Genomic DNA, 72,089 nt, shown 5'->3' with positions numbered 1-72,089 from the left:
AAATTGAAAGCTGGGATCGTCGTCAGCGCGTCGTTTTGAGTCCCATGGTGAGTTCGGATCGTCAATCAGACTTCGGCGGCTAGAGGAGAGTCGATCGAGCGACCGAGCGTCTCGGTAATTTTCTCTAGCCTGAAATTTTGGAAATTCTTAGTTTAATTGTGTGTCTATTGGATTATATTGATTATTTGATGATATTTGTGAGTCAAAAATAATTGTATGTCAGTTTGCCTGTCTCGTGTTTTGTGCTGTGTAGCGGAGTTGGGAAAATAGTGAAGTTTGGGGACCCGACTCCCGTTGTTTAAATTGTTAGATATTTGAAGTGTTTTTGTAACACCCCCATTACATGCTAACCAATAGACATTAGCCAGAAAACATACAAGCCTCGTAGACTATATACTACATGTAGATAGGTCAATATGCAGATTGTTAAGAATCAAGACACAAGGTTATTAACATATAAACATATGATTATACTTAAATATCATTTAACAAGTATTCAAAACATCTTCTTATGCCTTACAAGGCACACTTCTATATACATCACATAACCGACACAAAATGCATCGGAGGAAACTCCACAAAGCGGCCCAACTCATGTAATCGCTAAAAGCTAGACTTCGGATACAACCAACGGATGCACTACTATTTACAAACTTGAAAAGAAAAATTTTGGAGAGGGTGAGCCTCCATTTCCAAGAATAAATAAATAATCAACATAATCTACATCACATACACTTAATACAATTTCCACCCAATCACATAACTTACCATGATTCATAGTTTAGGTATAAATTCATACCATTCTACTCAATTCAGTACAACTATCATAGAAGAAATACAATTCAATAATTATGGTTAGTTCTCACGGCTTGTGGATCCCCTTTAATGTGCTGCTCCGCCTCATCCTCACATATCGCACACGTAAGTGATGAGCGTAAAATACACACATCTAAATGGGGTTTTTAAGATCGATTTTATGGACATTTGGATGTGAATAGGTACCAACACTCACCCTATGTGTATGTTTGTGTGCATTAGGTCCAAAAGAAGTCAAAGAATGAAAAAGGAAAGAATTGGAGCATAATTAGACGTCAAAGTCACTGAAACGAGGCTAAGTACGAGCACGAGGAAGTTGAACATGGCCGTGTTGTCTCAACCTTGGCCGTGTTCTGCAGTCACAAACACAGGCCGTGTTACTAACACGGGACCCAACACGAACGTGTTGGTCATCAAAGAAGAAGTAGATCTTATGGAGCATGTCCCAGTAACACGGCCGGGAACACCAGGCCGTGTCACGAACACGACGAGGGGACACGGTAGTGTTTGAGGCGACAGGGGGTATTAATTAAAAGAACGAAGAGAGGAAAAAAAGGAAGGCAGCTAAGGTTAGAACGTCCAAAACTCATCTTTTTTCCTGTCTAAGGGTTTTCTGAGTTGAAACTAAGAGAAAAGGAGACTTGGATCAAGGTTTCACTTGGATTCTCTTCGAAGATCAAAGATTGGCGAGGATTGTCGATTGGTTTCAATCTGAGTAAGAGGAACAAGAATCGATCCAAAATTAACAACTCTCAATAGTGTTAAATGGTACATAATGCTAATTTGGATAATTAGAGTTAGGAAGAGATTTCAACCTAATTAATCTAAGTTAAGATGTTAGTGTCCTTAAGAAAGGCATTAATTGTGTAGAGACTTTCCCACGGAAATTGGATTCAATCAATCAATTCTACCCTTAGTTTCCATTCCTTAGAGATAAGAATTCCCAAAGGGTTATTCTTTTACTTGAATTAATCATTCCCTAGTATACGTAGTTCGACAACAATTAGAGTAGCTATTATTTAATTTAGAAATTATTCATCAACACCATTTATGTTCTGTGATTAGATAACAGAGAAGATTGAGTAGATTTAGGTTCACACGTTCTTTGGGGAATACGACACTTGGTACTCGCCGTTAGCTATACTCCACTGATAGGTACACTACCTTAGGTCATAGTCTTGCTTGACTTAGCACACATCAAGTTTTTGGCGCCATTGCCGGGGAACGGTTTCTGTGAACTAAATTGAAATTTTAATATTTGTTAGTCTAGTCATTTCTCTTTTTGTTCATAATTTATTTTTTGTGTATAGTTTTGTTCTTATCCCGTTTGTTGGTGTTGTTGTTCTTTATTGTGCTCAGGTAGTTTACGACCAGGAGCTCTAATCCTAATCTTACAGAGCCTTTATCTAAACCCGAGCGCTCTCTTAGATTGCTAAGGAGGCATATGCAGGCAGTAGAGGAGGAGATTGAAGCAGAGATTCCTGTTCGTGAAACTAGTGAGATGGAGAACCACAATGCAAATGGAGGTAATGATGAAAGGACCATGTACGAGTTTGCTAGGCCCTCTCTAGCAGGGATGCAAACTGGGATAGTGAGGCCTCCCGTGGCGGCCAATAATTTTGAAATAAAGCCGAATGTAATCCAGATGATCCAGAATACGGTGCAATTTGGAGGATTGGCGAGCGAAGATCTGAATGAGCATATCGCCAACTTTTTGGAAATATGTGATACCTTTAAGATTAATGGAACAACTGATGATGCCATACGGTTGAGGCTGTTTCCTTTTTCCTTGAGGGATAGAGCGAAAGATGGGCTGCAGTCCTTGCAAAACGATCACTACCTGGACTTCTTTGGCTGAAAAGTTTTTGAATAAGTATTTTCCTCCTGCTAAGACTGCTCAAATGCAAAATAACATATCTTCTTTTGTGCAGGGTGAAGGAGAATCGATGTACGAAGCCTGGGAGCGCTTCAAGGACTTGTTAAGGTGTTGCCCACGCCATGGTCTTCCTCTCTGGATGCAAGTGCAGACATTCTATAGTGGCATGAATACAACCACTAGACAAATGCTAGATGCAGCTGCAGGGGGAGCTATTAATAGTAAAACACCTGAGCAAGCCCAGGATTTGATAGAAGAAATGGCCACCAACACTTATCAGTGGCAAATTCCATGGGCTAGAGGTCCAAGGCCCATTGTATATCGGGCTGAGGCAGATCCTATAGCAGCCTTGGCGGCACAAGTAGAGCTACTTTCCAAAAAGATAGAACAACTTCAGATGCCGGTCCAAGCAGTTTAGCCCGGATGTGAATTCGCATTCTGATGCCAATTGTAATGCGGGAGGTATGTTTGCATCTTCTATGCCTACTAATGTTTCTAACGTTGGGCATGTTGATTATGTAGGTAGGCAGCAGAATGATCCCTACAGCAATACATACAACCCAGGGTGGAGGAATCATCCTAATTTTGGATGGAGGAACTCCAATAACCAAGGTCCACCAGGATACCAGAGGTTGCATCAGCAGCAACCTATGCAATCTATTCCCCATCAACCAGGAGGTAGTCAAGAGAAGAAACCTGATGGGTGCTACTCGTGTTAGCTACAATTTAAGGCAGTGTACCTATCGATGCAGTCTAGCACTAATGGCGAGTATCAAGGTCGTATTCCTCGGGAAAGTGAAAGCCCAGAGTTACTCCTTTGTTCTTTGTTATATTAACCTAAAATGGATAATGAATAATTTCTAAACTAACTATTAACTACAAGCTAAGTTCCGAGGGAGATGCAGGAGTAATTGATAAATGAAATAATCAAGACAAGAAGACAAACCCAAAGGGAATCTAAATTAGTTGGCAACCGAACAAAAGATAAAGGATCGGTGAGTCTAATTATGCTACCCGTGGACGAATTCTTAACCGAATTCAGTTTCTCTCTCGAGATAATCGAATTCCTAAACCTAATAACCTAAAGTTGGAATCTCTTCCTAACGATTGATTCTTAAATTAGCATTAAACTTTAATCCGCCTCTATTAAGCTTTGTTAATTCTTAATCCGGCTAGTTAATTATCCTTATCTCTAAGTGATTATTAACCAGTTCTTGTTATTCAAAATTCCAATTGCCAAACGGATTTCTCAATCTCATAAAGCAATCTAAACATCACAATTCACAACGACTCATGAATAATGCATAATCTTATTATCACCGAAACAAGAAGAATACAAAACCAACTCAAACAATCCAACAATATAATATCAAGCCAACATAGTAAAGAAATCCCAATGGATTAAATCGGTCTAGCTAAACATGTTCATGTTTAAAACAATCTAGGAAATCAATTACAATGAAAGAATAATGAAAATAAAACATGTACACCCTTTTCTCTCGAATTGGATGAGCGTACTCCAAATCCGGATCTACACTTTGATTAATCTCCCAAATCGCCTCTTGAATTGCTCCACTGTTTTGCACTCGGAATCTTACGATTCAGGATTCTACTCACTGCAACTCTCTCTACTTTTCGGTATTGTGCGGCCGAACCGACCACTAGGGCTCAATGTCACTCTTCCCCCCCCCTCTACAAGAAAATGAATTTTTCTTATATATTTAACTCGTACGGTAGGAGTCCATGCCGTCGTGGATCTCACCAACTAGGGTTTCACCATGACCGTGTTGCTCCCGTCTTTGGCCACCACGGGCCGTGCTAGGCGGTGTGGTGGCTCTGAGCGTGCCCAAACTATTGTTTTGAAGACCAAGTTTTGATGGTTGGTCACGGCCAGTCTAGGCCGTGATGGTACGGCCTTGACTCGGGCGTGAGGCTCTTGTCCGATCTTGATGAATTCTCGTCCGTTTCCGCGTATTGATCTATAATTGCTTAAACACCGATGATGGTCCTATAAATGTTCCCCGACATGCAAAAGAACATAAAACACGGGTAATCCGGGAATAAAAGCACAATAATTGCTAAGAACATACACAATAATATGCAAGCAAATATGTGTAAAACTATGCTCATCAAATTACCCCAGCTATATTGCTTGTCCTCGAAACAATTAACAACTCAACCCATAAAACTACGTTAGCAATTCCTTTCAGTTTATGCTCCTAGTCCACAACAGAGTATTCAACACATCTCAAAGGTTACTCAATCATAAATCAAATTGCAAATCATTAACAAAGAATGGAAATAATATTAATGCATGAGTAACTTAAATGATAACTCAACACAAACATCATGAACCAATGCCTCACAGGGATCACTCAAGTCGCTCAAAGTGTATATTAGGTGAATAACAAATCCCTTAAAGCAAATGCACAAGACCCGCTCACCATAAGCTTGCTCATAAATCATATCTTATTTCTGTGAATAAGTAAATACCGGAATCAAAGGGTCTTTACCAAGGTTGTAATGGGGCTAGGGCAAAGGTGCGGAGATTTGGATAGAAGTATGAAAATGTTTGGAATTCGTGCGATAAACAATAGTATATGCTCAAAGGATTAAATGCCTAAGATCACAAAAAGAATCATTCACTAAAATCCCTACTTCATAGAATAACGCTCATGAAATGCTCTAAATCCAATAAAAGATAAATAATTAAAGAGATTTGTTTATTATATATTCTTTTTTTTCTTCTTCTTCTTTTTTTTCTCTTTTTTTTTGTTTTTTTATAATAATGAACTAGCGACTTATTAGCGACCCACTGCATACAACTCGAATAAACATAAAGAATAACAAATACAAATTGGATCAAAGGGAGCATTTAAAATATCAAAAAGATTTAGTGAATTTACCAACATAGCAACTCTCTCTTAGCTTGTTATGCGAGGAACCGACACTTCAGGGCTCAATGTCACTCTTTCCCCCCTTCTAAGAAAATGAATTTTTCTTATATATTTAACTCGGCCGGTAGGAGTCCATGCCGTCTTGGCTATGGATCTCACCAACTAGGGTTTCACCATGACCGTGTTGCTCCCGTCTTTGGCACCACGGTATCTTTGGAGGCCGTGGTGGCCTCTGGCCAGTGCCCAAACTATTATTTTGAAGACCAAGTTTTGATGGTTGGTCACGGCCAGTCTAGGCCGTGATGGTGGCCTTGACACAGCCGTGCTCAATGTGCAACGCGGGCTCTTGTCCGATCTTGATGAATTCTCGTCCGTTTCCGCACGTATTGATCTATAATTGCTTAAACACCGATGATGGTCCTATAAATTCCTGACATGCAAAAGAACATAAAACACGGGTGATCTGGGAATAAAAGCACAATAATTGCTAAGAACATACGCAATAATATGCAAGCAAATATGTGTAAAACTATGCTCATCAAAACCTAACTTGGAAGAGTTGATGATGAAGTTCATTGCAACTTCAGAGAACAGATTTCAGCAAACGGACACTGCCGTACGGAATCAACAAGCTTCAATTCAGAACTTAGAAACTCAAATTGCGCAGTTGTCTAGGATGATGGCTGAGAGGCAGCCAGGCACGCTTCCAAGTAACACAGAGTCTAATCCAAGGGAGCATGCCAAAGCAATTACTTTGAGATCAGGTAAGGAACTTACTAGCTCATTTAAGCCTTTCGCTAATAATGATTCTAATGTGCAGGTGGATGAGTCAGAAAAGAAAGACAAGCCTGAAGAGAAAGAAAAGGGAGCAGTTGAAGAGAAGGAGGATTCGAAGAAGATTCCCTTAAGGCCATACCAACCTCCCATTCCATATCCTGCAAAACTCAAGCAGGATAAAGTTGATCAGCAATTTGGTAAATTTTTAGATCTTTTCAAACAATTGCGGATTAACTTGTCGTTTGTTGAAGCTATTTCGCAGATGCCAAAGTATGCGAAGTTTTTAAAAGAAATCCTAAGCAACAAGAGGAAGTTAGAGGATTTGGGATTGGTGACCTTGAATGCAGAATGCTCAGCAATGTTTCAGAGCAAGATTCCAGTCAAACGACGTGACCCAGGGAGTTTTACTATACCTTGTTTGATTGGAGATAAATTGAAATTGCTAGCATTAGCTGATTTGGGAGCTAGCATCAATTTGATGCCTAGTTCATTATTTGAGGAGTTAGGACTAAGCACTTCTAAGCTAACTCCTACCAGGATGAGTATACAACTAGAGACGGAGCTGCATTAAGTAGCACCAAAGGGATTATAAAAGATGTGCTAGTTAAAGTCAACAAATTTATATTTCCTCTGGATTTTGTTGTCATGGATATGAATGGTGAGAGTGATGTCCCATTGATCCTAGGTAGACCATTTTTAGCTACATCTAAAGCTTTGATAGATGTTAGTAGCGGAAAATTTGGAACTTAGGGTAGATGATGAGAGCATTACATTTGATTTGACTAAATCCTTGAGATACCCATATGAGCATGATGGTACTGTCTATTCGATTGATTTTATCAATGATATTGTGGAATCTCAATTGCAGGAAATAATGATTGATGATCCTTTGCAAGTGGCAATGCAAGAAAATGAGGACAATTTATCCAATGAACAAGTGTTGGAGCGGTAGAGCACTTATTAGTACTGCCGATCTTGATGATGAAAAGACTGATGGTTTTGTTGATCTTGACAGTCGGGGAGTAAAGAAGCTTAAGCCTTCTTTGGAGGAGCCGCCCGTTCTTGAATTGAAAGAGTTGCCAGCGCACTTAATATATGCCTACCTAGATGAAGCAAAGCACTTACCGGTTATTATTTCCGCTCATCTCACACCTGAGTTGAGAGAGATGGTGCAGTGCATTTTGAGAAGATATGCAAAGGCATTTGCATATAAGACGGCTGACATACCAGGAATAAACCCGAGTTACTGCCTTCATAAGATTTTGATGGAGGATGAGTTCAAACCGGTGGTGCAGCCACAAAGGCGGTTGAACCCTCATATGAAAGAGGTGGTTAAAAAAGAGGTAATTAAGCTTCTTGATGCAGGTTTAATTTACCCTATTTCTGACAGTGCTTGGGTGAGTCCTGTGCAGGTGGTTCCTAAGAAAGGGGGCATGACGGTGGTGAAAAATGAAGCGGATGATCCACCTGACGAATAGCAGGCTTTCGGGTTTGTATAGACTACCGACGCTTGAATGACGCAACCCGAAAGGACCACTTTCCCCTTCCTTTCATCAATCAAATGCTTGAGAGGCTTTCAGGCCATAAGTATTACTGTTTCCTTGATGATTTTTCTGGTTATTTTCAGATTCCCATAGCACCAGAAGACCAAGAGAAGATGACATTCACTTGTCCTTATGGCACATTTGCCTATAGGAGGGTACCGTTTGGCTTGTGTAATGCGCCTGCGACCTTTCAGCGGTGTATGATGGCCATTTTCCATGACATGATAGAGGAGTTGATGGAGGTCTTCATGGATGACTTCTCTATATTCGGTAACTCTTTTTCCCATTGTTTGAAAAATTTGGAAAGGATGTTAGCTAGGTGTATTGAAGCTAACCTGGTGTTGAATTGAGAAAAATGTCATTTTATGGTCCAAGAGGGTATAGTCTTAGGACATAAAGTGTCACATGCAGGGTTGGAAGTAGATAGAGCTAAAGTGGAAGTTATAAGTAAACTACCCCCCCCCCTACTTCGGTTAGGGATGTTAGAAGTTTCTTAGGGCATGCAGGGTTTTATAGAAGGTTCATTAAGGACTTTTCTAAGATCGCTAGGCCTTTAACTCAATTGCTAGTAAAAGATATACCTTTTGAATTTGATGATGATTGTTTAAGAACTTTTGAGTTATTAAAGGAAAAACTAACCACTCATCATGGTTTCTCCCGATTGGGAGGCCGCCCTTCGAAACTTATGTGCGATGCTAGTGATTTTGCAGTTGGAAGCTTGGGCTGTTGAGCGCATGAGGAGAAAAAATTCCAACCTATTTACTACGCTAGCAAGACACTTACGGACGCCCAAGAACACTATACAACCACAGAGAAGGAGCTCCTAGCTGTCGTGTTCGCTTTTGACAAATTTCGTTCCTACCTTGTGCTGTCAAAGACAATTGTTTACACGGATCATTCGCTTTAAGGTATTTATTTTCAAAGCATGATTCTAAGCCAAGATTGATTCGTTGGGTTCTTCTATTACAGGAATTTGACTTGAAAATTAAGGACAAACGAGGAGCTGAAAATCTTGCATCAGATCATCTTTCTTGATTAGAGAACCCGCACTTGGAGGAGCTTAATGAGCAAGAGATCGATGACTTCTTTCCGGATGAGCACTTATGCTCAGTCACGGTGGCAAATGATATTCCTTGGTTTTCCGATTATGCAAATTATTTTGGTTTAAAGGGTACTCCCAGAAAGGGTATGACGGGGCCGTGAAAGAAGAAATTCTTCTTGACTTGAAGTATTACATTTGGGACGACCCTTCTTGTTTAGAATTTGTGCGGATCAAATTATCGGGAGGTGTGTATATGGGAGGAGATCATTCAAATTCTCAAGCATTGTCATGAGGGACTGGTTGGTGGACACCAAGCCGCAAATCATACGGCTAGGAAGGTTATGGATGCTGGTTTTTATTGGCCGACTATCTTCCAGGATGCACGAGCTTATGTCCAAGTTTGTGATGCATACCAACGGTCGGGTAATATTTCTTGAGATGAAATGCCCTGACATAGTATACAAGTGTTGGAAATTTTTGATGTTTGGGGCATTGATTTTATGGGTCCTTTTCCTTCTTCGTATGGATGTAAGTATATAATGGTGGCTGTTGAATATTTTTCTAAATGGCCTGAGGCACAAGCCTTGCCTACTAATGATGCTAGGGTAGTTATGAGGTTCCTTAAGAGATTATTCTCTAGGTTTGGAACACCTCGAGCATTAATTAGTGATAGGGGAACCCATTTCCGTAATTCTCAACTTGAGAAAGTCTTTGAAAAGATATGGAGTATCTCGGAGATTCTCCACACCTTATCACCCACAAAGCGGAGTGGGCAAGTAGAGGTTACTAATAGGGGACTCAAGCGTATTTTAGAGAGAGCATGAGGGCCGGTGGGAAGATTGGACAACAAAGCTAGATGATGCTTTATGGGCATTTAGGCCCTTTATAGGACTTCTACAGGTTCACTCCCTTTAGGCTTGTGTATGGAAAAGGTTGTCATTTACCTATGGAGCTAGAACATAAAGCATTATGGGCACTTAAATCATGTAACTTTGATTTGGATACCGCGGTAGACAAAGGCAGTGTGATAAATGAGCTAGAGGAGTGGCGTCAACAAGCCTATGAAAATTCAACAATCTACAAGGCGAAGACCAAACAATGGCATGACAAGCGATTGAAAAATTGGAAGGAATTTAACGTAGGAGATAGTGTATTATTATTTAACTCTCGTCTCTATTTATTTCTAGGAAAGCTGAAGAGTCGTTGGTCGGGGCCATTTACAGTGACACAAGTCTTCCCTTATGGCGCTGTTGAAGTGCATCATCCAGAAAAGGGAAATTTCAAGGTTAATGGGCAGAGGTTAAAGCATTACCTTGGAGGGTCACTGGATGTGGAGGAGCGGGTGAATTTGGTGCTCCAATTCTGATTCAAAGAAAAGAATAAAGTCCAGCTTATGACTTTAAAGAAGCTTGTTTCTTTTAATTCTTTAGTTTTCGTTGTGAACTTAGTTTGATTAGATTTTACAGTTTGTTTTTGGTGAGTTTTATTTATGTTGAGTGTATGAGTTGAGGACTTATTGGTTATGCAGGTGAGAAAGAGTGAGAAAGTGCTGGGAATCGCAACTTTTGCATTTTCTGGAGTTCAACACGGGCGTGTTTGAGACCGTGTTCGTTAACACGGTCCGTGTTCTAATTGAAGAAAATCAAATTAAGATGAACACGTTTACAGAAGGAAACATGGGCATTTATGCCCGACCGTGTCCAAAACACGTTCTCGTGTCCAAGACCGTGTCCGAAACACGGGCGTGTTCCCAGAAGTGGTAAGTCAGCATGCTTTTATTCGCTTAACACGGCCATATATCCAGACCGTGTTCCTTAACCGGCCCATTGGTGAACAGGCGTGTTAGTACTATATATACCACTTCATTTCAAAATCTCCAAAAATTTTATTCTCCCCTTAGTTTTAGCAATTCTCTCCTCTCTTACTCTCTTATTTCTTATTTCTCATCTCGAAGGCTTTGGATATTACGTTTGTCAAGTAAGTATCCTCCAACTTCATTTTTTCATTATTTTATTTTGATATTAGTTCAAATTTATATTTTCTTTGTGTTCGAATTTGTGTTTCAATTTTTTCTATCTTTTTTTTATTTATTTCCTTATTTTATTATATGGTGGATGCATTTACATTCATGTTTTTGCTTGATTTTCTTTTATTTTTTGTAATGTAGTTTATATACTTAACTTGCTCATATTTTCCATTTTTATTTTCCACCATTATTTATGATTGTGATTAATTCCTTATTTTTCTCTTTATTATTATTGTCGGCCATTAGCATGTTGGTTTGCCTTGTGATAGATTATGGCGAAGTAAACTCCATATGGATGAATTGCAAATTTAATTGGTTAGCATTGCTTGGCAGTGTTGTGGATTAAATTTTCTTTGCAGGACATTGAGCAGTTTAATTTTATCGAGTTAAATCATTTGGTTTGTTCATTTTATGTCGTTATGCTGCCAGAATTTTGTTGATCCTTAGTACTAAAAGTTTCCTTTTCAGGTACCATGTCCACCAGACGAGGATCATGAGTTTACAAGAGGAGGCGGACCGATGGTTCCTCTTCCTCGCGATCGTCAGGCGCTGCACCGACTAGTTCAAGCCAAATTAGACCACCGCAACGCCATCGATTCCTACTTTTCCAAGGGCAGCCCACCTTTGAGCAGAGATATCAATCGATGAGGCACAAAGATTTGGGAAAGGGGCGTAGGATAGGTGGCATCGGCTTGGTGTCGGACTTCCCATTTCAACAACATTTTTGACATTGTTGAACCAACATATAGGGAGTTGACTGTGGAGTTTACCAGCACTTTCTTTCTACAAAGCCAGTTGCGGGACATCCAACAACCGGATGCGATCCGTTTCAGACTAGCAAAGCAAACTTTCACGATGAGTGTCGGTGAGAGGAGGATCTGTTGGAGAGGTTCTGGTCGGCTGTATACACACGCTGGTGTGTCATATCCATGAGATGTGGGCTGAGATTTCCGATGACACTAAGGGATGCGGTGCCGGTAATCCAAGGCGTCTAACTTGCCTCGAGGGACTGCAGATTTGCATGCATTCATTTAGCTAGGACCATCAACGGCGGAGGAGATAGCGGTGGTGTAGTTACCCAGCCGGACCTGTTTATACTTTACAGCATGCACCAGCACCAGTCTATCGACATGGGGTACTTATTGGCCAGACAGATCAGTGCCTTCTACAATAACTCAAAGAAGGTATTTTTCTGTTTTGGGACTTACATCACTCTACTGGCTAGGAGTTTAGGAGTCTTGGAGGAAGCAATACCACATTTGACAGAGCTGGGGGTGATGGAGACGTTAGGACTTCCCTGAATGGTTAGTATGGGGATGGTGACTCGTAGGCAAGGTCCGCTAGGACCAGAGTATAGACTGAGGAATGCTCTCTTGGCAGCACTCAGACAAGAGTGACCTGCCCCACGAGCCCATGGTACACAGGATGTCCCACCTTCTTCTGATATTCCGGAGTCTTCCTCCAAACCGTCTACTTCAGCTCCTTTTGGGTCTTCTTCAGTTGTTTTAGGAGTCTCCCTAATTAAGTTTAGAGAGCTGCAACTTAGAGTGCAGAGGTTGGCAGAGGAGCAGCCGCAGCATTTCATTCGACAAGAGGCTTTTCAGGGATCTTTTACGGTCGGTGAGGTTGAGCCAGATGATGGCTCAGTTTGAGAGGCAAAGGGCTATGCTTCAGGCCTTGATTGAGCAGGGAGGTAGGTTAGAGGCCTCTATGGCCAATGACATGTTTGATGATATTTTTGCTACAGACTTTGCACCTGCCTGTCCATAGAGCCAGGTTCTAGAGCAGAGCCATTTTGACATCCCTAGCGGATGATCCAGCTAGCCCTCCCTCTCCGACTGAACACCCTTCAACACAACAGCCTAACGAGCCTCATATTGATGCTGCTCCTGCTGATCCACCAGCTCCTGCATGTGACACTACTTTCGATCCTCATAGAGCAGCCACTCCTCCACCACAGACATTAGCGCCCAGTATACTGTGATGCACCTCTTTTCACTCCGGAGCCATAATCAGGGCAGTATTAGTTTCTTTTTCCTTTTTCATTTCATATATTTTGTACATTGAGGACAGTGTGTCCTTTAAGTGTGGGGTGGTGACATCAATATATACTTGCTTTCATGTTCTATTATTTTGTATATGAAATTCAGATCCTTTTCTAGTGTATATATCGCATTTCATTTATTCCATCTCAGTTATTTGTTTATTCTTTGTGTAATTTTTTGTAAAATTTTGAAAATTTTTCACTTTGTTTCGATGCTCTTACTGTTGACTTGCTTTTGAAATCCTGTTTATGTCCATGTGATCGGGTAAAACCGATAGTGTTGAGTCTTGCGGAAGAACGTAAGATAATTAGTTTGAGTTTTGCACTAAGTTGCTTTGGTTTATTTAATTCTGTTTTGATGATTTTTGTTTGGAACCTACTCAAAAAGCACACTTGTGAGAAATTGAGCCTCAATTGTAAGCATACACTTTATATGCTTGTATTTATTTCTTGTTGAGAGTGTCGATTACTGTCTTTACGTTTAGAACTTGCTCGGTAATGCTTATGAGGGCCACAAGGAGAGTTTAATACTTTGGTATGATAGAGGCACTTAGGTTTTTCATTCTAGCCAAATAGCCTTCATTTGTTTATTAATTCTGTAGATAACCCCTTCTTTCACCATTTCTTGTATCATATTCCATTACCACTTAGTTTTATTCTGCTTTGGGTTATGATTTTACACATGAATTATTTTATTGGGAATTTTTGTCTTGGGAATAGCTTTGGAATCTTGTAGCAGCTTACTTCAATCCAAAAAGAAATTCACTTTATTATATGAATGTTCTTCCCTTATGTCAAAAAAAAAAAAGAAAAGAAAGAAGAAAAATATAGAAATAGAAGAATAAGAGGGAAAGGTGATGAAAAGAAAGAAAGTAAGTGAGCTAAACATTTTAACTTGATTCTTATTTCCCACCTTGGACTATTGTTCATTGTTTATCCCTTATAATTTTTGTGGCTTGTGTGCATGTCATGTATTTCATTGCAGAACACCATAAGTTCAACTCTGACTAAATTTACCTACCCCTACCTAATCCCTATTACAACCCTTATAAAGACCTCTTGACATGGTTGTTGACTCTCCATAAATTAGTGCAGGTAGGATTTAAGAGCAAGCATATAGTAAGTAAGGCAGTAGTTGATGCATTGAGCGATTAAACACTACCCCTTTAAACACTGTGAGTGATTTAGAGTGAATCTGGTGAGGAGTTGGTTCTAATAATTTTGTTGAGATAGCATTTTGTGAATCAATAGCATCTTGGTTGTGATACTTGAATTGATTGCTTCGTTTCTTTCTGTTTGACTTACACTTGTTAAGGATATGTGCAGGAGATTTCTAGTTTGTCTGTCAGTTTAAGTGTTGTCTCTTAGTGGTTTATTTTCCTTATTTTACTTTTGATTGCTTGAGGACAAGCAATGAGCTAAGTGTGGGGTTATTTGATGTGCGTAAAATACACACATCTAAATGGGGTTTTTAAGATCGATTTTATGGACATTTGGATGTGAATCGGTACCAACACTCACCCTATGCGTATGTTTGTGTGCATTAGGTCCAAAAGAAGTCAAAGAATGAAAAAGGAAAGAATTGGAGCATAATTGGACGTCAAAGCTGCTGAAACGAGCTAAGTACGAGCATGAGGAAGCTGAACATGGCCGTGTTGGTCTCAACACAGGCCGTGTTCTTAGCACGGTCACAAACACAGGCCGTGTTACCAACACGGGACCCAACACGGACGTGTTGGTCATTAAAGAAGAAGTAGATCTTATGGAGCATGTCCACAGAGAGTAACACGGCCAGGAACACCAGCCCGTATCCTGAACACGGCCAGGGACACGGCCGTGTTTGAGGTGACAAGGGGTATTAATTAAAAGAATGAAGAGAGGAAAAAAAGGAAGGCAGCTAGGGTTAGAACATCCAAAACTCATCTTTTTCCTTGTCTAAGGGTTTTCTGAGTTGAAACTAAGAGAAAAGGAGACTTGGATCAAGGTTTCACTTGGATTCTCTTCGAAGATCAAAGATTGGCGAGGATTGTCGATTGGTTTCAATCTGAGTAAGAGGAACAAGAATCGATCCAAAATTGGGCATGAGGAATTGGAGCTGTTCACTCTCATCCAAGGGTGTATTCGGGTTCCTCTACCTTTACTCATTTTTTATAATTGAATTCTTATTGGTTGTGATTATGAACATGATTAGCTAAGCTTATTAACCCATTGGGGTTCTTTATCTAGGGATTTTTGTACTTCAATTTTGAATTGAATGTATTGATTGTCAATATTGGTTTGCAATGGAAGTATTTATTGATTTGTTCTTCATATCTTGTTGAATGATTTTTGAAATTTGAATGATCTTGAGAAAGACGTTTAGGTTTGGATTGTCCTTTGCAACCTAGAATTGAATTCACCTAGAGATAGGGTTTTCGTGCTACCGGATTGAGAATTAACAACTCTCAATAGTGTTAAATGGTACATAATGCTAATTTGGGTAATTAGAGTTAGGAAGAGATTTCAACCTAATTAATCTAAGTTAAGATGTTGGTGTCCTTGAGAAAGGCATTAATTATGTAGAGACTTTCCTACGGAAATTGGATTCAATCAATCAATTTCACCCTTAGTTTCCATTCCTTAGAGACAAGAATTCTCAAAGGGTTATTCTTTTACTTGAATTAATCATTCCCTAGTATACGTAGTTCAACAACAATTAGAGTAGCTATTATTTAATTTAGAAATTATTCATTAACACCATTTATGTTCTGTGATTAGATAACAGAGAAGATTGAGTAGATTTAGGTTCACACGTTCTTTGGGGAATATGACATTTGGTACTCGCCGTTAGCTATACTCCACTGAAAGGTACACTGCCTTAGGTCATAGTCTTGCTTGACTTAGCACACATCAGTAAGCTGCTCCGCCTCATCCTCACATAATACACTTTTATAGCCTCTCTAGGCTTTAGCCTTCCAAGGCTTTATATATAGATATATTTTTTTTTTCACAGGGGAATCCACCATTCACATGCACATATGCACTTAACATCACAATTCAATCATTTCACTTATATCATATTCAAGCAATAACAATTGTTCCACTCAACACCAATCATTTCCATCTCATTCATTCAAACACAACACAATATTAAGCAAACATAACCATTCATAGAACATTTGATTAAATATATGGATATAGCAAATATTAACTATTTACTTACTCAAAATACACTTATTCCTTCAGCATATAAGAACCTCCTTTCCCCACAACTTCCTTTCCAAGCCTTTGAGTACCTATTAACACATTCATCAATTAACATTTCATGCATATTCCAAATATTCATGTAAATGCTAGTTCTAATGCATTACAAGATCATCCCCTTTGTAATTCATAGGTCTAACTCTTCCTTTAAGACTCTCAATTACTATTTTAGTATCATAGAAATATTTTCCATCTAGTTATATACCAATTTAACTCAAATTAACATCAAATAAATTGCATAAAACTAATCTCCAACATCTGTGTTTTCTAGACAAAATTTAGTACCAAGGTATATTTATTGCTAGGAAAAATTGGCTTAATACAAAAATCTCGTATGAAATAGACATATCCATTTATGCGTCTACTTTCATCTCCAAGAAGAATTTCTCAATTCCGACTTCTATAGATTTAATTATTCTCAAATTACTGAGCAAGGGTCATACAGCTAGTTGTACCCGAGCAGAAATCTGTTTGCTCAATTTAAGCAACCAAAACGGCAAAAATAGCAAAATCACAAAACTATAAAGTTATAGAGGACTCTTCAAAATTTCCATAGACACCAATTAAGCTTAATTTGGACTTATATAACCTATGTTATGTCTAAAATACAGAACATCAAGGTTGCTGGAATTTTGACAGTTTTCTATCTTGACATACTTAAACTTAAATCAAGCTTAATCTCTATGCAATCATTCAATACTCTACTAATTCATGATAATCAGACCTTTAATTAATCAATGAGAGCATCAATTGAAGTTTTTCCAATTCGTAATCAAGAACCCTAATGACAAATTAATAACACTCAAGTAACAACTCACCAATTTCAGCTTTTGGGTTGCTAATATGCTTAAATCCTTTAGCTTTAGCTTGGCTCCTTCAATAGTTGGTAAAATCCTATCTTAATCTTAAGTTTTTCTAGGTATTGCACTCCTCTCTCTTATTCCAAATTTTGTGTTTTTGGCCATGTACGAATTTTAGAGAAATGAAGAGGTAAAATGAGCTTGCTCATGGTTCCAATTTTCAAGATTCATCTCTTAATGCCACCACCTACTTAAACTAGTTTTATCATCCTAAATTAATTCTTACTAACCATATATAGGTACTAACTTTTAATTGTATCTTTTAAGTCCAATCTATTTACCCAACCTTCAGCTATTGGTTCAATTAAATCTTAAGGCTTAATACACATAACCCAAGTACTTAATCAACTTATCTAAATTAATAATCTAATATCATGCTTCTTATTCTCTACTTATAATTAATATATATATATGTTCTCATAAAATAAAAATATTATTGATATACCATCATATGCCTAATAATTAAATGTAAATGCACATAACATGTATGATGAGAAAATGCAGGCGTCACAGTTTTTCTGGCAGGTCCTGGACCCGTTTTTACGGGGGGTAATGTCCGTAAATTAAGGGAGGTTCTGCCGAATTTCCGGCAGATTCCTCGAGTCTAATTTAATTTTAGGTAGTCTACTCTGGGGTCTAAGTTTAGGAAAAATCTGCGAATGTCTATTAATTGTATATCTTTTGTTACTAGATAATTCAGCCTTCCCGCCAGCTCCACCCAAAGCGTAGGAGCGGACTTCGGAATGCGTTAGATCTATGAGTTAAAGTCACATAATCTCTACACTATTGCTAGACCTAATTTGATATGCTATCTTGAAATTTATATTTAATATGATTATTAGTATCGCAATATAAATAATTTCATTTAATTATTATTTACTGAGATAAATTTCAATATTGTTACTAGTAATATTATATCGCTATTTTGATAGTTAATGTTATATTCACACAATTGTTATTATTATTTTTCCATATATCGCATGTTGTTTCCTCGAAATTCTGATTCTTTATTTTGATATGTATTTAATAATTTTGCTAGACCATGATTATTATTATATTTGTTGAATGTGATTTGGGATGAGGCTTTAGTAGAACATGCCACCTGGTGGGTTGCATCAGGACCGCGTGCGCACCGGTAATGATCAAAGACAGGTAATAAGGTTATTATGGATTTGTTTGCCCTGATCGAGCATTGCTCTTTGGGCTGAGTTCAGTTGATTGCCGAAGTTAAGGTTCCTGATCGAGCAATGCTCTCTGGGCGCCGGCTTAGTTGGAATTCAAGTGTTCAGGCTGGAGGTAAGGACCTTGATCGAGCTTGCTCTCTAGGCGCCAGAACTGTTGGATTAAGAGAGCCGAAAGGCTACTAGAATTTGGGGTTAGGGTTCTACTGAGCCACTCGTCCCGTAAAAGTAAAAATATATTTTATTTATTTATTTGGTATGATCATAATATGAGTTGTATTTACATACATGGTTTGATATACTGATTTGAATAATTAATATTTTCTGTGAAGACTGCAATAGTCTCTAGATTATTTGATTTTAACTCACTCTCGGGGTAGCGGTCTCAATTTATTTTTTTTAGATGCGTATTTGTTAGTCTTCCGCGACTCTTATTCAGTAACCCGACTCCTTCATCATCGGGTGATGTATTTGATTTGGTATGTAAATTGGTAAATCTTAGATTTTGCGCTGTAGTAATAGTAGAGGTATCAATGGTAACTTTCTGTAGTTTCGGGTCTCGCCTAATTCTTCTGGCAGACCGATTCAATCGTGTAAGATTTAATGTTAAGATAATTTGTGGCTTTAATAATATTAATTTTGAGATGAGATTTGATTGAGTTAGTCAGTGTCAGGCTTACTACGGGATTCGGTGGCTTTATGCCTACCCATTCCCTAGTACCGGTCACGGGCCCTCGGGTGGGGTCGTGATAATTATCTTCTTCCTAATATTAATGTTCAAGTTTGATGATAAGAAGACATCTTTTGTGACTAACATAGGCACATTGTACTACATAATAATGCCTTTTAGTATAAAGAACACTATAGCAACATACCAAAGATTGGTTAATACATGTTCAAAGAATAGATTGGTAAAACTATGAAGTTGTATGTAGGTGATATGATCATCAACTCAGCAAGGGTTAGGAATCATGTTAGAGATCTAAATGAAGCATTTAATATCCTACAGAATTACCAGCTTAAGCTAAACCCTAACAAGTGTGCATTTGGTATCAAAACTGGAAAATTCTTAGGATTCATATTAGAGGCCAACCTAGAGAAAATCTAGGCAATCATAGATATGAGGTCACCAAGTAGCATTAACGAGGTCCATAAGCTAAATGGCAGAGTTATTACTCTTGGTCGGTTCATCCCTTACTTGGCAAGAAGATGTTTACATTTCCTCAAAACTTTGATGAATGTTAAGAACTTTGAATGGATAGAAGAGTGCCAGAAAGCCTTTGAAGAGCTGAAGAAGTTTTTATGCTCGCCAGCCCTACTCAGCAGACCTTTAAGTGGGGAAATTTTATAGCCATACCTGGCAGCGACAAAAGAAACAATCGCATTAGTCCTCATCAGAGAGGATGATGAGACCAAAAGCCCATCTAATTATATAAGTATTGAAATGGGCAGAAACCAGGTATCAAATGATAGAGAAGGTAGTCTGGCTATTATCACTACCATCATTAAGCTCAGATAATATTTTCAAGCACATACAGTTATAATCATAATAAATCAGCCTTTAAGGAAAGCACTGCAGAGGCCAGAAACATCTGGAAGACTTGTCCATTGATTAGTCCTAGTGGAAGCTTTTGATGTTCGGTATGAGCCAAAAAAAAGCTATGAAAGCGCAAGTACTGGCTGATTTTGTAGCAGAGATGAGCATGCTCGAAAGTGACAATAAAGTTTATAAAGCTTTAATAAAGCAGACTTGCATGTTGATGGAGCATCCAATGTTGAAGGAGCAGAAGCAGGGATGCTCCTTGAAGGACTGAATTACGTCCAACTCAGATGCTCGATAAAAATAAAATTCAAAGATTCTAACAATATAGTTGAGTATGAAGCATTGCTCATTGGATTAAGGATGGCATTAAAAGTCCGAGTTGAGCATCTAAGCATTATCAAATAGAGCATTTAGTACATTACTAGTGCATTCTCTTAAAGACGTCGATCTAGGTGCACCGAGCTCAACATAAAGCCCTGAGCACATTATTAGTGCACTTAACTAAATACACTGATCTAGGCGCACCGAACTCAATATAGAGCACTTAGCACATTATCAATGCATCTTTTAAAGACACCGATCTTAAGATTTACAAAGTTAATATTATATCTCTAAAAGAACAATAATAAAATGGTGAAGTATGGAAGATTGACCCAATTTGAAATTTTGTCAAGCAAGATTATCGAGTTATTACACTTAGTAAAAATTTCTTAAAAAGAAAAATTTTAATCAAGACAAGCAATCAAGCTTCAACACTTAGTTAGATATTTAAAGCATTAACGAAAAGAGAGATAGGCTAAAAAAAAGAGAAATATTTCATTAATATGGGAAAAGGAAATATAAGAATTTAAGCTCAAGATTCCTCATTCACAATATCCTGAGATTCAGAGAGACTGCCTTCTATGTTAAGATTGTCTCTTAAAAGAGGATCTACATTAGAACCTACAACTATCTCACCCTCTACTAATCCAGCTCGCTCGCCAGCCTCAACCTCCTAAGTAGCTTTCTCACGAGCTTGGTTCCTAATCTCCTCAACATTCAAATTGTCAAGGTAGCTTAGATCAATGTTATTAAACTTGCTTTTGACAGCTTCCTTAACCGCCTTTTCATAAATGTTAAAGAGAAAAGACATTATAGAGTAAAAGCCTTCTTACTCAGATTTGAGCTTCATGTTGATGGAGGTCTGATCGGTAAGATTTGAGGTCACAAATGCCTACTCTGACTTTAGATCAGCAACCCTCTAATCATGTGTCGTCTTCTCAAGAAGGGGGTGACCTCAAATTGTGAAAAATATGTTAAGGTAAGAAAAACACACGAGTTTAAGGAAGATTGAAGGAATTTGGAAGAGAGTTAGGATTAGGAAAAATGACATAAAGGTTTATAGTGATTCGGGAACAATCCTCCCTACATCCTCTTTTTAAGGTTACACTTGAGTATTCACTATAATTTTCAAGACTACAACCTTTAGGTTTTTCAAGTTCATCCAACAACTTGGTGTTTTTAAGCTAACATTAAACCTCTTCCTTTAGTAATCTAATCTCTCACTAAATCTCTTAACTCTTGAGTATTAGATGGTTACTCAACAACCAATTCCTTATATATTTAATACCTAAGCTCACATAACAACCCTTTTAGTTTTAGTTGAACAACAAGATTCAACTTAATACATTATACAAAGAAGAAAATTAAGTATAGAAAGTTGAGAAATAAATTTGTAAGAGTTTGGACATAACAAAATCACACATCTGAATTGTTGAGTCTTTATGAGGGGTATTTATACTCATACCGACCTCTTAGAGACATTACAATAAGAACCAAACTCATTAGATGTGAATTAGGTGATGTGGCAAAAAGTTGTTTATTGGCATGAAAAACGCCCCCGCGCTTTTTGAAAAAAATCGTTGGGGCTCCAACGGCTCTAGACACATGGCTCTAACTTGGTGGTTGAAGTTTCAATGGTCATTAACATCGGATTAAATGCAAAAACCACCATCGCGCTTCCCATTGCAAAAAAAATTTCCATTTTGGGTGTTTTGCCTCAAATGAGAGTGCCCTCGCACTTCTTTAGGCTTTGACCAGTTGACTGCTAGGTGTCTCTTCATCATTGGGGTGTTGTTAGATGATATTCCCAATGGCTTGGATAAATTTTAACCATATGAAAAAGCAATCTCACGCTTTTTAGGACTTCTACAATCCTTTCTTAAAAGCTTAAGGATGCTTTAGCCAATTTGAAATCCTTTGTAGCACTGTTATATAGACACTCAAATATAAAGTTAGCAATATTTAATTAGGGTATTAAGATCAAAATAGAGATTAATTAACCTTTAGGTCAATAATGAAGATCGCCCTTCAGTTTCTTCTCTTTGGTAAAAAAGTCTTCAGCCTGCTTTTAGAGCACAAACTCAGCAGTCACGGCAATGATCTCGATCATGAAAAGTCTGCTCACTTAGCTGCCTTTCATAATGCTTTCAAGCATTACCAATGGTCACAACATACAAAAAGAAAGAGTTAACTCAAAGAAATAGAAGAAATATTAAAAACTAAAGTCAAGAAGAACGGTATACATAAAGGATGAAAGACATCTTATGAGAATAAAGATTGACAAGATGGACATTCTTCAGCTCTTTCAAGTCAACTTGAAGTTAATCAAACCATCAAGCTCCTCGGCTAAAGGCGATGTCTGGATAGTAGGTCTCGTCCAGTACTTCTTTTACAGAAAAAGTCGAGGATCAGGACTTCTAGTGCAGGATTGAAGGATCTCCACTTTAATGCAGTCATCCTCATCTATCAGCCAAGGACACTTGGAAAAGTTTGTAGTATGAGATGGAGAGCTCGACGCCAGAGACTGATCGGTAATATGAGTTAAGACCATTGAAGTCGAAGTAGAGATAATAGAATTGTCTTACGGAGCTACATGCTCAGGAAGATTAGATTACAGAGTAAGAGAAGCAAAGGATAATTTGCCCTTGCTACTTTTAGCTTTCTTCAATTACTTGAAGTTAATCACTACATAAAGAGAAATAAAGATCAAATCAAAATAAAAGCATAAGAACTACAAAACAAGAAGAGCTGAGCAGGTATACCTAATGAGCTAACACCTAGCCCAGCTTCTTATTTAGGAGTGTCTAGCCTATCCAAAAATTGAAAAGTCAAAGGAGAACCATAAAGGACTCCTTTCTTCCTAACAACCATTAGAGTTCTTTTATTATGACCAACTCGGGCCCTAAACTAATAAAAATGTACTTGGATGCCCGAGAAACAAGTTAGAAACTAAAGAAAAAGTGCAGTGTTGGTACGACTTTGAAGTTTTTACATAGTTGTTTGAAATCAATTAATAGATTGGGCGCTAAACTAATGAAAATGTACTTCAGGTCTAAGTCATTTTGGGTTTGGGCGATCTCGATTTTGGGTTATTTTGAGATCGAGTTTTTAATTTTGTATTAAAATTCGAGTTCAAACAGATCGAGTTTCGGGCGAATCAAATCGTGTTTCCAGGTTTGGATAAAACTCTACCATCTCTAAATGAATAGATGATTGATCCATATTTATTAGTTTTAAATAATAAAGTATATATCAATCATCTAATACATATCACTCTCCTATTTGTTATAGTGTATTCACCGAATCTAACTCTTAATTAATTCATTACTAGCAAATTGAATAGAAAAAAATGGATAATCATATAAAAGCGGAAAAAGGACTAAAAGATAAAATTAAACATGAGTCAATAATTTAAATTCTTAAAATGCCACTCAATAATAATCCGAATTCTTAAGTGAACATAAGTCAAAGGGAAAAATTAATAATGGATATGGTGTTAATTAATGTCATTTATGTTATTTTAAATTTAAATTATAATTTTATTAATTGAGTATTATTGAAGCTCAAATAAAAATATAAAGATAGTATATAAAATTCTTATCTAATCTTGGTGTATGTTCCTATTCATACACTAAACTAATAGATAGTTGACATGAAATTTTTACATAGACTTAGACAATATCAATTGTATGTTGATATGTAGCTTTATTTATTAACTAGCATTTTGCTCATACTATTATATGATTATTTTATTTATTTTATATTTAAAAAATTATTTTAAATATTATATATAATTCAATTTATAATTATATTAGTACATAAATAAGTTTATTTTTATTTTATGATATTTATATTAGTCTTTTATAAAAATCATTTAATATATTCTTATGAAATTTTTATATTTTTATATGCTGAGGTAAATAAACATGAAAAGTATATATACTTATCACTTTTAACTTTTTTATCTATTTCATTATACTAACAAGTTTCCATACATCCAAAAAAATAATTAATTTTAAGAATAAAAATGTTAGAATTTGTGCTATTTTTTTATTATTTTTGATATCACACACACACACATATATATATATATTAAAATTTTATTAATTATTATAATAGACTAATAAGTTCTTCAACATGTCACAAATTTATTTTTACTATTTTTATAATCCAAATTTAAAATTTCTATTCTTTTACTATTTTATTAATATTTTTTATTTTATATGTATAAATATAAATATATATTTCTTAGAAATATAATAAAATTTATTATTAAGTTGTAGTAGCTATAATAACTATTATACTATATAATAATTTTATATTTAAACAAGTAATAAATAGCATATTCATTATTAGCATTTAAGATAATATTTAATTCTTTTATAAAAATTTATAGTTAATACTTTTATGAATATGTCATATATTATTTTTTTATTGAAAAACTATATAACATGCTTTTATATAATTTTTCCACCTTATGGGAAAACTTGGCATTATATATATATATATATATATATATATATATAGTAATCTGTTCATGCTATTATACGATTATTTTATATTTAAAAATTTTATCTCATATATTGTATATAATATAATTTATAATTATATTAATATAAAAGAATAAATTTTATTTTTATTTTTATAATATTTTTATTTATATATATTTATATTTTTATAATATATATTTATAAAATTTCTATATTTATTATATATTAAGGTAAATATACACGAGAAGTATATGTATTTATCAATTTTAATCTTTTAATCTATTTCTTGCACTAATAAATTCTAATATGTATTAACTAATTTATTATTATTACTTTTTAATTTCATAATAACACACACACATATATATATATATATATTGAAATTTTATTATTCATTATATTATACCAATAAGTTTGTCAACATGTCAAAAATTCCTTATTAACTATTATGTTTCAAATTTAATAATTTTATATTACTATTTTATTATTATTATTATTTATTTATTTTTACATATATGAATATAAACATATATTCTGTTATAAAAATAATAAAATCTATTATTAATATATTGTAGCTATAACAATTATTATACTTATTATAATATTTTTTAATAATATAATAGTCTTATATTTAAATAAGCCATAAATTTTTGCTATGTTCATTATTAGCATTCAAGGTCATATTTAATTCTTTTATAAATATTTATAATTAACAATTTTATGAATATGCCATATGTCATTTTCTCATTGGAAAACAATAACACGGCTTCACAAAATTCTGATATATGGAGTCTCATTGGAAAACTTAGCTTTCTTTATATATATTATAAATTATAGATTGTTATATTTTTATTGGTAAAATTTTAATAATAAATTATTAATAGTAATAAATAAATATATATATATTAATTAATAAATAATTATCATGCAATTAATTTTGTCTACATTAGACGGAGTCTATTTAAGAATTTTTTATATTTAACATATATTTATTAATTTTAAATAATTATTTATTAACTATTTAATTTAAAATATAAAAATTCATATATATATATATATATATTATTTTTATTTATTGTGCTGTATTTTCGCGTGGATAAAAATTACTCTTATTTCAAGTCCAAACTGATCAACTTTTTTAAAATCAAATTATTTTCCCACGGCAGATTTGGGCGCTGACCGCTGAGCAAAGCTTTTCAGACGTAAGATTGCGCGTCAGCAAAAATCATGCCTATAAATACCGAAATGCAGGATAGTGTTCTCCACACAAGACCTTCAATTGTCGAGAAAAGAAATCGAAGGAGAAAATAAAAAAAGGAAAAGATGATCTCACTACTAGGAATTTTGAAGTCTCTCTTACATGCACAAATGCTTCGTTTGATCCATAAAGATTTTCATAAAGTTGTTGCCGAGATGACCATCATTGACAGCATTCTTTTCCTTGTAACCAACTCGAGCGCCTACTACTCCTATTATATGAAAATGTATACGTACAGAAGAACGGTAATATGTACTAATGTTTCTTCCATGTTTTTATGCAGATTGTGCACTCCATTGATAAAATGGGGACCATATGGCCAAACTTCCCTGTGTTATTAGGTCTCTTTTATCTGGGTATACGCCGGCACCTTCACCAAGAGTACAACCTATTCAATGTAGGCAGCTCTCCGGTGGGGGTTCGGTCTAATCCAGCGGACTGTCCTTACAGGACAGACGATGGAACATACAATGATCCCTTCAATGAAGGTACTGGCAGCAATGGAAGCTTTTTTGGCAGGAACATTCTCCCTGTTGATCAGAGAGATCAGGCATGTATATTTACTCATATATTCAAGTTCACATTCAAATATTCTTAAACTGTCGGTAAGGAAGAGTAAGAAGAAAAACATGGCATAACATTATCATCGAGGGTTAAAATGGGTAGACGCTTGTCTCATTCATTTCAGATTTTATTTTATATATATATCAATCATTTCCTTTTAACTATTTTTGTATTATTTATATTTTTTTACATTTGTGTAAACGCAAAAGCTAATTTAGTAGGAAAGAGATATTCAAACCTAAAATCACCAAAAACAAACACTATTACCTCTTGAACTAACTTCAAATATATATGGTGCAAATGCTACTTATTGTAATAATTCGCTAGTTTTGTATAAGTGTAGTGCCACCATATATAATGATCATTTACTGATCTAACTACTAATTTAGTCTTGATGAATTGATATTGCAAGTGCAGATCATGAATCCGGATCCAGCAGTGGTTGTCAGTAAACTTCTAGCGAGGAAAAAGTTTACAGACACAGGAAAGCAATTCAACATGATAGCAGTTTCTTGGATTCAGTTTATGATCCATGATTGGGTTGATCACTTGGAGGACACTAACCAGGTCTATCACAGTATTTACCTAACGTTTTAGATTGGTATATATATGTAGTAAAACTTTCAAATTGCTAACGTTTTATTGTTGTTAAATATTGATTCTTTCAAAATGATATTTACTTTTAAAATAATTAAAAGTTCAAATTTAAATCATAAAGTTTAAGATGATTACCATTCAGGATAGGCTGATTACACTCCGCTATATATTAATTCTGTGTTGCATGTATTTCTTTCATAGATTGAATTGACTGCCCCTGTAGAAGTTCAAAATGGATGCCCCCTTAAATTTTTCAAGTTCTACAAGACAAAGGAAGTCCGTACTGGTTTCCATGATATCACGACTGGTGCAATAAACATTCGGACACCTTGGTGGTAAGTACTATAAATTTGTCAGACGAGAATTTAATTATTTTACTGTATTTTTCATATATGTAGACAAGATACATAACATTATTTGTTAACTGACCTATTTATATTCGTTAATTTTTATTATTATTCACTCATTAAAAGTCAACTAATACAAATAAAATCATTAATAAATAATGTTCCATATTTTTATGCAATTGATTTTGTCCATAAATTATATGGTAAATCAAATCTAGCATATATATATATATATATATATATGCACTTAGCTAGCTGGTTAGGTTGCGTTTTATTCTGACATGCCTTGAAATAAAAATAACTGGCCTGGATACAAAGGGATGGAAGTGTCATATATGGAAGCAACAAAGAAAAGTTAGAAAGGGTGCGAACCTTCAAAGATGGGAAGCTTTTTGTATCAGAAGACGGACTCCTTCTTCATGACGAAGATGGCATTGCCATATCGGGAGATGTTCGCAATAGCTGGATTGGTGTCTCCGTTTTGCAGGCGCTCTTTATTAAGGAACACAATGCAGTCTGCGATGCTCTCAAGGTTTGTAAGTTCAACATATAAATAGCCAATTGTAGCTCTAATCATATATATAAATATGCATGGATGTACAATTGAAATTTGTTAATTATACTTGTGCTTTGATGTTGCAGAAGGAATATCCGTATATGAAAGACGAAGAGCTGTACAGATATGGAAGACTGGTTACATCTGCTGTCATTGCAAAGATTCATACAATTGATTGGACAGTGGAGCTTTTGAAAACTGACATATTATTGGCTGGAATGCGTGCCAATTGGTATTCTTTTTTTTTCTAAACTGTTAAGTTGAATTTGAAGCTTTATTAGATATGTGAATTTTATACCATCTAGTTCTCTCTTTTAATTCCGTTTTTGGATTCCAAAATCTGTTCTAAGGTATGGATTGCTAGGAAAGAAATTCAAGGACGCATTTGGACATATTGGAGAACCCATCTTGGGAGGTCTAGTGGGTCTTAGGAAACCTCAGAATCATGGTATCCCATATTCGTTGACTGAAGAGTTTGTAAGTGTTTACAGAATGCACGCACTTCTTCCTGATAATCTTGCCATCAGGGACGTCTCTGCCGAACCGGGTTCCAACAAGTCTCCACCATTGCTGGAAGAGTAATATATAGCATCAGAAAGCTTTATAATTCAGTTTGTTAATTCTCTTTTGATATTGATCCAAGATGTTAAATTTTTCCTTTCAATTTTCATTGCGCACACACAGGATTCCTATGCAAGACCTGATAGGCCTAAAAGGAGAAAAGGAACTAGCAAAAATTGGATTTATAAAGCAACTGGTCTCTATGGGTCACCAAGCATCTGGAGCTTTGGAGCTCTGGAACTATCCTAACTGGCTTAGGGATCTTGTAACTCATGATAAAGACGGCCATGAAAGACCTGATCATGTGGACTTAGCAGTTCTTGAAGGTAACTACCACGTGGTTTAATGTATTCATTTTAGAGTTTGTGGTTTGCTTTTTTTCATTTTAGTACCCTGTGAATAGACTGTTAATAAATAAAAGTAAAATTGCATAATACTATTAAGAGATTATAACGTGGCATGCAATAGTTATTGTTCTTGCAATTGTCACGTCAACACTTGCTAACAGTGCTATGCAATTTGACTGTTATTTGCTAATGATCATATTCATAAAGTATCAAAATGAAAAGAATAAATTACAAACTTTAAAGTAAAGATACGTTAAACTTTAGGATAATTTATTGAAATTTTTCCAAAAATTTAATTAGTTAAAGAGTGAATAAATGTATATAATTAATATATAATTAATCATTTTTTGTTGACTGCAAAACCTCACTACTAATTACTTTCTTTAACCAAATCTACAATCAAGATTATTTGCTAAAATGATTTATCAGCTTAATTATAATTTATATATGGAGAAGTACTTAATTAGGTGACCGATGATGCATGCAGTTTATAGGGACAGGGAGAGGAAAGTTGCAAGGTACAATCAGTTCCGCAGAAGCCTATTGATGATACCTATATCCAAATGGGAGGATCTGACAGATGACCAAGAAGCTATCCAAGCACTGAAAGAAGTGTATGGTGATAATGTGGAAGCACTTGATCTTCTTGTAGGCCTCATGGCTGAGAAAAAGATAAAAGGGTTCGCCATTAGTGAGACTTCATTTTTTATTTTCCTTATCATGGCATCCAGGTAATTACTTCTACTTAATTACACATGGAATAGCAAAAGAAAAAATAAAAATAAAATTCTTCTCTTTCGTGTTAATTAATATATAAATTAAAAAATTTTCTTTCTGCAATGATGTGGTGCTTACAGAAGGTTGGAAGCTGATAGGTTCTTCACAAGCAATTTCAATGAAGAAACATACACAAAAAAGGGACTTAAATGGGTGAACACTACAGAAAATTTAAAAGATGTAATTGACCGTCACTATCCAGAAATGACAAAGAAATGGATGAACTCGACAAGTGCATTTTCTGTTTGGGACTCGCCTCCTAAAGCGCCCACTCCTGTCCCTCTCTATCTCCGTATGCCTTAGTGAAGCTTATGTCTTCATATGATTTTATGTCTTATTTACTACTAAGTTAAAAATGCCGTTGAAGGAAGAAAAGCGGCTGAATTTACTTAAATAAAGCTTAAGCTTCCTCGACGTCTGGCTATCTGAATAAAAGAAATTATCTGTCTACAGTGTCGTGGTGTATGTAAAATCACTCATATGGGAGTGGATTCTATGTGTATGATAGGACTAATGCTTGTGCAATAGTGCACGAGCATCTGCTGAAAGTATTGTCCGTAAATAAAAGGAAATGCTATCTGTTGTGTAGCCTTTTTAATATTAAGCTCGGAGCACAAAGAAGCATTTTATCACTATCCTATTCTTTTCAGTTTTTTTAGACTTTTATTTTATTTTACTGTGTTATAAATGCTCTAACTGCGATTTAAAATATATTTATATAATTTTTAAATTTAACCCATATGCTTAATTTAATAGAAAGTGTATATCTCAGCTAGTCTCAAATTCGAGTTTTTATTTCTTTATTTATAATAAAAAATTAAATAATAAAATATAAATAGTATTATATTATATCCATTTAACAACCAATTAATAGAGGAACTTAACAAATTTTAATGTTGGAAATTATAGACAAAAATGTATATTATCTTTCCACATTTAGGTTTATTCAATTAATAACACTAATGATGTTTTAAATACACATATAATAGAAACAAAGCTTTTAAATTTCTATATACAAGAGTAGAAATGTAAGTTACTTCATTCTTAAGTTAAATGTCAAAAAGAAGAATTAAATTCTTTAATTTAATTTAGAAAAAAAATTGTTTCGCAAAGGAGTGAATTACCCTTAAAACATCTTTGAACACTTGTCCAACTTTTCTTTATCTTTATCTCCTGCCAAGTTATCCTAAGCTTTATTTTCTATTGAGTCCATTATATCAATTTTGTTTTATTAAGGTTCTTAACATCTATTTTATGGTATATTAAAACCTTCTTTTATCAGTAAGTTGGAGAGTTTAATATGTATGTCATTTTCAACGAGTTTCCTGTTAAAAGAATGAGTCATAGGAGGAACACGTAAACTGCTGAGTTAGCATAAAGGCACTTAAAATCTTATGGCAAAACCGACATCATCACTGTAAAATGCATACACGATAGATGAATCCTTAAACAATGAAACCTAATTCTCAATGTCTTTATTTTCTCTTTTGTCAATTTCAATAACAATAGACGAAAAAATGTTAAAGGAATAGCTGAAAATACCTTGAACCATACTAGAACTTATCGTTCACCTGCATTAACAACGATTTCTAAAAAGATTGTTACAATAGAGGCTCTATAAACTTTCTGCCTTAGTTTGAAGTGAATCTTTTGGTTTGTTGTTAGTCACAATAGGACCTTCGCTTGAGAAACTTGTGTGCGGCGGTTTTAGATGCATATCCAAAAATCTTTAGTGACTACAACACTACAAAGTATTTCAACCTAATTAGAAACACATTAACTAATCACAAAGAATAGTGCAGTGAAAGGAGTTGCCATCTACATAATCACCAGGACACTTCTTCTAAATTTGTGGCATAACTAGATTCCTTAAGGAAGTATCACTGCATCTAGATATGGATCTGAAAAATAACTTCCTTAATTTTATATTCTTACCTTTAATTTTATTAATTAATAGTCTATTCCCTATAAATGCAACAAATATTTCTGCACATAAGCAATACATCATAGTATAGGTCTGCCTAGTTCTAACTCATTTTTTATTAAATATGGTCCAATCCTTACTCGTTATTTACCCTAATCAGCTATTCATTTTCATGCAAAAGACCCACTTTGTATAGCCCAACTTGATTTATTAAGTATAAACTTACCAGCCTTAAATCCTAAATGGGTTACTTTTTATATACTGTAGGTAGCGGTTTCAGGAGCGCATCCAAGTGCTTTTAGCGACTACCACACTACAAGGCTTTTCAACCTAATTGGGAAGACACTAACTAGTCACAAAGACTAGCCCGGAGATGGGAGTCACCACCCGGATAATTGACCGGGACACTTTTACTAACAAGTGATGTTTCTCAATTCCATAAGGAAGCTTACATCACAAATCTAAAGATGGATCTGGAAGCTAACTTCCTTATTTGTGTATATTTGTCTTTAATTTTATTGTTTAATGAGCTATTCCCTATAAGCATAGCAGTTCATATACAGGTATACAAAATAACATACATAATTCACCTAGGTTTAGCCCATTTTATTCAAGCTCAGCCCATATTAGAGTTGTTAATCTAAATTACTAATTAATTATGTATATTGCCACTTAATCTAGCCCATTTACAAATTATACTTTTTATTTCCAGCTTTTAGGCCTAATGGATTACTTATTATGACAAGGGCCATTTTGTGTGAACCGAATTCTAATCAAGCCCAATCCTAACTAAAATGTGGCAAAGCCCTTAAGTGTATTTCAATTTTAGAGTTTAAGCCTAGTTAGTGTTGATTAGCCTATTGGACTACAACTTTCATGTTAGATCCAATTTTAGCCCTAAATCTATATGTCCACTTTTAATTAGGCGGTCAAATCATAATTATTTATTATACATTAAGCCATGAAATAAATAAAAATAAAGAGCAGAAATATAAACCAAACTATTACAATTCGGCCTACAACTAAAATTACAAAGAAAAAAATCCTAAAATCTAATACAGTACACAAAACTGATGAAAATACATCAAAACTCAATAAAAAGCCAAAAATTAGGATAAAAAGGTGTAGATCCGATCGACATTGGACATAGAGTCAATCGTCTCAACACAGAGCCAATTGGCTCTATGTTGAGCCGATTGGCTCTGGGGTATTCTAGCAGACTTTTTTCGACTTTTAGTATATTCCTCACATCCCTAGAGCCGATTTTAACATAAACAAAGGGTAAAAATTGATTAGATATGAAAAATAAAATAAAAATAAAATGGCAAATAACAATTGATTTAAGCCAGAAACCTTAAAAGTTCTGCAAGCCCTAAAAACTGAACATACAGTAAACAAGGACGACAGTTTAATCATATAATCCTAATAAACTAATCTCATTATAAAATCATCAAAAATAGAAATCTAATTATGTAATCCTATGCATGTACTAATCAAATTTAAATTCTAATTGGCAATATAATCATATTCTAAACCCTAATGTTATTATCATATTTCAAAATCCAATAAATTAATCACATGCAAATTCATATGAAATCCTAATCTAATAATATTAATTATAAAATAAAGCAATAAAAGTAACCCTAATCATATTTCTAAAAAGAGCATAAAGAAAAAACCAATTCAAGATGATGATGGATGCATGTTTGGAGGAACCCTTAGATTGTCACCATAATTGATGGTTCTTCGAGTCTCAGGTGATGAAGATGCAGTTGAATTGAAGACTGGTTGGGCACCCAATGTTGGATCTGGTGTTGAAAAAGCTTTTGTCGATTAAAAAAAGGTATCCAAAAACAATTTCTTTTTTTTAGTGGCTTCTTTTCTTAGTGACCTAAATCATCTGCCTAACGATGAACAATAGTTTTCTTTTTTCTTTTCTCTCCAATCAATATTAGCTTATGTTCTCTCTTGTTATTTCTTGATCTCCTCCTCCAAAATCCTAGGTACCTCTTTCTATTTATAGAGGTAGGTTTCAAAGGAAACCCTAAGAGAACTTATTATCTGAGATTTTTTTCAAAAATAAATTGATAAATAATTCAAATTTAATTCTTTAAATTTAAATAAATATCATAAAAAAAATCCATGATTATTATCAAAAACCTTCTAGAATCTGTATCTGGACGTAAAAGCGTAAAAAAAAATAACGTCGAAGGAAAAAACCCAAATCGGTATTCTGTAGAGCAATTGGCTCTCCACAGAGCCGATTGGGGTTTTTGTAGAGCCGATTGGCTCTACACATGGGAAGTTGAAAAATTTACAAATAGGTCTATGAATTTGTGAAATCCTTCATTTTGATCCTCAAACTTTATTTTTCTTGATAATTAACTCAAAATTGATTTTAGAAATGCAATTTTAGTTGGATTAACCTCAACCCTAACCTCAGATTCGCCCGTCCTTCATCTCCCGAGACTCGAGAAGGCAATAACTTTCATCATAGAATTTTCCGTAATTCCCTCGATATCTAGATCTGAAAAATGAGTACTAACAGCTACCCTCAATTTTTTGAGATTTATGCAAATGAACTTTAAATAAATCGAGACAAAGCATAAATATCAAAGATATGATAAAAGGATATTCTGATAAGGTCTAGAAGCCACGCGTCGTAAGCTCGAACTAGAGACTGTTCATTTTATATGGGGACCACGCCCGCTTGAGTTTTGAGGACTACGCCTCTTGAATTTTTAAGGACTTTGCCTGCTTGAATATTTGAGGACTTCGCCTGCTGATTTAGGGACCATGTCTATTAATTTGGGAACCATACCCAATGATTTGGGAACCACGCTCGATGTTTTAGGGACCACGTTGTTGATTTGGGAACAATGTTCGTTGATTTAAGGACCACGCACGTTGATTTGTGAACCACGCTCATTGATTTGGGAACCACGCTTGATGATTTGGGAACCACACTCGTCTGATTTGGGAACCACATCCGTCTAATTTAGAAACTACACCCGTCTGATTTGGGAGCCACACCTAATGATTTGGAAATCACACCTATTGATTTTAGGAATCACACCTGATGATTTAGGAACCACGCCCGTCTAATTTGGGAACCACGCCCGTCTGATTTGGGAGCCTCGCTCGATGATTTGGGAACCATGTCCATCTGATTTGGAAACCACGCTCGTCTGATTTAAGAACTATGCCCGTTTGATTTGTATTTGCAGAGACTTCCCTCTAGCTTCTTTATTACTTTCTGCTTTGGGATGCAATTATGTTATAATTTATGCTTCGGGTTGTGATTTGGTATGTACTTACTCTTTTGGATAACTTCCACTTCAGCATGTGTATCAATTCTTTAGAACTTAAACTGATTCTCTACTTTCGGAAAATAGGCTAGTGAGCTTTCGCCTTGGAAAGTAGATTGATGATCTTCCACTTATTGTATTCTACTCTGAGACGATGATTATTCCGCTTCGGGATATAAATTGATGATCTTCAACTTTTTAAAGTAAGCTTGATAATCTCTACTTCAAAAAGTAAGCTGATAAACTTTTACTTAGAGAAGTAAACTGATGCATCTTCTGCTTTGGAAGGTAAACTTAAGTGTAGTTCAAGCACTTTATTTCATTTTAAACTTCTTTTTGCTTTCCTATTATAGGTTAATGATATGTATACAAGTATACATACAGATCTCATTAAGCAAAAGTAATGAAGGTATGTGATATGCATATTATGTATGACATGTAATGCATTTCTAAAAATCATCCTTTAATTTGAATAGAGGCATTCAGATGCTCATCGGGAAAAGATTAACGCTTTGACAAGTAGGTTGTCTACTCTTCGGTTATAGGGCATGGAGCCAAATGGTTGATAGAAAATGATGAAGGCGATGATGCATATCAAAAATCTAAAAGTCATGGTGATGACAGAAAGTGCAGATCTAGAGATAACTTAAGCATGCGAGGACTGAAACATTTTGCTTTAGGGCTGTACTGATACTTGTGCAATGACAATTGGCTTCACGACAATCTCATGCAGATAGCAACCAAATCTCTTTTATTTTCTTACTTTTACACCTTGACCTTTGCCTAAGTCGCCTTTTCAAGTTTTCAACTTAGTAGACTAATGTCTTAACTTTTGCCTAAGCTGCCTTTTTGGGTTTTCAACTTAGCTTATCCTTTTCTTATACTTTTCTTTATTTTCTCTTTTTAAAGATTTGGTTGCTCGAGAAGCTCCAACTGATGGTAGTTCCAAGAGACATTACCAAGTATGAGCCAAAACATTTGCGAACTCACATTACTATCAAGCCAGGAGCTGACTTCAGTGGTGAGGATTGAGTTGACTAGATGAAGGGCCTGTCAGACACCCTTATCTGGTGGATTCGCCCTTGGTGGAAGATCTGACATATCACTCTTCGAATATAAGTGGCATGTGTTCTTTTTCTAAGACTTGAAGAGTCTATTTCCTATACCCTATCCAGGCTCTGTCCTCAATAGCTTATTCTAGAATACCCACCTGACTTTGAAGGTTTTCCATGGAGGTATGATTTTTGGAAGAGATTGAGAGGTTGTGGCTTGCTGATTGGGTATGATGTCAACTAATGGAGACTTGAGTGCTACACAGAAATGATCATGCTTGCATTAGATCTTATAGATTATGCTTCTTCTTTTTTTCTCCTTCTAATAGTGCGCACGCAATGAAAATCGATGTGCAATTTTGACAAAAATTATAATCAAATTTTATTCATTTAATCTGGGCACAAACGAATACAGTTTCTACTTCACGTAATACTACCCTTGTGATCAACTAGCTCTTTCGGTTTTTCTAGTCAACTATTTTTTCTTCTCACCTTTTCCTTAAATTGCTTGACTACCTTAGGAAGGTTTTCTAATCCGCAGGAAATTTCTTTTTCTTTTTTTGTTCTTCTTATTTTTCTATTTGTTTTTTTTTTGCTTCAAATATAACATCTAAAATAATCCAGATTGACTTGTGTACTTATTGCCCTCGAGATTTGAGCATCTTCGAGCATAATTTTGCTTTTTTATATAGAAGTTTCTAACTCGATCTAAATTTTATTTTGTTATCAAATACAGTAAATCTTGCCTTTTTCATAATTAGAGCACTAATCTTTAATCTCTTTTAATCTTTGGGGGTCCTTGCTTTAAGGTTATTATAAGGGATGAACTCAGCTTTCTTGCTTTGCCCCTAGTGTTTTGAATAATTTTACTACCTTGAATTCAATCATATTGTAAATACTATCTCCTTTTTCTTTTTCTTTTCTCACTTTTTCTCTCTTCAAGAGTTATATTATGTGTAGTAGAAATATACCTAGACTTATTTTTATGCCCAAATTAAATAAATGAATTCCAATAGAATTAGTGTCAGACATACTCATGTATAATCATTATAATGCAAAATACCATTAAAAAATATCAAATAAGCAAAAATCATAGTTATTTCATTAATCCTAAAACAAATCAAGAGCTGAATCTTATGAAGCTTCATCATCTTGAGATGGTAGCTTTTCAATCTCTGTAGCTTCAAAGTTTTCCATGCTCTAATCACCTTTAGCATTTTCAATTTCTTCTACTTATAAGCCATCGTCATACAAGCCTACGAAGGTCTTAGGATTCATCATTTGCAGCTTTTCCACCCAAGAGGGAGAATATTTCAAACTATCATCTAAACTTGATCCTTTTAAGAAGGCTTATAGTTCATTAAAACTGCTTTGTTCTTCCATTTAGTCAAGAAGTCAAAAAAGGACTCATTGGGCTTTTGCTTTAGTCCAATTTTAGCCCTAAGTCTATATGTCCACTTTTAATTAGGTAATTGAATTACAGTTATTTATTATACATTAAGCCATGAAATAAATAAAAATAAAGAGCAGAAATATAAACCTAACCGTTACAACCTGGCCTACAACTAAAATTACAAAGAAAAGAACGCTAAAGTATAATACAATACCCAAAACTGATGAAAATACATCAGAACTCGACAAAAAGCCAAAAATTAGGAAAAAAATTGTAGAGCCGATCGACATTAGACATAGAGCCAATCAACTCTAGGTATTCAGGCTGACTTTCTCGACTTTCAATGTAGTCCTTGCGTCTTCCAGAGCTTATTTTAACATGCACAGAGGATAAAAATTGATATGAAAGAAATAGAATAAAAATAAAATAGCAAATAATAATTAATTTAAGCAAGAAACCCTAAAACTGAATATACATTAAATAAGGATGACTTTTAATCATATAATCATAATAAACTAATTTAATTATAAAATCATCATGAAAATAGAAATCTAATTATGTAATCCTATGCATGTACTAGTCAAATTCGAAACTCAAATTTGCAATATAATCAAATTCTAAACCCTAATGTTCTTATTATTATATTTAAAAATTCAATAAATTAATAACATGCAGATTCATAAGAAATCCTAATCTAATCATATTAATTATAAAATAAAGCAATAAATGTAGCTCTAATCATATTTCTAAAAAGAGCATAAAAAACTAAGGATGATGATGGATGCATATTTGAAGGAACCCTCAAGTTGTCACCATAGTTGATGATTCTGCGAGTCTCAGGTGATGAAGATGCAGTTGAATCAAAAACTGGTTAGGAATTCAGTGTTGGATCTGGTGTTAAAAAAGCTTTGTCGATTAGAAAAAGGTTTCCAAAAATAGCTCTTTCTTTAGTAGCCTTTTTTCTGAGTAACCTAAACCCTCTCCCTAATGATGAACTGTAGTTTTTCTCTTTCTTTTCTCTCCAATCAATATTAGCTTCTGTCCTCTCTTGATCTTCTCCTCCAAAATTCGAGGCACTTTATTTATTTATTTATAGAGGTAGAGTTTGAAAGAAAATCCTAAGAGAACTGATAATCTTAGATTTTTTCAAAAACAAGTTGATAAATATTCAAATTTAATTTTTTAACTTTAAATAAATATCATTTAACCTTGAAAAGGTTGTTGTAGGAGCTTGAATACTCTTGTGAGGGTTTGAGTATTAGCCTAAACACTTGCGATTGGATTTGAAAATTAGCCTAAGTAAAACTCTTGTAAAAGTTGTGTGCAAGCCATAAAGCACAAGTGTAAAAGATTTTGGTATAAGCCCTCAACACTAAGTTGGAGTGAGCTTGAAAAAATTCTATTATAAAATTGGATTAGAGTATAGTGGTATATCCAATTGGAGATTGAAGAATTGATGTAGAATTTGTTAATATCCGAACTACTATAAATTGTGTGTTGCACATTTTTTTTCTATTCTTACCTTCTTTCCATCAAGTTTTAATTGACAACCATTTTCATATTCACCAATTCAACACCCCTACCCACCAACCCCCCTCCCCCCCCCCCCCCCCCCCACTTAGTTCATAAGAGCAAACAATAACAAAGATAGATGTATGAAATTAGATTCAATTAAAAAATATTGATGAATGTATCTTGAAGAAGTTCCTCTTCTTTCATTTTGTTATTATATATTCTTGATTGTTGATGAGATTTCTAATTAATTTTTTGCATTTTTCTTCAAATTTGGCATTGCAATTCAATTTTTTGACTTTTGAATCAAATGTCTTCAACTTAAAGCATAAATGTTTTGAAGATTTGTATAAAAATAAGTTTATCACTATTAAAGTGTATTTTTGTTAGATTCTGGATATGGTGGTATAAACATTATTTAGATTAGGTTTTAGATATTTGTGTAGATTTCTCCTCAATTAAACGTGACCTTACCTGAATTTAATTTTACTATTTTGAAATTAACATTCAAATTCTCATTTAAAAGAACTCCTCAAAGTCATAACATGGCAACCATCAATTTAACAAGTCCAAATGACGAGTTTTCATTTATTTCAATTTACATATGTAGGTATTATATCATCAATATTTTAATTTTGTGATACAAAATTATACATAAGTTAATAAAAGAATGAAAAGCAAATAACAAAATTGCATTGTTGATAATTATAAATGCTATCCTCTAACAAAGAGAACATATTTTAAGAAGAAAATTATATGTAAACTATATCTTTTTTTATTTTATAAGATTTAACTTGTAATCTTTTTATATTTTCACTTAACAAATATTTAATTTTACATAAATAAATATTTCAATAATTTTATTAAAGTTTTTGTTTATTGTAATATAAATTTATATAGTTTTTATAAAGATAAATTAATGTGTTAAAAGAAGCGATTTGTAATCTAAATTTTATTATATTTTTTTACATACTAGAAAACTATTGCATCATCTATCATATAAAAAGTATATATGTAACTTTGATGTAGTTATATAATAACTTATTACAATATTAAATATTAATCAAATAAAGTGATAGCATTAACTATATTATAATATTAAATACTAATCAAATAAAATGATATTATTAAATATTTATTAAAATAAAATAGTAGCTAAATATAATTAAAAAATTAGTGATTATATAATACGACTAATTTACTATATATTTTTTATTTTTTATAATCGTTAAATTCTGAAGTTATTTTAAATATTTATTAAAATAAAATTATAACTAAATACAATATTTATAATTACTAAAAATTTAAATAAAAATTATAAATAATTTTATATTACCACAAACAAATTACTAATGCAACTATAAAATAATAACCAGTAGCAACGCATGAGTATCGTGCTAGTATTTTGAAACAGCTATTCTAGCAAAAATCAATGACAGTGGATAACTTTCTCTAAAAAGAAAAAAAGAAATATTCAAATTTATAAACTATAATATCATAATTATAAAAATAAAGGGATGAGACATGTAAATTTATTAAAAGAGTTTGATAATTAGTGTTATTATTTATTAATTAAATATGATTTAATAAGAAAGACAATAAATAGTAATAATGTAGAAATAAAGTCTGTATAAAAATAAGCCACTAAAATATTATAAATAAAAATATTACACTAAACAATTAACTTAAAAATATTAAAATTTAGAAAAGAATTTGAACATCATTTGAAAGTCATATTTTAAGATAAATGCATATATTGAAGATTAAATTTAATTTACTTTTGCTCTTTTCATATGTAGTAATTAACTTTAGATAATAATAATTAATAACTTATTAAGGAATTATAGAAAAATAAAACTAAAATAAAAGGTGTATTTTGTATCTACTGGAGAGAATAATAATCACCTAATAATTATCATTTTTATTAACTATTCTTTTTATCTTAATAGATTTTATCATATATGAATAGATAAATAATAGTTATTATATAATAAAAAATATTGGTATAGGTTAAAATCAAATTTAACATCAATTTATTTTATAAAAAAGAAAGCAAAAATTAAACAAATATTTTATTATTTAAAAATATTTTATCAAGTCACACTAAAAATATTTATTTTTATTTTAAACTTAGCAGTTGTTTTATTTTCTAAAATATTAAGTCTAATTCTAAAAGTTCAATCTTATTGAGATTTTCAATTATTTAATATAATTAAGTCTAACTCTAAATATCTACAAAATAAAAATTTATATATATATATATATATATATATATATGTATATGCATTCTATATTTATGGTGCATACTTGAACTAATCACATTTTGACTTAAAATTATTTTTATAAAAATGAATTATTGCTTCAGTTTCTCCATTTATTTATACCACTTAAAATTATTATCAAAAATTAAGAGAAAAGTTTTAAAAAACATTAATTATTGTTTAAATATAATAAAAGTAGTTATTTTATATTTTTATTTAAATGTAGCAATTTAATTAAAATAACAAATATAAAATTAGGTGAATTAGAATTATAATTGGATGCAAACTAAATGGATTTAAACTAAGAGCACATCAATACATTTTATACAAGAGAAAGTATAAAATGTTTAACTTTTAACACAAAAGAATCTTGTGCTTTTTTTTTTTATATTTTTGTACCTTGAAAATTATATTATAAAATAATTTACATTCAAATTCTGTAAAACATTTTGACAATTGAGTTCAAAATAAAGTAAATTTGCTACAAAAACAGTCTTCTCGTTAGAATTAGAAAAAGAAATTGAACATCTCTTTCTTTAAATTTTATAAAAATTAATGACCAATATTATATGAAATCTGAGTTAGTAAAGAGTAAAATAGTGATGGAATCACAAGTAATTGATACCAAATAAATGAACTAATTTTTTTAACAATATTAATAAATCTGAAAGCAAAATACCAACTTTTAAGCTCTCAAAGTACTAAAGTATCACAAAAAAAAAAATACAAAATCTTTTATGATAAAAAAATTAAACTACACAGTTAAATTTAGTCTATTTTTATAAAAAGTAGTCTGAAATTTAAATAAAAATTTGATAATTAAATATTATATTAATTTATTACACAAAATGTTTATTTTTATTTTAAATTTAGTAATTATTTAATTTTTTATTACGTGGACAATATCGTTGGAGAAAAACTAGTGTTTTAAATAGAGGAGAAAAACAGAACCTGTTAGAGATTGAAATAGAGTATCGTTAGCAATAGCGTACAAATCTTTAGCAGCAGCTTCAAGAGGGTTTAAAGATTTTATCTCAAAAGAAAAAAAGGTATAAGGATTTTTTTTTTTTTTAATTCTTGAGCAGTTTACTGACATCTTATATTTGTAGGACCATGGCTAGCACAAAGGATAAACAGAAGAGATAAGACATAAAAATGGCACACTTTCTTTTCCGTCCAAATATCAAATTGCATTAACTGGAAGCATATTACAAGCAAGCCGGGGAGTTATAATTATCATAGTACCTTCTTTTCAAGTTTCAACACGGCCATGAAAGCTTCTTGAGGTACATCTACCTTACCTATTGCCTTCATTCTTTTCTTCCCTTCAGCCTGATAAAGGAAAGACATGAAAACATGAAAATAAGTTCATGCAAATCCGCAATTCATGTAACAAGTATCTTAAATCTACTCGATATATGTCATTAAAAATTTGATTCAAGAAGGATATAATAAAATTGACAATCAGTAGCAACTGAGAGAAAATGGCATGAAAACAAGGGAATATCTGTTCCAATTATATAACCATTTATATGCATATTGGTCCCGTCTTCAGTGCTGCTGCCATGCTACAATGATAACTAAAGAGATGAGATGCTGACAGGCACAGGTGATACCCAGCTTGATTTATAACTGATTCATTGGTTTCCTTTCTTTCTTCATATAATCAATTTGGCCCCTATTTCCACAGACTGTCAAGTTTCCAGGTCGAGTATAACAGGCAACAGGCAGTGAACTAAGAAACATATGTCACATCTTAAATAAATTAAACATGGACCTCTTAACAAAATTTGCAATGCTGACCGGTATTTGCAAACTTTGCTGCATAGGCCTGTTTGAATTTTTGTTGGCTGTTATAAAGCAGGTTTATTTTAATAGATTGATTTTTTTTTTAAATGCTTTCATCAAATATACTTTTGAAAAAAACATCAATTCACCTGCTTTTTTTTTTCAACACTTGAAAGAAAACAAGAAATTTTTAAATTGCACTTTTTGTCCACCGCAGTTCTGAACAAGAAGGGGTCAATGATCTCTTCATATTTCACCAAGAGATCCTATATTTGATATCTTAGAAACTAGCATACCTGTTTCTTGAGCAATTTCTTCTTCCTTGAAATGTCCCCTCCTACGAAATAGGAAAAATAATGTTCATGTATAAACTATTAAGACGGATAGTTTAGCTTATGCCTTATCCTAGCTTCAATAAAAATAACAAATTCAAAGAAATAAATAAATAAATAACCTGGAAGAAGAACCCAAAAAAATAAAACAAGGGGAGAGAGAGCAAGAGAGGATGAGCCTCCCATGAAAATGAAATACAAATACAGAACATGGAAACAAGTAAATAATCATCAAACAGCTACAATATTCTCCTTGAGAGAATTACTGAACTTACAGAATGTTACCATTGAGTTATAGATATCTTACCATAGCATTTAGCCAAGACATCCTTCCTAATTGCTGGTAAGGCTTCACTGGCAATAACTTTTGAACCTATGCATGCCTGTAACAGATTAGAGATATTGTTAGTACAGACTTCGATATCTCTAAACCACAATATTGTGGATGCTTAGAATATTATGAAGCGAAAGTCAAAGAAGCTATTGAATCATAATTCAAATCATGCATACATCTCACATCGACGTAAAAGATTGCAAATTACTGCATTATTAACAGGATAGAGAAATTATCATCACAGAAACAAATAAAAACGGCATAAATGCTACAAGAACTAAAATGGATACAGTACAATTTTCTACTTCAAGAAGTAAACAGCAGCTTTCATGTGTCAGTGACAAAAAGCAAATACACCATTTTTAGGACACAACTGGGGTGGAAACATATGACCTAACAATTCAATTTGTCCATAATTTATAAATGAATAGAAGCATAAAGTTACAATCTTGCAGATCCCACCAAGTTGACTGCCATAACATAATCTGAAGGCAAAAGTTCTACTGGTTACGCAATCAAGTCAAAATTGACAGAGCTGAGCAATTAAAAAGCCAACATGTTAAGAATACGAGGCTTTGACCAGTTGACGGTCTTTAGTTTAATCAACTGTCCTAATGGAATTTGATAACAAGATTTCAAGCAGAATTTCTTCATAGGAGAGGAAAAGTTTCGGCAGATCAAACAGGGATCTTAAAGTAACTAGCAGCACAGTAACATTAGCAGCTAAAAGAACTAAAACTTACTTGGATGGGCACTTTAAACATTTGTCGTGGTATAAGCTCTTTCAATTTTTGAGTCAAAGCCCTCCCCACAGGATATGCCTGTGGAAATCATTTAATATCAAATACTCTTAACAATTCCAAGAATTTATATCATGCAACATATCCTTTATGTGAATATATGCAAACCAAAATGAGAGCTGAAAATTTGCCTGTAAAGGTTCTACAAAGTGCAAACTAGTTAAGAAAATACAAATAAAAAATTCTACTTTTACATGTCTTTTGAGAAAGTTTCTTCAGTTTACTGAGCTTCTGATAAAATAGATTCATATAGCCACATTATGCATTTGCTGCTCTTCTAATTTGTACACAGTTAATTTAAATGACTCAGTTTACCTTATCCTTGTGCACAATAGTAGCCAATGGTTCCACCGGATCGCCATTTATCTGAATTTCAAGCTTTATTAAATCACTTTCCTTATATCTGCCCATCAAAATGAAAATGTATGTATAGTGCCCTCATTGCAATATGGAGACACCATTGGAAAGCTTGAGAAGTTGATGTCATGAAAGCAAGATAAACATAATGTAAAATTTACAATGTTTAAGGTATGAATTCATTTTCCAGAATCCCACATTAACAATAGCCATGAAAATGACAGTGGCAAAAATAATAGCACTTCACTTCTACGTGGCCATAGAGAAACTATTCTTTAAGTTACACCAGGTCATGTGGAGAACATATTCGTGCATAAAATGTTAGAAAGAAAAAAAAGAACTCCCTTTTATCAGTTAATAGCATGAGATAAAGAGAAAAAATAAAAATAAAATGAAAACAGAACTGAAATATAAAAGCTAAACACTATTGTGTCCCTTTACAACTCAAACTACCCTTCAAAAATCCATTCTCATCATTTCTTTCAAGTTTTATCCCTTTCAAATGGTTAGAAGCGTGTAAGATCTAATTTGGACCAAAATGGAGGAATTACAAGACCATAAAGAAAAAGGAAAAGGTCCAAATTTGACCCTACCGTTTACCTGTTTTGTCACATTAGAACTTAAAATTTTTTAGCTCAAATATGACCCCATACTTTTAGATACAGAGTATTTAAGCTCTCCTTCTAACAAAAAATTGTTAAATAGGTTTTAGTTAGATCCTACACAGGGCAAAAACACTTAATTTGCCTTTTTTATTTTATGTTTTTCTTCTTTATCTTATTTGGGTCCCACCACTCTCTCACTTCTACTACCTCTTATTCTCTTCTTCCCCTACACCTAACAAGAAACATTCCAAAATGCTAAAATGCAAATATATCAAACTCTACAATTATGTTTAGGCTTACGTGAAAAGACTTGGCAAGAAAGAGCCCAAACAAATCTAATTATGGCATGCATGAACTCTCCTATCCAAATTACTCATTTTAGTTACATTATGATTATCTTCATTCTTGACAGATGAATAACCATTCATGAAGTTAGAGAATATAATACTTGTACAGAAACTGGAAATTTCTCAGTTATAAGTGGCATATTAGTACATAAAAGTCACAACTTTTTCCGAAATTGCAATCAATTATCTACCTACAGAAATAAACTGAACTAAACTATATTACTTCACTTTAGACCTACTTTAAGTTAAACCCATTTAGTAATTCGTATGTGTGTGTATGTACAGATAGAGATCCACTTGTATTTGTAAAACTAATAAGTTATTCACAAGTTATAAATCATTGATTTGTTTTTATAATGGGGATCAATCTTCTTTGAACTAGTTTTTGGAAATAAGTTCTACTCAAGTCCACCTGTTATGGTATCAGACCCAGATTTTTGTCTACAATGATGGGTCAGAACTCAACCCATTTGTATATCATGCTAAGGGCGAGGAATTGTATTTGTCCCACAACGCTAAGTTACTAGCTTGTTATATATATGGATTAGGTAACATCTTCCTTCGAGCTAGCTTTTGGAAATGAGTTCTACCCAAGTTCATTTATCACGGTATCAAAACCAGATTTTTGCCTGCAATGATAGGTTTAGACCCAGCCATTTGCATGTCATACTTTGCGTAAAGGTGTTAGAAGTTGTATTCGTGCCATATCGCTATGCTAGCTTTTAGCAATGAGTTCTAACTAAGTCCATTTATCAATTTTTATCAAATAACTAATTTAATCTATATTTTTTAAAAAGAGTTCCTTATTACTAAATAAATAAGCTATTGGTTAGATAAAATATTCCACTTAGATTTTATTTCCATAAAAAAATGTGATCATTTCTTTGAACATTATTAACATTCTCTTCTTTATTTTTTATTTTATATTCGTCTAAGTATGTGAAAATGCGAAAATCTTATATATAAAGAAAACAAAGATCTCATTGATAGTTCATAATTCAACTACTTGAACTAAATATGGAGAAAAGATATCTATTTGACAAACAGGCTTGGGTAGAACGGATTCCCATAAACTAGCTCAGAGGAAGAGAGTGCCTAATCCACATATATATAACAAAGCAGCCCACTAACTAAGTGATGTGAGATAAATACAACTTCTAACACCCTCCCTCACGCTTAGCGTGACATACAAACGAGCCGAGTCCAAACCCATTATCGTTTAGCGTGACATACAAATGAACCGAGTCCAAACCCATCATTGCTGACAAAAGGCTGGCTCTGATACTATGACGGACGGGCTTGGATAGAACTCATTCCTAAAAGCTAGCGCAAAGGAAGAGGGTACCCAATCCACATATATATAACATAGCAATCCACTAACTAGGTAATATGGAACAGATACAACTTCTAACACTATCTAAAGGCTAAGATGGAAACTCAAAACAGATAGTAAAGCAAAATAATACCTCGCTTTCACTATTTCAGAGATAAAAGAACGCTATCTTTCACCCCAAATTTTAGTAGATACTCAAGAAGCATCAAAATAAATATGAATCTCTATGGCTCCAAATCTAAATAAGAATAACAAACAGAAAACTCTATAATTTTAGAGAAAAATTTCCTAAGACACTCTAACAAATTGTAGGAACTTATAGACGAACAATTAATCAATGAAGAAACTCATCCCACCCCATTACTTTTCATATTTCAGAGATAAAAACACTATCTTGCAACCCAAATTCTGTTAGATACTTAAGAAGCATCAAAATGAATATGGATCTCTATGACCCAAATTTAAATAAGAATAACAACAAATAGAAAACTCCAAAATTTTAGTAACAAAATTTCCTAAGACACTCCAGCAAATTGTAGGAACTTATGGACATAAACAATTTATCCATGTACAAACGCATCCCGCCCACATTACTTTGTTACTCAGGTGTTGAAGCGATATGGAGAAAGATAAACCTCTTATGAGAAGCAGTTTTGTTGGGCACACTTTATTAAATTGGAGACTATGAAAAACATAATATAAAGATCACAAAACAATAGGTTTTAAACATACCTAAAATAAAATGAGCCGTTGAATAAAAACAAAAAAAAAAATGGTTTATAAATTGTATATAACCATAAATTTTTACACATACATAAGTGTATCCTCCTATACATATGGACATATACAATTAAGTTTGAGTTGAACTTAAAAAAAAAATAAAATAGAATAAACTGTAAATAACTATTTATGTTATATAATACTTTAACCCCTCAACATTATATGTTTTATGATAATGATAATAAAGAAACTAGATACTAATTTTAGAAACCAAAATAATATACCTAGATATTTACCAATACAAAATTCAATATTTTGTATTAACTTGTTTCTTAGAAACAAAAATCACGCATTGATTCCTTTAATTGTCAAGTTACCCATGTCATAAATATATATACGTATACATATATATATATATATATATATATATATTACTCGAGAATTGTTTTAATCAAGAATGAAAATTAAGAAAAAGAAAACTTAAAGCATTTACTTTTCTGCTCTTCTTATTTACTTGTGCTTAAAAATATAAAGGTTTTATTGCTCTAATACAAACTTTGTTTTCCCTATAGTATATGCAATACTACAAAGTCCAATTACATGACTTCCTGAACATGTGTAAAGAAACAAAGTGAAAAAGCATATGTGTGTGCACAGATATAATAATTTGAACCACTATCTTGCTGCCCCAGATTTTCAGTAGCTCGTTCCATGCAGCCCTATACTGTAATTTAAAATCTAAACCTAGCTTACCTGAATCTATAATTTCAAAATCTTCCAGTAAAGGTTTTCAATGCAATCTTAACTCCCGAAACTCCAACAAGAATTTTTGTGACCTTTGTAATGAATTCTTTCCATTGCTTCCCCACTTTCTAACAAGTGATATTCTTCCAAAAGGTCCATGATTCAATTAGAACCTTTGCATGAAATAATATAGGTCCATGATTCAAGTAGAACTCTTACTAATATTCATTCTTTCTATTGCATCTCATTTAGAAAGATGCAACAAAGCTTCTGTCTTCTCTATGCAATTGAAGTAGTTGGCAGTTTGACATGGATCATCATGAAGCATTGTATATTCTCCTATTTGTTTTATCTGTTCTAAGTTATTCATAACCTACTAGAACATGCAAAAACTCCCATGCAAGCAGAACATAAATTTGTTCCTTCTAATCTCTGTAAGCAAAAAAATGTGCATTACCCAATAAAAGTGTACTCCATGCTGGCATATCCCTTACTCCTGGACTTCAGCTGATCAAAGAAATCACCTACCATCTGCATAATTAAATGCAGAAAACTAAGTGAGAAGAATAAATTATAACATCATTAAAAAGAAAGGGAAAAAAAAAAAAAGCCAATCATTGACCGGCATTTTGTATTGTTTGACAAGAAGAGGCCTACAACAAGAAGGTCAAATGTTACCTCAGCTAGCGGTAATTCATACGTAATTGATGCTCTACTATTTGTTATAAATCTCATTTCTTTAAACTCTCCTCTCCTATCTTGAGCCAGCTCCATAAGTGGACCAATATAATCTTTTGGTGTAAGCATTTCAATCTATTGACACCAATCCAAAATTATATAAAGGAAAAAAATGAAAATACAAACATTATGTATGATGTTATTACATTCCCGTAGGCATATATACATGCTAGATAATATCTTATTCAAATAAAATAATAGAAACACCTTAACAAGCGGCTCCTCAATTGATCTTCGTTTTCCAGGTTCAGGAAGCAAAGATGGATTTGAGCACTCAACCTTCAAGAAATCATGTAGTAAGCAAGGGTTTCACCATGAGAAATAACATGGAGAACTGGATGATTAGAACCATAATATGTAATCAAGCAGACCAATAATTGTAACCACACAAGGTCAAAGAAATAAAAGTAATGCGAAAAAGATATAGAGTTAAATCATCAATTAGTATGAAGGGGAAGGTACAAATAAGAACATGTTTATCATAACTGTTGACAAAACATCATTATACATGGACAGATTGAATATTATACAGAATGTTGTTGACACCATTTATATGTTGAGTCAATCTACAGGAAGACATGCCTCATCAATTACTAACTGTAATCACAGATCTGAGCAAATAAAATCGAATACTTTATTTTCACTAATAACAAATATATATACACAAGCGGGAAGACTCTTAAACATGGTAGGAACACTATACAAGGAGACTCCGATTTAGGGTATACAACCTATCCTATATACATGATGTAATGCTCCCCCTCAAGTTGGAGCATCTCCCAATTGTTCTCCAGTCTTCACGTATCCTATGGAAATCAATCCTTATTATATCTTCTCACGAACAAAATGACAATCAACTTCAACATGCTTAGTTCGTTCATGAAATACAGGGTTCGAAGTAATATGAAGAGCTACTTGATTATCACACGGGCTTTCCAGATCAGATGATCGAGGGGCGTTGCTCCTCCTGATGCAGGCGATGACTAAAAACTAAATCTCTAAAGGGATGACACGAAACTAGCACACCCTATTGCTAAACCAAGAGTATTTTCTCAAATCCCCAATTTTGATTTCTAGGATTAATTCCCTACTTTGATACTATGTAATCACAGATCTGAGCAAATAAAATCGAATACTTTATTCGCACTAATAACACATATATATCACAAGTCGGAAGACTCCTAAACATGTTAGGAATATTATACAAGGAGGACTCCTATTTAGGGTATACAACCTATCCTATATACATGTTGTAACACTAACCAACATAAGATTAATTTATCTTATCTATATTTCTGAAGATATTGACTCGATAATGGATAGAAACTGGGTTAAATTGGAGCAAAAAGTCAAAGCACAAGGTAAAGCCAATTATAGTTTTTAGGAGAGCATTTGATTAAATCTTTTCCTTATGTGAAGTTCAACCCAACAAATGCTTCTTCCTTACCAAGTTTTGTGCCTGATTTTCAAAGTAATGCCATATTGTTTCTTCTCATTTGTGGTGCTTAAAGAAACCATAAAAGTATAAACTACGAAAAACTAAAACCATAAATTCCACAGATTGCTCTCCCTAGTACTAAACAAGCACAAATATGAGATAGGATGGGCTATTTAATGATATTTACTAATGGTTATTATTATATCCCTAGATCTATTATTATAATTATAATATCACACTACTAATCATAGTGATTTTTACTATATTTTTGTTACTAGAAATTCAAGTAGAACTCTTACTATTACTCATTCATATTGATGCTGCATAAATGAGTTTTAGAAAAGAATATGATAGGTATAACACAGAAAACTTATTTCTTGGTCAACACATGTTGACTCGTACCAATTATAGCCAACTCATACTCATATTGAGCATCAAATCTATCTATGATTTTTGGATTAATCAAGTAATACATAGAATTGGGAATAAGGTGGAATTACAGTATCACCGTCTACACAGTTCACCCTGTATACCACACTTGGAGCAGTAGTTATTAAGCTCAGATTGTATTCCCTCTCAAGCCTTTCCTGCAGGAGCACAGAATTCAGATGCAATTGTGGTTTTCAAAACATTCACAGGTTTTGCAAGGATGTTGAAAATATCAAACCTGAACAATTTCCATGTGGAGAAGACCTAGGAACCCACACCTAAAGCCAAAACCCATGGCACTTGATGTTTCAGGCTCGAACTGCAAAGTTAACACACAAATAAGGACATACAATTCTTCCATTCAGTGATTCCAAAACCAATTACAGAATTCTTTTTGGATAATGTCAAAAATTGTACAGAAATAAATCCAAAAACTGCTTACGACTCTGATAAGTAGAAGCAGCAAGCACTAATAAAAGAAGGAAGAAAAGAAGAGAAAAAAGAAAAAGGTGCAGAGAAAAACTAGGTTCCCCTGGTATATTATAGTTTCCTTGTTTTGTTCTAAATAGAGAGATGAAGACTTAAAACGCATCCTATGACTTTAACTAAATCATGACCACAATCTAACTGTACATGCATTACTGACGGAGTTACAACCATGACCTTTAATCAAAGCAACAACCTAGAATTTGGTTAGTTTCAATATGCATTCTGGAAACTATTCAATCTTAGAGCCTGCTTGGGATTGTTGGTAGGTGCTGAACCAGCAAGTCATAAAAAACAAATTTGATTTAATACATTGATAATTCTTATTGTTTTATAAATTTCTCTTGTCAAAACTGCTTTTGGATATTGTATTTTACTTTACCTGCTTCTTTCAAGAAGCAGTTTTTAAAACTCAAAGAAAAAAATGAGAAAAGCAGGTCTGACAAAGTAGTCCCAAACGGGCTCTTAGCAACAGCTCCCTCAAAAATCTTACATGAGGAAACAAAAAAGAGGAATACTAGATAAGAAACCTGAGTTCACTGTATTAGTTATGCATCAAACAAGTGAGGCAATCTCCCTCCAGATCTAATATTTTCAATATTTTGGCTGCTGCAATTCAAAAAGGACATTGACCAACAATTGCTTCTGAAAGGGGGCCCTAAATTGTTTTATTTTTTTTGGCCAATCTAAGACTGCACTGTATGCAACCTCAAACTATATGTATGTACCTTTAGTGCAGCATCATTGAGCTGTAGTTTTTCCAACGCATCACGTACCTCAGGAAACCTATCAACCAGATAAGATTAAAATAAGTAATTCCAATGACATCACTATGGACAAAACAGCCAAACATACTTGGAAAATATTAATCAGATGAAGAGAGATCTCAATACTGGTCTGCATCAACTGGAAACAAGCCGCAGAACACCATTGGAGTGGCTTCCTTGTACCCAGGTAACGAGCTCTGTGCCCTTCTATTGTAGTGAGTAATAGTATCACCCACCCGGGCATCTGCTACTGATCTTATGGAAGCAGAGAGGTAGCCTACCTGGACAGATTACTACTACAAGGTAAGGAAAGGCAAAAGTTGAAAGACAGGTATGATAAAAAAATTAGCTATAATTGTGTTGTGAGATTGTGAGATCTTTAAAGAAAACATTAAGGGAAAAAGGAAGAAGAAAACATTCCCCCAAGCTGAAACACAAAGATGAGAGGGAAATTTTTCTAAAGTTGAGAGCAACAGAAATGTATAAGCCAATGCTTTCATAAATTTAGTCGTGGTTTACAATTATTTATAGCTCCATACTTATTTATTTTCTAATACCAAAAGAATACTAATCAAAATAAGGCCACATGAATATCAGCAACGCAACGTTAACGAGCTATCAATAGGGAATAATCAAATCATCTTATGTTTCCACACCATAAGTGCTGTAATTGCTAGAATAATAAGTTATTGTAGCCCGATAGAAATGACATATGGTAAAGAGAAGCAGTTTGACAGCTAATTTTTCCTTTTTCACTAGCATTATGGAGGAGAAAAACATGGCAGTTGCTGATTTTGTTGTGATTTCTAGGTTGATAAACTAGATTCTCAAATTTAATGCAACCAACAATTAACAAATTGCTTCTTGCATGAGATTTTTGAACTCAATCTGTAGGAATAGAAAGGTCTTGTTACAGTATCTTCTCTAAAACTTTAAAATTGTAGGAAAGTGTATACAGCATGAAAAGTTAAGTTAAACTTGAGAATAATATGTCCATCAGATCAAATTTTTGCAGGAGGAATATAGGGCTATAGGAACCACAGCAGCACCTAGGATTATTCACAGGTAAGTCAGCCGTGCTACTTCAGGATAATTATATCACTTTTTATCACCTAATAATATACACATAGAACTAGAATAATTCAAGGAATGTGATTAACTCTCAGGCTATGATTAGTTCTCTAAGTTTTAGGGCTTTCTCCATGAATAATAAGGTAAGCTGAAAAAGAAATGTATCCATCCTCTTTGAGAATTAACGAGAGATTTTCCCTTATTCTCTAAAAGCTAGACACATAATACTCTCATCTGCATTACATAACAAGACACAATATCCCAGTTTTCCATAGAAAATCTAATGGCTGGAAGACTAGAAGCCCTTGATTTATCCAGCAGTAAGTATATCTAACTAACCAATACATCAATTCAGATTTCCACTTATCTGTAAGTTAATAAGCCAGAGTTCACTAGTCCTGTTACAAACTTTTTACTGTACAGTGTCAGTGAAAAGTTAAGGAAAGTTTCTCACTCCTGGCCTATCTTCTATCTAATTAAATCTTTTGTTGCTTTCACAACAAGAAAATATATTTCAGTTCCAATACGTGTTAGTGCGCAGTCTCGGAAAGTGTGCACACACACCCGAGCTTGTAAGCGATTAACTAAATGAGAGAGGTTCCTTTCGCCACCAAAAAAGAACAATGGAAAGAGAAAAAGAAAGAAAAAGAAGAGGGAAAAGAAAAGGGAAAAGAGAAGTTGTTGACAGTTGTTCCCATGTTTTTAGGGCTTAATTTTAGGAGTTAATTAGTATTGACTCTTGATTGTAGGAGCCAATCATGCATATTACTGTAAATTAGGCAGTAGAGATTCTTTCTTTTTAGAGATGTGTGAAACCCTATAAATAGAGATTAATGGGTGTAGGAATAAACAACAGAAGCAATTATATTTCTTCTTGTCCTAAAAACTTCATGGTATCAGAGCTTGATCCCTTTAGGGTGACTCTCTCATATTGCTAACCCTAGTATTAGCCTCTCTGCATATTTCAACCAAATCAAATTTTTATTCCAGCAGTTTTTTAGACATGTCCTGACGGAAAGAAGGAAGGATCTTCTAATCCCTCACCGAGCATGGTGGTAGAAACATGATAACCACTATGAATGACAACCCTTCTCTCCAAATCAGTCCAGTCAAACTAGATGGAATGAATTATCTTGCTTGGTCGCGATCATGCTTGCTATTTATTCAGGCTAGGGGATTGCAAAGTTACATCAATAATGACAAAAGAAGACCTGATGGAACAAATCCTGTATGCAGCAAATGGGACTCAGAAAACTCTCTCATCATGTCATGGTTGCTCAATTCAATGCAACCACAGATTGCTCGAGGCCATTTACTCCTTGATACAGCTCAGAAAATTTGGGATGCAGCTGCCCAAACTTATTCCCAGTCAGGTAATGATGCCCAGGTATATGAATTGCGGAAAAAAATTCATGAAACCAAACAAGGTGACTATTATCAGGATTTACAAGCATCTTGTACAGCTGATGCAACAAAGTTCCATAAAATAATGGAAAAGGAACGTGTGTATGACTTCCTGGCAGGATTAAATGATGTGTATGATCATATTAGAGTTCAAGTACTTGGACGTGACCCTTTTCCCTCCTTGCGACAAGCATATAGCCATGTGCAACAAGAAGAGAGCCGACGAAATGCTATGCTGCCAACTATTTCAACTGAAAGATCAGTTATGATGGCTGAATCATCATCTATGAAACCTGATTCAACTAGAATTGACTCTCTGAAGGAAGTAGAACAAGACAGTAGAAGGTGCGACTATTGTGGTAAACTAAGGCATACTAGAGAAACATGCTGGAAACTTCATGGTCGCCCACCACGTGGTCGAGTGGGAAAAAAATCCGGTAGTGCACAACCTCAAGCTCATGTCTCCGAAACTCTTGACATTGAATTGCCAAGAGAAATCAACCCTTCTGGTGGACTTTCCAATGAAGAATTGAAAACTCTTAAACTTCTTATAGCTAAGTTTGAATCCTCTTCCACTGCAGCCACTACTTCCACTCCTTCATCTTACGTTGCACATTCAGGTATACCACATCTAGCCTTATATGCTGAGCATACTAATACCTGTGATACTCCTAGTGAATCATGGATTTTAGATTCTGGAGCATCAGATCATATGACCAGTTCTCGTAAAAAATTCTTCACTTACAATTCTTATTCAGGTCATGAAAGAGTCCGTATTGCGGATGGGTCCTTGTCTCCCATCATCGGGAATCTTACGTTGCACATTCAGGTATACCACATCTAGCCTTATATGCTGAGCATACTAATACCTGTGATACTCCTAGTGAATCATGGATTTTAGATTCTGGAGCATCAGATCATATGACCAGTTCTCGTAAAAAATTCTTCACTTACAATTCTTATTCAGGTCATGAAAGAGTCCGTATTGCGGATGGGTCCTTGTCTCCCATCATCGGGAAAGGTTCTATAAGTTGTACTTCATCTATTAAACTACCACTTGCCTTGCATATTCCTGGTTTCTCACATAATTTGTTATCTGTTAGTGCTCTTACAAGAGATTTAAACTGTAAGATTGAATTTTTCCCTTCTCATTGTGTCATACAGGAATTGAGCACCGGGAAAACGATTGGCTATGGTAGAGTACACAATGGCTTGTACCAGTTACATGAAGGACCAATTTCTAAGGCTTTACTAGGTGAATCTGAATCAGCTCCTCATCAAATTATTCAATGGCATAGGCGTCTAGGACACCCTTCATTTTCTGTTTTAGAAAGGTGTCGTCATCTATTTATTTAAGCAATGTGATTTAAAGACCTTAGTTTGTGATGCATGTGAATTTGCTAAGCATACTAGAACTTCATATCCTTCAACTAATAATAAAAGTTTGGTGCCTTTTGAGATGATTCATTCAGATGTGTGGGGCTCCAGTCCAGTAGTTTCTTTATCTAGGTATAAATGGTTTGTGACATTTATTGATTGCCACAGTAGGATGACATGGGTGTATTTGATGCGTGCCAAAAATGAAGTTTTTTCTTGCTTTCAGTCTTTCCATAGAATGAAGTACACAATTTAGTGCTGAGGTGAAAATTTTCCGAACTGATAATGGTACAGAGTATATGGAGAAAACCTTCCATAGCTATTTAGACACTCATGGGATTATTCACCAAACTAGTTGTGTTAATACTGCTGCTCAAAATGGAGTATCTGAACGAAAGAACAGGCATCTCTTAGAAGTTGCTAGGGCTCTTATGTTCACCATGCATGTTCCTAAGGCTTATTGAGGTGATGCGATTCTTATAGCTGCTTATTTAATCAATCGTATGCCATTAAGAACCTTGAATTTTAGGTGTCCTATAGAACTTATCCAGGGCAACAACTCTCACATTATTTCTCCAAAGGTTTTTGGATGTGTTTGTCTTGTGCATAAGAACTATGGGGGAAAACTAGATCCGAGAGCCTTAAAATGTGTTTTTATTGGCTATTCACCTACTCAAAAGGGATATAAATGTTATCACCCTTCGTCTAGAAAGGTGTATATGAGTATGGATGTCGCCTTCCGGGAGTCGGAAGCCTTTTATCCACCATATAGAAGATGTGATTTCTCTTGGTCAACCTATACTTGAGTTGCCTATGTATAATGGTCAGGGGGAGCACGGAAGTGATGATAATACTTATGATGGAGATCATGTTCAAACTGATGCTGAAAAAATACTTGAACAGGCAAGGAAAAGATTGGACAAACTTGATCTATTAAGGTACTCACGCAAAAAAAAGGAGGATACTACTCTTCATAGCCAATCACCCAACCCGGGCTCAACTCCTGTGGATTTAGGTAATCTATCTCCTCCTTCTAACTTGTCTAATGAACTTCCACCTCTTAATTCATGTGATAATGACCTTGATCTTCCAATAGCTGTCAGGAAAGGAGTTAGATCTTGTACTCAACATTCCATCTCTAACTTTGTTTCGTATAAAGATTTGTCTCCTTCCTATAGAGCCTTCTTGTCTTCTTTGCATTCTATCTCTATACCACAAGGATGTGAGGAAGCTGTTAATGATCCTAAATGGAAAGATGCTATGGTAGAAGAAATGAAAGCCTAATTAAAGAATGGAACATGGGAGGTTGTCGACATGCCATTCAGAAAAAAACCAGTAGGATGTAAATGGGTATTCACAGTGAAGCATAGGGCAGATAGCTCCATTGAAAGGTTAAAGGCACGACTGGTGGCAAAAGGTTTCACCCAAACCTATGGCATTGACTACCAAGAAACATTTGCACCTGTTGCCAAGATGAATTTAGTAAGAGTGCTCTTATCTTGTGCTGCAAATCTTGGATGGTATCTTCAGCAGTTCGATGTTAAAAATGCCTTCCTACATGGTAACTTGGAAGAAGAAGTCTATATGGAAATTCCTCCAAGTTTTTCCAATCAAAAAACTGAAGGGAAGGTATGCAGATTAAAGAAAGCCTTATATGGTCTGAAACAGTCCCCTCGAGCTTGGTTTGATAGGTTCAGTAAAGCAATCATTGCTTTTGGTTACAAACAAAGCCATGCAGATCATACTATGTTCATCAAATATCTCCAAGGGAGGATTACTATTTTCATTGTATATGTTGATGATATAGTGATAACAGGTGATAATCAAGAAGAAATGAGCAGGCTGAAGAAGTATTTGGCCACGGAGTTTGAGATCAAAGATCTGGGTAAATTACGATATTTTCTTGGAATAGAAGCTACTCGATCAGAAAAGGGTATATTCATCTCCCAAAGAAAATATGTCCTTGATTTGCTAAAGGAAACAGGAATGCTAGGCTGTAAACCTGTTGACACTCCCATTGAAGCTAATCATAGGCTGAAAGAAAATGTCGGAGAATTAGTTGACATTGATCGATATCAACGATTGGTTGGGAGATTGATTTACCTTTCTCATACACGGCCTAACATTGCTTATGCGGTAAGTATAGTCAGCCAATTTATGCATAGTCCCCGAACTATACATCTTGATGCTGTCTTTCGAATTTTAAGGTATCTCAAGTCTAGTCCAGGTAAAGGAATACCATTTGTGAATAATGGTCATTTACGAATTGAAGCATATTCTGATGTTGATTGGGCGGGCTCTCCTAATGACAGAAGATCCACTTCTGGTTATTGTGCCTTCATGGGTAGAAATTTGGTCACTTGGAGAAGCAAGAAACAAAGTGTAGTGGCTAGGTCAAGTGCTGAAGCAGAATACAGAGCAATGGCGCAAGGAGTATGTGAACTGTTATGGCTTAAGAAGTTAATGCAAGATCTACATCTTCTAGAAGAAGAATGTGTGTTGTTACATTGTGATAATAAGGCAGCCATAAGTATTGCTCATAACCCAGTACAACATGATCGTACAAAACATGTTGAGATTGATCGATTCTTCATCAAAGAAAAATTAGAAGATCAAAGTCTCAGAATCAACTACACAAATTCAAAAAATCAATTAGCTGATGTATTTACCAAGGGGTTATGTACTGGATTGTTTCACTCTTTTGTATGGAAGATGGGTATGGCTGATATACATACACCATCTTGAGGGGGAGTGTTGACTGTTGTTCCCATGTTTTTAGGGCTGAATTTTAGGAGTTAATTAGTATTGACTCTTGATTGTAGGAGCCAATCATGCATATTACTGTAAATTAGGCAGTAGAGATTCTTTCTTTTTAGAGATGTGTGAAACCCTATAAATAGAGACTAATGGGTGTAGGAATAAACAACAGAAGCAATTATATTTCTTCTTGTCCTAAAAACTTCAGAAGTTTTGATAAATAGATAGTTGGAGAGTGCTGCCTTACTTCACCCGCATACAGTTCTTCCACTTGCATCTGATTGGGAGACAGAACTCCAATTTCATCAGCAAAGTAGTCCTGTAATATAACAAATAAATCACTATTTTTTTAACAAAAGAAAAAGAAGTTATAATGTAAACACGAATTAATAACTCATAGCAAGTATGTGAATACATGTTCAGTTGCACATACGCAGACTGTAGAGAGGACTAAACTTTATATGTTGGTTAAAGAATTGACAGATAAATGAGAAGAGGACTTCACCTTTTTACTGGCCATAAAATAAATTCTGTCACCTTTCTTTATACTCCCATCTAGGACCCGAAAATACACAATAACTCCACGATATGGATCATAGTAACTGCAAAGTTATTTTAAAATCCAATAAAGACACAGGAAAGTCCACATCTCCAATAATTACAGTGGCAAAAGGTGAAATGCTATGAATTGGCCAAAAGAATGCACTGGAATAATAAGAAAAGATTTTCAAAGAAAAGTGCTGTCCTATCCTTGAATTTAATCTCAAGGTTTTGAACTTATAGAGGGTTCAAGACTTGCTAAAATAGGAAAACACGTAGGTTTATAAGTTCTGGATACTCAATTTTATTTTCATTAATAAAAATTGGTTAATCTACAGCTCAAGAAAGAGCTCTTAAATAGAATGATAATCTATATTACAACCTCTCGAATCGTCAAGGAGATCAACTTCCATAGAGCAAAGATGTTATAAGTGATAAATAGCTGTCAATTTTACTAAGACAGTTGATTGCCAGAGATTGACATTAGATGACTTCTAAGCAATAACCTAGTTCTTTGGAAATTACTTAAACCGACAAACATGATATCTATGGAGATTCCAACACGCCTACCAAAGAGGAAATTAGATGCAAAAAAAAGTCATGAACACATAGCATACAGACCTAGATGATTACTGTAATCATAACAAATGTAAAGCTTAATGTTGACAAGTCCATGATAACAACTAAGGCAAACAAGTACCTGTCAAATATTAAAGTCCTCAACGGCATTTCAGCAGTATTACGAGGTGAAGGAATTCGTTCAACAATTGCATTCAGAATATCAATTATACCTATTCCCTCCTGTTAAAGGAAAAAATAAAAGAAAAAAAACAATGCCAGAGAATATTACTTTCAAAGTAATTATTATTTTCCAGTATGTTCAGAAGTAGGATGTAAATTGACATAAAAGATGATAATCGTGGACTAACCTTTGCAGAGCATCGTATTGCATTGCTACAATCTAAACCAATAACCTACAAACAAAAATTATATCATTTTTTGACAGTATTTAAACACTATTGGGAACAGACACCCATATATTTCCTAATCAGAACCTAAAACAGAAAGAATTACTTGGTCAAATCACACAAGCACTATCATGAAATAACATGAAATATCAAGTATCAATGTGTCAAAATTCAAATTTACAGAAAACTTTGGTTTCTTCCTTTATCACTCTGTAAGAATGAGTGTGCAGGTCTTCTCAAACAGAATAAGTGCACCAGCAAAGATCAAGACCTAAGTAATTGAAAACAGCTACCAAATTACAGAGACAAAAATGGATTACACACCCATTAAATAAATGGAGTTCTTCCAGTTTGTGCACCAACCTCTTCAATCTCCTGAATAACACGATCTGGCTCGGATCCTGGTAGATCTATTTTGTTTAAGACCTGTTAAACAAAATGTTCAGTTTCTATGGGCTTGTGTGCAGTTAATTAACAATACTTAAAATTCTCTACAATTTGAACGCAAATTGAGCCAATATGGTTTAAAGCTTGAATTTGAGTGATCTCAGAAACTCAATCGAGCTTTAATTTTAATATCGAGCTCGAACCTCTAGTGAACTTGATTATCATTAGGAATTGTATTAAAATTCAGGCTAAAGGATCAAATAAATAAAGAAATATATGAAAATATATAACAAATCCAAATCTTTGTGTGCAGTGTCAGCCAATCCTTTTGATATTATCAACTTTTACGTTCACCTTTCAACCAAATCTTCTAATAGTCAAAAAAAAAAAGGATGAACTATCATAACCTATATAAAAGTGCAAAGAGGGGAAAGACAAATAAATTTACTAAAAGGGCCTCACAATTAGTGTCGTTAATATTGGTTAATTTAGTCTTTTACTAATTTAGTATAATTTAATAGGAAAAAAATAGATGGAAGTAAAAAATTTTATATAAAAAAAATTAATAAAACCTCAATATTAAAAGTATTAAACTATTAATTATTAAAGAAAAGGGTGTAATGGCAAAGTTTGTATATATGTAGGACACTAAAAAATTATAAAACCTTTATACTAAAAATATTAAAATCTTAATTGGTAAAGAAAAAGATGTAATGGCCGATTATATCAATAGTAGCATTAAATATCTTATTAATCCTTAAATTTTCTTGGCTTTCCACTTTGGTCAAATTTTAAAATCTTTTTAATTTGATCTGATCTTTCTCGTAAATTTGGTTTCTAGAAATTCATGGCGTAGCAATTTTAGATAATTAAATGAAAGAGAGAGTAATAATACCATTTAGATAAATAGAAGTAAAAAAGTGTTTCATGTAAACCGTATAAGTTAAGCTAAAACAAAGAAAAAAGAAAAAAGGAAAAAAGTAGACGTAGAACAAATAGAATAGCATAATAGGAATAAAAATATATTAATTTAGTGTAAGATAATTGTTTAAAAACGAAGAGAATGCCGAGTTTTTATTATTACTTTTCTAAGTAGACAAATTTAAAGATTGTTTATTGATGAATTTAATAGGTAATGAGTTCTAAAATTTGAGATTTTTATAATATGCATGTTATATTTGTGTAACTTAGAATAAGAAATTATTAAAATAAATATAAAATTAAATTCATTTAAATAAATTAAAATATAACATTAAAACAAACTCTTATTTGCCAATGGAAACCAAATATATTATTTTGAGAATAAGGATTATGGCTTAATTAAGAAATTTGTCATGATTACTAAATAATAATTTATAATAAATTACAAATTTTAAAAAAGATCCAATTTTAATAATTTAATTTACAAGTTTAAAATATAATGAGTTATGTGTAATACTTAAAATGTAACAATATTACTTTGGACCAACAATTTTTTAATGAACTCCCCATGATGCATATAAAAATATATTTCCATAATTAATATTTTAGATTTGCATGAAATAATTCTTTATCGATATCAAGATTATATTACATATTAAATAAATAGATTTAATAAGAGACAACTATATATATATATATATATATATATATATATATCAAGTACAAAACTTTATTGATCAAATTGAAATTGTCTTAATTTAAAGGCCAACAATGAGGAAAAAGATATGCAATTAGAAAAATATAATGATGTCGATGAAATTGAGTTAAATTCTTTAATTATTTATTCATTGATAATTTAACATACAATTTGATTATAATAATTAGAATAACAAAAAAAATAAACATAATTCTAAACTAATAATATTGATAAAGCAATACAATTCAAATTATTATAATTCCAGAGGTATTAATTTTGACAATAAATATAAAAAATATCATGATTTTGCTTGAGTATTTTAAGTATAGTTTTGCATTTGATAATTTCCATTAAATGTGTACGTTTTCTTCTAAGAATTTATAGCTTACATTATATTTAATACTAATTAAATTTAAATTTAATAATATTTTATTTAAATAATATAAATAATAACGAGTGAAGTATGTTAAGATTCATGTGCAATGCACGTGCATGAAAAACTCATAATTCAATATATGCATAATGGTTTGTAATTCTTTTGCTATTCGGAAGTTGATGTTTAAAATCGAAACAAATGTGAAAGGTTGAGGTACAAATTAGTAAACTTAATGGAATTGGTTAAAATTGATAATTCATTAATTTTAATGAATCTAAAATGAATCTAAAACACATTAATTTTTGTGAAATATTATTGCATTTTGTTTGATTTTATGATATTAATGATGAATAAATAAATAAATCTAAAAGGTAATTTTCTGATTTAAAGATTTTGAGATGTGTTGAGAATATCATATTTGAAAAATAAGATAAATTGCTACAAGGTAAAAAAAGTATATGTTTAGTATATATTGAAGAAAAAATATATATATCTGGTATATATTAAGTATATATTAGGTATCTCAACCTTTCCAAATGGAATACGTTTGCCTAATAATAGTATATTTTAGGTATCTAAAACACATTTTAAAATAAAATAAAATTCAACTTAAATGTTCAACAACAGATGGTATATACTAAAATATATTATATGTTAGGTATCTATAAAGTATCTAAAACTAATATGTTTTTTTAAAAAAAAAAAAGAAAGATGAAGAAGGTGAAGAATGGGTACCTCTGAAAATATGAGGGGGTAGTTTTGAAAAAAAAAAACTAGGTACTTTTGTAATTATTTTTAAAAAATGGGTAAATGGTAAAATTTCCTCTTTATTAAAAGCTTAAACAAGCTTGACTAAACTCAAGTTGGAGCTTGAACAAGCATTTTGGTTATATACATATATAGGGTAAAATGATAAATTTAACGATACTATGTAACATAATAGATGCATAAATTATTAGAAAGGATATTCAATTAAATGGCAAGATATTTGAGTTGAGTATTACGATACTAGAAGCTGGCATGACTCCTTGCGTGAGTTATCCGAGCCTGACCTCAACTCAACTAAAGTCATGTTGAAGTCTAGAATCTCGCAATCTGAATTCAAATAGCTCAAAAATACTCATTTAGACAGTATTCCAGTAATCTACAGTCCCCTTATCTTTAATGCATGTTACATGCATGACAAATGTGCCTCAACCTAGCAAACTGAACAGAGAATTCTAAATTCTGAAAGGTCATGTGGATGATATCAGCGCAAAGATATGCAGATATTTAAGCGGCCCTAAGCATTAACAAAGAAACAAGTCATTTACTATTTAAAAGTAAATATATAATAAATATTAAGATTAAACTATTTAAAAATACATTATATAATTAAGATAAGGAGGGATTATCCAATATTAATTCCAATTAAGATATACAGTTTAAATAAATAAAAAAATGATAAAATAAATTTTTTTATTTTTTAAAATAAAAAAAGAGAAAAGAAATAAATTCCATTGCATAATAAAATAATCATTTTATCTTGCCAAGCATAGTTGTAAGAGAAAATAAATTATTTTATTACTACTTTGATTTTTCTTACTAAGCTTATAGTTATAACAAGTATTACTTTTTTAATTCTAATTCATGAATCAATATTTCCCTTCAATATCAGGTTTTTAACAAGTTTATATAATGAACGAGTCACGTGCAAGGCACATTCATGAAAAACTAGTATATATGCACCACACGCAGGCATGCACGCATAAGACATGATAAGATGACTCACAGGAATAATTTCTAGATTGTTTTCCAAGGCCAGATAAACATTAGCCAGGGTTTGCGCTTCCACTCCCTATAACAAAACAATAAGAACCCACCATTGGTAATAGCAGTTAAATGTCTCAATAAATTCATATCATGTAAGCAACAGTATTACACTAAAGTTTTGCTTTCTATACACAACTTTGAAGCCAAATCTAGTCAGAACTGTAAAATGATGAGCATATCCACAAATATTACATTGCACTAGACTATGAAAAACCAACTTTGAACACGTGAAAATTAGAGATTAGACATCACCTGAGAAGCATCAACGACCAGTAGGGCACCCTCACAAGCAGCTAAAGAACGAGAAACCTGCAAAAAAGCGGAAAGCCAAGCAGTTAAGCCAAAGTTATGCAAACCTTAAAAATTATTAAATTTTTGATAGGTGGCATACTATAACCTTTCTTAACATCTAATTATTACCTCTTGTCCCTTTGTTGCCCTTTTAGCTTTTCTGTTTATCTTTTTAAACCATGACTTCTTTCTCTTTCAAGTTTCAAATGCATTCGAGTTTTACGCGCCCATAATTCCGTTACATATATACTTTAATAATACGATAGATGTGCTTATAAATGTACCTGTCCAATGCCTAATTTTGTTAGTCAATAAGAACTACTATTTGTAAGCATGGAAAGTCAACTTACTGAAGAAAATGATTTTTTGGCACCTAGCATGACTATAACTACTTTTAGCAAACATAATTTTCCCCGACATGCTGCACATATAGTTAAGAGTTTGGGAAATATGCTTCTGGTATATTTTTTCCCTCAGTTATGAATCCAAATACTGTATTCAGTTCCATTATATAGTAAAGTAACAATCTTTCCACCAAGACGAATCTAGAGAAAGGCGAAAAATGTAAAACACATATCTGCATGTCCTTGTTTTTTAACTTATTTTCTCCTTATTCTTTTTTTCCTTGTTTCCACGACCATAATACTTGCCCAATATTACTAAAGTATCTTAAAGTGGATCAGCAAGATTGATCGACAAAGTCACAATTCGAATTAATAAAATTTTAAATACACCACTCAATAGGTAAACAAGCCAGTGTAGTAAACTACTCCAAATAAGCATAGTACAAGTCCAAATCCTAATACTAAAAATATTGAAAAGAAGGATCTCTTCATAATTATTGTGCTTCTTTTAGTAGTGTAAAACTGATAGAGCAACATAAAATTTTGGCAGGCCTATTACTAAATTTTGTACTTCATTTCTGTATATAAGGTTGTGGTCTCTAAGGACAATTTGGATGAGATTTAGTGCTCTACATCAGAGGACATTTTCTCTAGCTTTGGCACTCTAGAAAAGGAAACAATGATCGCTATCAATACTACATAGATGGGCAAAAGAAAGACAGGTCTGATTAGAAATCAAACAGATTATAAGACTTTGAAGAGCATATAAGAAGCCACCACGCCATCTTAAAAGTTATTAGTTGCTCCTCAAAGCATACAAATGAATCACCTATCCCCTTTATTTCCCCTCTCCAGATATTTTACCTCTGGAAGAGGAAGGAAACTACATTTAGAAGAAATATGATGATATATTCCCCAAAGAAGGGAACCAACTTAGCAACTCACAGCTCAGCTAGATAAAAGCTCAGTTTAGCTCATTAGTTAAGGAACAAAGCTCAACCTCACTTTAAGGCTCATTCAACAAATTAAGCCTAAACTAGGTAAATTTCAGCTTAGTTAGACATTTAGGCCAACTCAATTGCAGACTTGTGAGCTCACTCTTACTTAATATACTAATGAACTGATTTTGAATCCAAAATTTTAAAATCTATAGAACAATTTATATAAGATTGATTTACTAATGTTACAGCTGTTGTATGTAAAATAGGAATATAAATTTATAGAGTAATTATAGGAGATTGATTATAGCATTTGATTAGAAATCAATAATTGGTTCCTTCCTAAACAAGGACTGTATTTTGTGTATATAAATGTAAGTCATAGATGAATAATATGTATCAGAAATTCTTCTCTTCAATTTGAATTTCAACTAAAATGAAATTAGATTTTTCTTCATATGTACAGAACTACTTCTACAAAATATAAAATTTGGCTAACTAAAATGAAATCATAATGGTTTCATATTCACTTGTTTATGCTAAACTAACAAAAGGATCATATCCGAGATTGCTCAAACTCAGAATTGCTCTACTCATTTGGAGCCAGTCCTAAGCTCAAATAGAGCTCATTGTCTACAAAAACCAAGCTTCGGCTAGCAAATGCTCAACTTAGCTCAGATCCTTTGCAACTTTCTTCATTTTAAAAAGCTCCTTACCTTAATAATTAACAATTCACCATGATGGCATAGATTATATATTATTTGAAATTTTATATGAATTTTTCTTTAACATCCAGCATAAAAGCCGTCTATCAGTGAATAGAACATAAAATCAGTAATGAGGTATCATAAGCAGAAATCAATATTCTCCATTAGAAACACCATCTCATGGCTAATTATTGAAGGTTTTGAACCTAATTCTTAAAACCTGAAATCAGTTGATTCATTCATAATCATAGCAGCACCCTAATGCATGATTTAAGAGATTAAAAGACAGTTCAAGCAGATCCTAGATTAATATATTACCAAGAAAATAAATAAATAAACAAACTAACTAATATTTGTAGTGGAATACAAGCATAGGGATAGCAATACTAATGGAAAAAACACAACCACCTGCCACGTTCACATACCTCATAGGAAAAGTCTACATGCCCAGGTGTATCAATCAAATTCAGGCAATATGGTTTATTTTCGTAAACATAACGCATCCTAGCTGCCTGCACATTTATCAAAACAAGACTAGTCACATTTGCTCGAAACAAGGAACAATTAGAATAATCAAAAAACAAAGACGCTCAATATTTGATAAGAATCTTGGATATAACAAATATACTTTCTAAGTTTTTCTATTTTAGTGTCTAAAAACTTTTTATGTTCAATCAAGTATCGAAACTTGATAAAAACCTATCAAATGAGTGTTACTAGCCGATTTTTCCCACCCAGAGTGATGACTACGCACGAATGGGCCCACATTTGCTTAAGTAGATAACCACAGCATTTGCCACGTTATAAGAGCTGTAGAAATACTAAAACATCCCCACTTTATTCTTTTTCTCTAAAATCCATCTTTTCGGCATTTTAACAAACAAATAATAGACATCACTGAAGAAACACTCCAAGTCTAAATTAGCATCAATAATAACAATGCATTTTATTCATACATTGTGATCAATTTGTTTGAATGCATAAATGGTGGTGGCATGACTCCTGGAAAATGCGTCAGTGTAGTTGCTTAAGCCAAAAGTTGTTATGCCTACTCTTCTTTTCTTTATTTCTTTCTCTTTCCAATTTTGATATGGTTTCAGATGGAAAAGGGTTTAAGACAAGTACCATGAGACTTTGGGCAGATCGATTGTGGGCAAGATAAGAAGAGGCCAGTCTCTTCTAAACGGAAAAAAATTGATTTTTGGTTAATTTCATAGCGGATGCTTATATATTTGTTATTATTCTCGTCCATGGTTCGTGCTAAATGACTTCGTAATGATAAAAGAATTGCATTTTTTAGCCATATACAAAGTATCAGATTGCTCTCCTACCCATTTTTAGAGCAACAAGAACAGAAGATATTACGGTTTCCATGATAACTAAGAAAAACATGAACTAATTTAATAATTCCCCTTTTTTTCTCTATTTTTTTACATATTGATAATTAAGAGCTTTGGATGTATTGTTGAGTGATGTCTATTATGTGTTTGTTAAACTGCCTAAAAGAGATGTACTTGGAAAAAGAATAAAGTAGTATTTTAGTCTTTTGATATATCTTAGGACGTGACACTACTTAAGCAAATGCAAGGCCCGTTCGTGCCTAGTCAGCACTTTGATGAGGGACAATCGGCCAAAAGCACTCCTTTGATATATTTTTTTCAAGTTTAGAACTTGATTAAGAAAGAAAATTAAACACTAAAATACAAAAAATCAGAAAGCTAAGACACCAAATCTGCAATTTTCCCTAAAAATCTTTGACCATGTAGCACATAAGTTCATATGACCAATTTTACTTTCTAGTTCGTTCACATAAACTAGATGAATTGAACTGAGCTAACCTAAGCTAGGGTTTAGCTATTTAGGCTTGGATCCATAATTAAACAAGCCAAACTTAGTATAGCTTAGCATGGTTTGTTTGGTTGACAACACTTAATGAAATAAATATAATTGACTCTCTTATAATTAATATATAGTAGACTTATAATTAATATATTTATTAAGTTAAAAAAACTAAATATTAGAAGTATTAATTTATTAAGTGTACGAATATCAAAATATTATAAAATAGTATAAGACTAATGTATTTAAAGTAAATCAGATGCATAAACTTAAAATCAATAAATTACTATATAAAAAAAAAAAATTGATTATAAAAGTAGAAGTTGAATATTTAGTTTTCAATCCAACAAGTAATTACCATGAAAAAGACATTCAAAAGATTCCACGATGACTGCACTTTTTTTTAATAGAGAATATAATTTTCATTTCGCTTCTTTCTTTTGATGGCATATATGTAAAAGAAAATCTTTGTATTTAATAACTATTCCTTGCATTTGATAACTTTTAAATTACAAATTTAATACCAATCATAAGCATTAGAATAAAAACACTAAGGAAAATGATAAATAAACAATTACCATTTTTCTTCTAAATATTTTATAAAAATTGAAAAGAATTTTATCTAAATTTATTAATTATTGAATAATAGAATTACTAGTATTAAACATGACCTAAGTTGGCTTTGCAAAAATTATTAATAATAGAATATTATTATTTTATTAAGTATTAAATATAAGAAAGTCAACTATACTTGGTGGATTAAAAAATTACTAAATATTAAAAGCATTAAATTTATTAAGTTTGTAAGGAACAAAAACTAAAGTACTCAAAGTAGACCACAAAATAAAAAATCAATAAATTACTATAAAAATACAAGCTAAAAACTTAGTTTTCAATCCAACAAGTGGTTGCCAGGAAAAACAATCATGCTCTAAAACAATGTCACAATAACTGCACCTTTTTTATAGGGACATAATTTTCATTCTATTTCTTTATCTGGTAACACGTGTAAATATAACTTACTTTATATTTGATAACTTTTAAATTATAAATATACCACCAATCATAAGAATTAAAATAACATATACTTAGAGAAATAAATATAAACATTTAGCATTTCTCTTCCAAAAAATTCTCTCTAATAATTAATAATTACAACATTATTTTTTCAAATTTATCAATTATTGCATAAAAAATTATAATTATTCAATGAGGATGGAAATGGGTTTCTTGAAAATTTATTAACTAATAAAATTATTAATTTATTACATATTAAATACAAGATGGTAAACTGTAAAAGCAAACTCTAAATGGGACAAGTTTCCAAACTAATTACAAACATACTAATATTTGTAATTAGAAAATAGAACACCTAATAATAATAAGACACTTCAGTTTCAGTAAATTCAACGAGAATTTCTTTCAGAGAAAAGAAAAATAAAAAGTAACTTCACAAACTTTTTTAATCAAGCCATGAGCAATCCTATTGACTGACTTATAATCAAAAGTAAACAAGTTGCTCACAGAACTATAATGTTGTTATATTGATGTAAACAAATATATTCACTATGTACTATAAAACACAAAGAGCAATATCACTAAATCTAGTTTATATTCTAAGAAAATTAAAACAAAAAAGAAAAGAAACCTGTAATTTGATGGTAATGCCTCTCTCTCTTTCTAAATCCATGTTATCAAGAAACTGCTCCTTCATCTCCCGCTGCTGGACAGTCCCAGTAACTTGAAGCAATTTATCAGCCAAAGTTGATTTTCCATGATCAATATGTGCTATTATGCAAAAATTCCTTATATTCGAGATAGGAACCTGCACTTTTTTATTTTCTTTTTTTAATCACAACACAATGAATGAAAACAATTGAATTTTGCAAATGAGAAATACATACCTTGGAAAGACGATGTTGTCCAACTTGAGCAGCGAATTGCAAGTCGGAGACACCACTTGTTGGTGTGGACTGTGTTGATCCTGTAGTCTGACAAAGGAGTCGAAGCCTAGAAACGACGGCGTTTCGGGAAGCGTAGAGATGGTGAGTTTTGGATAGGGAAAGAGAGTTTGTTGTATGGTAAAACGGCGGAGTTTTGCAGTTTCTGGATAAGAGTAGTGTGGAGGAAGACGAGAGGTCCGTTGCCATCTGAAAATGTTTTTGGACTTTGTTTTTCTTTGGCTCTGCCTCGCATTTAAATTTGTTGCTATGCCCATCGGATTGTTTTACAGGTACTTTCCATAAATTCCTTTTTTTTTTTGTCAATCATAAATTCCATTTTTACCACCTAATAGCATTTATACCTTAAAAAAAAAAGGCTAATTCTGTGTGTGCCTGGTGTATAGATCTGATATTGTTTTATTTTGATAATAGATAAACTTTTAACTTGTTAAATGGGTCATTTTAGCTTTACTCATCTGGGGTGTAGATCTCACTTTAATTTGCTAACTTATTTTATTTTTGATATATTTAATGAGTATAAATGTCATTTGATATTTTATTTAACTATTTATTAAAATTAAGTGGCCTAATAATATAAAGATCATAAAACTAATAGACCTAACATTAATAGTTTGTAATAAATTATCTTTGAATTTATTTTTATTTATCTATAGTTAATTAGCACAGTATAATATAGAATTCATATTATACATGAGATACATAGTTTAGATTACAATATTTTAGAAAATTAAAAAATATTAAAAGAATATGAAATATAATTATAAAATTTAAAAAACGTATTTATGTACTGCAGTATCAAATGAAATTTATATTTATATTAATCAATTAAAATAATTTTATAAATAAATAAATAATAAAAATAAAAAAATCTAAATGATGTGGGCGGCAGTTTTGGGTACGCACCCAAGCGTTTTAGCGACTACAGTACTGTAAGACTTTTTAACCTAATTAAGAACACGCTAAATAGTCATAGAGACTAACGCGGAGGTGGAAGTGGCCACCCGGATAATTCAACGGGACACTTTTATTAATGAGTGATGCGGTACTTACATATTACTTTCCTCTTTATAAATCTGACCTTCTGCCTTGCCTCACATTAGTGAATGACTCAACCTCAGCCTATTTATAGAAATAGTTGATTGCTACAATTATGAACTTATGACCATTTGAATGAGGTTTTATTTTTCTGACCATATCAATTCCTCGAGCTACAAAATGCCAAGGAGACGTCAGATTGTATAGTTTAGTCAGAGGTAAATGACTCAGGTCACTGTACAACTGGCACTAGCGACACTTTCTTACTAAAGCTATGCAATCCTTCTTAATTGTTAACTAGTAGTAACCTTGACGCATAATCTTCA

General features: G+C 33.1%; 2 protein-coding genes, 1 long non-coding RNA gene and 1 other non-coding gene across 5 annotated transcripts; 2 read left to right on the top strand and 2 right to left on the bottom strand.

Moving 5' to 3' along the window:
* Nucleotides 1-2,715: 2,715 nt before the first annotated feature.
* Nucleotides 2,716-2,821, bottom strand: LOC112533865. Its single transcript, XR_003078218.1, has one exon. It is a non-coding gene; the product is annotated as a small nucleolar RNA R71 (small nucleolar RNA).
* Nucleotides 2,822-25,939: 23,118 nt separating this feature from the next.
* LOC8287617 (alpha-dioxygenase 1-like) lies at nt 25,940-30,302 on the top strand. 2 transcript variants are annotated; one of them, XM_048376437.1, is made up of 10 exons: nt 25,940-26,103; nt 26,202-26,468; nt 26,900-27,049; nt 27,281-27,414; nt 27,745-27,958; nt 28,069-28,214; nt 28,333-28,560; nt 28,667-28,869; nt 29,378-29,621; nt 29,751-30,302. In XM_048376437.1, exons 1-10 carry the CDS (start codon nt 25,984-25,986, stop codon nt 29,968-29,970), a joined length of 1,926 nt encoding a protein of 641 aa, XP_048232394.1. In that variant the 5' UTR covers nt 25,940-25,983; the 3' UTR covers nt 29,971-30,302. The 2 variants fall into 2 exon arrangements, with proteins under 2 accessions (XP_048232394.1, XP_048232393.1); XM_048376436.1 differs by having other exon boundaries at nt 29,748-30,302.
* Nucleotides 30,303-42,260: 11,958 nt separating this feature from the next.
* On the bottom strand, nt 42,261-71,038 carry LOC8287618 (translation factor GUF1 homolog, chloroplastic). Its single transcript, XM_015715580.3, has 22 exons — nt 70,669-71,038; nt 70,413-70,589; nt 67,351-67,437; nt 64,898-64,954; nt 64,605-64,670; nt 60,816-60,878; nt 60,414-60,458; nt 60,185-60,285; nt 59,450-59,546; nt 59,192-59,263; nt 52,462-52,616; nt 52,297-52,354; nt 51,321-51,401; nt 51,154-51,240; nt 49,423-49,494; nt 49,156-49,290; nt 48,935-49,008; nt 44,687-44,774; nt 44,315-44,392; nt 43,545-43,620; nt 43,202-43,242; nt 42,261-42,449 (listed from the first exon to the last, which is right to left on the bottom strand). The coding sequence occupies exons 1-22, from the start codon at nt 70,912-70,914 to the stop codon at nt 42,354-42,356; spliced, it is 2,052 nt and encodes a 683-aa protein (XP_015571066.1). The 5' UTR covers nt 70,915-71,038; the 3' UTR covers nt 42,261-42,353.
* Nucleotides 55,412-56,127, top strand: LOC125370596. The gene is made up of 3 exons (XR_007216618.1): nt 55,412-55,430; nt 55,569-55,639; nt 55,975-56,127. It is a non-coding gene; the product is annotated as an uncharacterized LOC125370596 (long non-coding RNA).
* Nucleotides 71,039-72,089: the final 1,051 nt, after the last annotated feature.

The sequence above is a fragment of the Ricinus communis genome, chromosome 7 (genome assembly GCF_019578655.1).
Source record: "Ricinus communis isolate WT05 ecotype wild-type chromosome 7, ASM1957865v1, whole genome shotgun sequence".
Classification (NCBI taxonomy): Eukaryota; Viridiplantae; Streptophyta; class Magnoliopsida; order Malpighiales; family Euphorbiaceae; genus Ricinus; species Ricinus communis.
This window is presented reverse-complemented; position numbering and strand designations above follow the sequence as displayed.

Coding starts and splice junctions, on each gene's coding strand:
- LOC8287617 (XM_048376436.1), top strand. CDS start 25,984: ATGATCTCACTACTAGGAATTTTGAAGTCTCTCTTACATGCACAAATG. Junction 27,959..28,068: donor CAGTCTGCGATGCTCTCAAG/GTTTGTAAGTTC, acceptor TTGATGTTGCAG/AAGGAATATCCGTATATGAA. Junction 28,870..29,377: donor GGACTTAGCAGTTCTTGAAG/GTAACTACCACG, acceptor TGATGCATGCAG/TTTATAGGGACAGGGAGAGG.
- LOC8287618 (XM_015715580.3), bottom strand. CDS start 70,914: ATGGCAACGGACCTCTCGTCTTCCTCCACACTACTCTTATCCAGAAAC. Junction 70,590..70,668: donor GACAACATCGTCTTTCCAAG/GTATGTATTTCT, acceptor AAAAAAGTGCAG/GTTCCTATCTCGAATATAAG. Junction 49,291..49,422: donor TTGAGGAGCCGCTTGTTAAG/GTGTTTCTATTA, acceptor TGGTGTCAATAG/ATTGAAATGCTTACACCAAA.